We start from the raw sequence: 72,089 nt of genomic DNA on the forward strand, positions 1-72,089 counted from the left end.
TCTTCAAACTGTCAAATATAAAACAGGGGCGGATCAAGGACGGACTTCTGGGGGTCGGTGGGTTATAATACTGCTACTTAGAGCTACCTTCAAGAGCTCCAAACTCTGGGATGGGTTTTATTTATATATAAAATAAGAAATCTTCACATTCTGGGGGTTATCGCCCCTCTGGATCCGCCTCTTATATAAAATCACAGTAAATCGTGTAATCTGCTGTTACAAATAAGTATATATATATATATATATATATATATATATATATATATATATATATATATATATATATATTCGAAGTCCATTTGTTTGTTATGAGTTTATATTGACAGAAATCTAAAGAAAAATTACACAAAAGTAGATAGATAATGGGGATTCTGCAGACAAATTCATTATTAGCCCATTTTAACTATATGTCACCCTATCATCTCTAATAACTTCTAATCTACTCCCTAATAATTTGCAGCGCACTCCCTATCCCAAATAACTTCTATCACATCTCAAATAACTTCTATCTTACTCATAATAACTTCTAATGCATTCTATCACTAAATCTAGTTACAAAAAATCACTAAATCTGGTTATAAAAAATCACTAAACCTAGCTACAAAAGCAAAAAAATCACTAAATCTAGTTATAAAAATCACTAAATTTAGTAAAATAAAGATACAAAACACTTTTATGATTTTACCATAAAAGTTAACTAAATTCTACATAATTACATAATACTTACAAATTAGTATATTAATAGTTACAAGTTCGGATACTGATAATGGAATCTTCTGCTAACCTCGTTCTCTATAGGAAACAATGACTTCTTAAATTCTGTCCACTGATCATAATTCAAGCTGAATAGACAGCCGTTAATATCAAAAACTACTTGAACTTCGGTCTGCACATTTTTCACAATTACATTGAAGTTATTAGTAAGTATAAATTTCTTTTGAGGATCCATTCTATTCACTCCATTTTTTACTTCTAACAACATATTTTTGATCATTTTTTGGATTCACAAAACCGATCATCATTTGAAATTACATACAGAACTCAACAGTTGGATAATTATCTTTTAAACCAGTGTATTTGATTTTTATTCCATCTTTAACGATCTCATCAATCATTTTATCTGTTAAGTGTTTTGTAAATCTAGGTGGAAGAAATACCTTAAACTCTTCACATTCAACTAAAATGCTCTTTCCAAACTTAGTTTTAATCTTTTCCATTTTCACAATCTTATATTCTGTATTTAATTCTAATTCTCTTAATCCAATAACCTGTTTTTGTTCAAGACTTCCAAGTTTATTTAAAAGTTCAATATGACTCGCCATCGTATTTATTATATTAAAACTTTTTAAAAACCAGTTTCTAATAGCCTCGAATTTCGTTAAGTATGTCATTGATTCTGTTAACAATATCTCTTACATTTTCATCTGTTAATTCACCATTCATGAGCTTAATTACATTAAGCTCATCTTTAAACAACCGAATTCGATTTACCATATTTTTATAATATTCTTTCTTTGAAGCTATATTAAACCGTGTTGATAGACCAGTGATAACAGCAGAAGCCGAAGCAAATGCAGTTGTAATAATTGAATATACTGTAACAGGAATAAATACATTGATGAACCCTGTAGAAGCTGATAATAGAATTGATAACGTAATAAGAGTAATATAAACACATTTTATTCTCTTAAACTTCCTTTTGTTTTTCATTAATAACTTCTCAAGATTTAATATAGTATCTTCAATTAACACAATTAAATTCTCACGTGGAATGTTATCTGGAATAGTCATTTTATTAAATAAGTTTTTATGATATTATCATAAAAACACTTACAAACTAAACAAATCTAATAAACATATTATATAATTGATTTATATCTTCTCAATTATTTCTTCTTTCTCAACATCATACTCTAAATTTTTCTTACCAATCATAACAACATAGCAAATTGTTTTATCTGATACATCGCTTTCAAAATTAACAGTCAGTTTCAAATTAGTTCTATCACTTACAGTTACTGATTTATGCTTGCTTGTGTTAATTACGAACATCGGCCTATTTTCTAAAAATTCCTTAGGATAATAAAACATCTCAGTATTTCCAATTGTAGCTCGCTTATATACCGTATACACTTCATAAACTTTCAAATACTTATGTTTAGCAAAATCTAAGTTTAAAGATTCTAATGGGAAAGATTCATTTCTAGAATTACGAAAATGGATATTCTGAACTTTACAATGATCAAAATAGCTTGAATTTCTTTCTTGATTATCATTTCTATCAGTTTGGAAAAAGGCAATCACAAAATTAGGCATATCAAATTCACTTGAGTTAAATTGTGTGGTTAAATCGAATTCTAAATATTTACCACTAACTGATTTCTGTAAACATTGATACTTGTTAAATGAAATAGGAATCTTACTTTCTTTTAACATATTAGATCTTAACAAGGTGGCATAGTTAGGTTCATAATTAACAATAGGCATTCTTAACTCCATATTTGTAATCTTAATTTTACCTGGATGCGGTTGATCATTCTCATATGTTCCATCCTGCTTTTTTGTTTTCCAAATAGCAAATGCATTATCATCAGAACCACTTCTTTTAAATGTATATTTCAATCCTCCTTTCCACATAATATCTTTAAAATCTGAACAAAATCCTGGCAAAAGTCTGAGCAAAAACACTATTTCTTCATCTGTTCTTGCCCACGTAATTCCTTCCCATCCACATTCATCATAGTGATTTGCCTCTGGTTTTGAAATCGTACATGTGTTTACAGCTGTTGAAGTTAAACCAGGATAATCTATAATATCTAATATCTGACCATGCTTACTAACTTGAATTTGAGAAAACAAATGTGGGAAGAAATTATTAATAAGTCTAATATTTTGACCAGTAGTATATTCTCCATCAGCATTTCTACCTCTAATTTCAAAAGTTACATAAATATCAGCATAATAAGGATGTATGAAGCCATCACCCACGTCAATATCAAATTCAATAGACCTGTTTGGCTTATTTAAATTCTCGATTGTTTTTTGATTAGGTTTAAAGGATTGTAATTCATATGATTCTATCTTATCCATATTTATTATAAAAAATATTTATAATCGTTTTATGAATTAAGCCCATAAATTAAACCCATAAAACTTAAATATAACTTCTCCAAATATCCTTATTCCTATTCACCTGGCTAATAATTTCTGAAAAACTATACCCATCTGTAAACATTTTTAACACTGTAATGCATAAATGTCCACAAATTACCTCGTTAAAATGTTGTATACGGCTGCTATTGTACTTTATATTATGACCAAGATATTTTACGAGTGTTTTTGGTGGATTACCTCCAAATGAATCAAACACATACTTTCTATTTCCTTTTTTCCAATAACAAATCCAATGCGTTCCTATATTTTTAGACGTATCAAAATTAACAATACCACACTCATTCTTCCTTGGTTGTTTAGGCAATTCATCACTCATACATACACCTCTAAAGTTTCTTATCTTAAGTTTTTTAACAAGTTGTATTAGGTCTAAATTACTTAAAGGTTTAATTTCTTGTTTTTCTTCACTGTTTTGGAGTTTACGTTTTTTGAAAGCTTACCACCTTGTTTTTCTTCCATTGCTAAGTTATGTCGCTTTTGTTCCTCTAATTCCATTTTATTCTTTTTTGCATCATCTACAGTCTTAGCAATAGCAGCCGCACCTCCAGCAACAGAACCTAGAGCACCTATTAAAGCTAAAATCGTTGGAATAGTAAATATAAAACCACCATAATGAACTTTATTATCATTTGCCTTCATTTCTTTGTTTATTTTCTTAAGTTGTGGTATAGAAAGAGATAGAGACATACATTGTCCTTTATTTAGTTTTGCTTCCTTTTGTTTGAATTGTTTGTTAGTTAAAATGTGATCTATATTTAATTGTTTAAGTTCCTGATTAGGAATCGTAAATGTAAAACTTTTTAACTGCATATTTATTATATAATTAAAAGCTTTTTATGAAAAATTTCCATAAAAAGTACATATAAACCTAAATCTAAAAAATACTTATAAACCTAAATCTAAAAAATACTTATAAACCTAATCTTACTTTTGTTACTTATAAACCTAAACCAAATCTTACTTTTGTATTCATCACTAAAGCAGTTCCAAGAGCAGGTAGTATTTCAGTTATTAAATTAGCATCTTTAGCAAAAACTCTTTCCCAAGCTTTATTTTCTAATTCCTTATCTGCAATATGTCTTGATTCTGTATCTTTATTATCCCTATAGTATATATCATGTTCTTTACAAGCCTCATCTAATTTGTTAATACCTTCATCACCTCTTTCTAACCTTTCTTGAAGTTTTGTACCCGGACCGCAAAATTCATAACCTGGTATATGTAACTCAAATGGAAGTTTATTAATCAAATCATTTACTAATCCTTTTCCATACTTTTCACTATTCCAAAATTTTGGTGGCAGCGTATTCAATATCTTAATCAAATAACCTATACCTTTTGGATCATTAGGTATAAATTGTACAAGTTTAGAATTAATCATATCCATAATACCTACTTTCTCATTATAAAAGTTATCATTTCCAGATTTTTCTTCCCCATCAATAACAATCAAGCGATCAATCAGTTTTCTCACATCATCCATCCATATGTATTCTTTTGATAATTCGTTATATACCTTTATTCCTTCTCCAGATTTTGGTGTCTTTTTTGAAGGTGTTGTTGGTTTTATATATTCATCCCAAATAGGTTTGATAATTTCTTTATATTTTTTACCTTTACTAGATTTTTGTTTTCTTGTACTTGGATCATTATTATGAAATGCAACACTAGAATCAATTACTATTTGTTTATATTTTTCTAGATCATCATCATTATAATTTGTTGGATTATGTTTTGTCAATAATTCCCATAAACCTTCTGTTCCTGTATAATGTCGATTATTAATAACTAAATCATCACCATGAATTTTAACTTCCGCATTTCCTATCATATGTATAATTTTCCCATCTTCATCATATGGTTGTATTCCAAAACTTTTATCATCTCTAGTTGCATAATATCTTGAGGCAATATTACCAAAATGAGTTGCTGCTAAAGATTCTATTCCTTCTACTTTATATTTAATTTGTTTTTTCATGTGTTTTATTTCTTCTGTTATAGGCGTATCACTTTCATTTATAGAACTATCATACATAGGCGGTGTTTCTAATAAGCTTGAATCCACTCTAGCACTTTTATACACAACTGGAACTAACTCTTGAATTAGATTTTTATTTTCTTCTGCTACTTTTGATATATCTTGCCCTAAATCTTTAATTGCATCAATAACAGGCTGATCTTGTTCTTTAAATTTTTCATACTTACTTCGATTACTTTGTTTAATTTCCTTAAATCTTTTAATAAGTTCTTCTTTTAACTTAATATACTTCTTAGCTTTATTAACATCCATGTATTATATAAAGAAAAAAAATAAAAACATAACATAACATAACATAACATAACATAATATATACGTTTACCTGCATTCATATACGTTTAGTTTACACTTTTAGAAATTCTTTAATTTTATTTCTATATTTACCATTATTCACCTTCCTAGTCATATCTATTGTTAAGAAACCATGTTCTTCACTCCAACACTTGCTACATAATAATTGTAATTTTTCAAACGACATATCACATGCAACAAATTCATCATATATATGTTTTAAATTTACATTGTCCTGTCTAAATATACAAAGACAGTTTAAGTTGTCCCTAATTAATTGTTTTGGCACTTTAGAATATGTTTGTCCAAGATAGAAACAGTTCAAACCCTTATGACGCCCTCGAGTAAAATATTCTCTAACTTGATTTTGTTCTTCTAATATGAAATCATCAAATACTACCACAGAATAGTACTCACATTCATCTAATGGAATAATCTCTTCATTGTTTCCTTTTATTATTGCTATTGTGTCTTTAATATTACGTTCAATATCTCGAAAAAGTTGTATTAAGTGTTGGTATTTAGGTTGATTTAAACTTTTAGAATATATATAAACATTTGCATATTTTAACCATTTAGGTGCTAACAAAAAATTATCAATCATCAACGTCGTTTTACCACAACCACTAGGCCCAACTATTAAACATCTTATATCATCAGGTAACAACTCTCCATTCCTCTTACTCTTCGCCGTTTCTTCTGTTAACCTTACTTTAATATCCCAATTATCCATATTAGTTATTTATTATATAATAAATGAAGGTATTTAATTTAAATGGTTATTCATCTGTATTAAACATGTCATTGCATTACCCATTTGAAAACGATTTAGAAGTAGCTGTTGCAGGATTTTACACAACATACTTAACACCAAACATTACAGAAAAGAACAACAAATTAACATTTTGTAATAGTAACTCAAAATTTACAAAACAACTCATAATTCAGCCTGGTCAATATAGTTTACAAGAATTAGAAGAATATATTAAATCAAACCTTCCATATACCAACGATCCTTTTAAAAATATTCAATTTACTGAGGATAGAAGGAAAAATAGAGTAAAAAGATTTAGCCAGCAATGTAATATAACCTTAGATACCATTAATACTGTATTAGGTTTTAGTGAAAAGAACTTGGCTGAAAATACAGAACATGTTGGAGATAAGGTGCCAATGTTTCATCCGTTTGATACTATAAATATTCACTGTGATTTAGCAGAAGGTATGATTTTAAAACACAATGATACAACACACAACGAAACAGACTTAATTGCAACATTTAGAACAAATGCAGAGTTTAGAGAAACAATTATATATGAACCTAATGAAAAGATATTTTTCCAAATACATCACAATAAATTTAATAATTTCAAAGTTTCAATTAAAGATGAGAATGGTGATTTGATTGATTTTGGTGGAGCTCGTATAACTGTTTTACTTGCTGTTAAATAACTCAAATTATTATATAATAAATATGGATATTTTTGGTAATATTAAAAGTAAGGTAAGTGATATTAGTGAAGAGTAGTTAAGGAATTTAGATAATGTTGTTAAGAATGAAGAATTTGAAAAATATAAAAGAGAGACACATCAAAATTTAATGAGTCGTACAAATTTTAAATCTGAACTAAATAAAATTTTTACAACAAATTATAGATCGTGGATTGATTTTACACAAAAAAGATTAGTTAATATAATTAATGGTATTGATCAACAAGATGCTATTACGTTAAACCAGCTCGAGTCAGTGAAAAGCAATATTAACAACCAATTAGAAAGTGATAGAAACAAATTTGAAGATGTATTAAAATCATTACAAGACACACATATAAAGAAAGATGATATTGAGGTTTTAAAAGGTGAATATATGGAAGAATTTAAAAGGACCAATAATAATGTTACTATTCTATTTAAAGCAAAAGTTCCTGTTTCAGAATTTAATCAATATAAGTCAGAAATATCATCCCAATTAAATACACTTACAACAAAACAAGATTTCCAAATGATGAGGAAGGAAACTTTTAATCTAATTATGCAAAAAGAAACTATAAATTTATTATGTCGATTGAGAACTAGAAATGTTCCAAATCCAATCTTCAGAATATTTAATTTATCTAATGATTATGAGTTTCTCTACAATGGAAAAATAATGCATATGGAATTAAGTTTGGATAGATACTTTTTAGATATATTTTTGAACAATACTTTAGTGGTAAATTTGCCATTAAACATTAAAAAGGGTGATAAAATTATGTTTCAAGCACAAAAAAAAATCAGCTATGGAAGAAGGAAAATTATTGGAAGTTATTATGTATATAGAAAGAGAACCTTAATTATTTTCTTTTAATAAATAATGATGTATTGTGTTAAGTGTAAGAAATCAACAGATACAAAAATAGATAACATTAGAATAGAACAGACACAGAATGGAAGATATGTTAAGAAAGGTATATGTGTTGTATGTGGTACTAATAAGTCTCAATTCATTAAAAAGCGCGATTGACTATATGAAGGTGAAGGTATTAGAGAAGATATTATAGAAGAAATTCATAAACCATCTAGAAAAAATTATCCTAGGTTAAGTGTTATTGTTAAAGGTATAGATGATTTATGGCAAGCAGATCTTGTGGAAATGGATAGTGGTGTGTTAAAAGGTGTTTCAAAATTAAATAAAGGGTATAAGTATTTGCTAACGATTATAGATGTGTTTTCAAAATATGCATTTGCTGTTCCTGTTAAAGATAAGAGTGGGAAAAATGTTACAGAAGCATTTGAATCAGTGTTAAAAGTAAGAAAACCTAGTAACTTACAAACTGATCAAGGTAAAGAGTTTTATAATAAAGAATTTGAAGATTTGATGGGGAAAAACAATATCAATCATTACTCAACATATAGTGGTAAAAAAGCTTCTGTTGTTGAAAGATTTAACAAAACACTTAAACAAAATGTGGAAAAAATTTACTGTTCAAGGTAATTATAAATGGTTAAAAATATTGCAAGGTTTGGTTGATGAATATAATAACAAAGTACATAGAACAATTGGCATGAAACCTGTAGAAGTGAAGAAGAAAAATGAGCATGTGATATTGAAAAAAGTATATAAGAGAGAATATAAGTCTGTTAAGTTAAAGTATAAGATTGGTGATTATGTTCGTATAAGTAAAATTAAAAGTTTGTTTGAGAAAGGTTATACACCAAATTGGTCAACAGAAGTGTTTGTTAATAATGAGGTTATACCATCTAATCCACCAACATATAAAATTAAAGATTTAAACAATGAAGAAGTTAGAGGAAGATTTTATGAACCAGAATTATTGAAAACTAAATATAAGGATGAGTATTTGGTTGAAAAAATATTGAGAAAGAAAGGTAATAAAGTGTTTGTTAATTGGTTAGGGTTTGATGATTCACATAATAGTTGGATAGATAAAAGTAATGTAAGATTATAAATGTTATATTTTATGATTATTTCATAAAAGGTATAAATAATTTATTAAATGGTTAGGGTTTAATAATTGCATAATAATTAAATAAATAAAAGTAATATAATATTATAAATGTTATATTTTATGATTATTTCATAAAAGGTATAAATAGTTTATTAAATGGTTAGGGTTTAATAATTGCATAATAATTAAATAAATAAAAGTAATATAATATTATAAATGTTATCTTTTATGATTATTTCATAAAAGGTATAAATTGTTTATTAAATGGTTAGGGTTTAATAATTTGCATAATAATTAAATAAATAAAAGTAATATAATATTATAAATGTTATCTTTTATGATTATTTCATTAAAGGTATAAATTGTTTATTAAATGGTTAGGGTTTAATAATTTGCATAATAATTAAATAAATAAAAGTAATATAATATTATAAATGTTATCTTTTATGATTATTTCATTAAAGGTATAAATTGTTTATTAAATGGTTAGGGTTTGTTAAATGGTTAGGATTTAATAATTTGTATAATAATTAAATAAATAAAAGTAATATAATATTATAAATATTATTTCATAAAAGGTATGAATTGTTTATTAAATGGTTAGTGTATATTAAATGGTTATGGTTTAATAATTTGCATAATAAGTAATATAATATAAATAAATTTTATCTTTTATGGTTATTTCATAAAAGGTAATAAAGTGTTTATTAAATGGTTAGGATTTAATAAATTGTATAATAATTAAATAAATAAAAGTAATATAATATTATAAATGTTATTTCATAAAAGGTAATAAAGTGTTTATTAAATAATTAGGGTTTATTAAATGGTTAGGATTTAATAATTTGTATAATAATTAAATAAATAAAAGTAATATAATATTATAAATGTTATCTTTTATAGTTATTTAATTAAAGGTAAATAGGATAAGAAGGTAAATGATAATTATGATGATGAGTGAGTTTATGAAAATGATTCAGTTTTTATCATATTAATAATGACTTTGATGAGGTAATCCCATAAAAGCCCTATACTAACACAACACGCTAATATATGTAGACAATTGCAGGAGTGTACAAGTATTAGCAGTTGTGTTAGGAAAAATAAGTATGCTAATGTTGGTATATATAACATGAGAAAAATATTATGAAAATGAACTTAAAAAATTGGTAAATATATAAATAAACGATACAGTATTTTTTCATATAAGATGAGTATAAATAATGTTAATTTTACTGGTGAGGAGATGAAGGAGATGTCGATTACAAAACTAAAACTAATATGTAAAGTCAAGAAAATCCGTAACTATAGATCTTTAAATAAGAGTGAATTAATCAAAAAAATCGAACAATATCAAAATGAACCAGATGAATTGAAAGTTATATACACAATGAAAATTGATGAACTAAAAAAACATTGTAAAAGGAAAGGAATAAAAGGTTATTCTAAATTAAGAAAGGCTGGACTTATTGACCGTATTAAAAAATATGAAGATGAACAAAACAGATCACAAATTAGAAACATTTCCATTTAAACAAGATGTTTTTGAAGAATCGAAACCACAACGAATACCAATTAAAGTAGAAACAAAGGAAACAGCAATACAGAAACGATTACGAACTATCACAATTGAAAACATAGGAGGATATAAAGATCCAGTGAAGTTTTTAAATATAAGTGGGAAAGTAGTTATTAACAAAATCAAGGAAGAATTAAAGCACCATCCATTAAAAGTCAACCTTGTATTCATTTGTGATTATATTAAAGATAAAGAAGTACAAGAACGCAATTTTAAAACTATGAATGAAAGAATATTACAATCAACTGACTTAGATGAATATATAACCTATGCTAAACAAAAACTATGTAGAGAGATGGAGGAATTTCAAGGTAGAGGATCAGGATGGACATTACATCAAATTAAACATTTAGAAATCAGACTAAATAAATATGTACCATTACGAGCTTCTTCATATATTGACCTTCCTAAATCAATTAAAGATAAGAAAGCAGTAATCAATATTAAAAATCAAGATAATAAATGTTTCTTATATTCAATTGGAAGTTATTTAAAACCTATTGATAGATGTTCTCAATATCAACGACCTTCACACTATACAGAAATTGTGAATGAGTTACAAGATAAATATTGTAATGGTATTGAATTTCCTGTACAATTAAAAGATATAGTAAAGTTTGAAAAGAGAAGTAACATATCCATTAACGTGTATAGTTATGATGATGAACATAATATATACCCACTTCAAATCACAAAAAATAAGCAGGACAAGCACGTTAATTTATTATATGTAAAAGATGAAAATAATAGTCATTTTGTTGGATAAAGGATTTATCGAGATTAATAAGAAGTCAAGTAACAAAACATAAGGAAAAATTGTACTTTTGTGATAGATGCTTGGTAAGACATTTTAGAAATGAGGAGCAATTACAACAACATGAACTATATTGTAAGGAGCATGAATCTGTTAGAATAGAACTTCCAAAACCATATGATAATCAAATACAGTTCCAAAATTATAATAGATCATTTAGAGTACCATTTACGATATATGCCGATTTTGAATGTTTGTTATGTAAAGTGGAAATAGACCATAATTGTTCTAAAACTGTGAAGTATCAAAAGCATTTACCAATGAGTTTCTGTTATTATATTAAATACTCAAATGGTGTGTATAAAAGTCCTGTTAGTTATATTGGTTTAGATGCTGCAAAGGTGTTTGTGGAGAAGTTAAAACAAGAAGCAATAGAAATAAAGAAAATATATAACAAAAGAGTTGAAATGAATGGTCTAACTAAAGATGAGAACGAGATATATAATAATTCCAATAGTTGTCATATATGTGAGAGAAACTTGAATGATTTACCTCCAGCAATTGAAAAACAAATAAATATGTTAAATAAGAAAATACAATTCGCTAAAGATAATGATAGCATGGTTGAAAAGTTAGAAGAATGGAAACATGAATTAGGAAAATGTTTAAAGGATATAAATAAAAATAAAGCAAAAGTAAGAGATCATGATCATTTAACTGGGAAGTTTAGAGGTGCAGCTCACAGTTATTGTAACTTAAGCTATCGAAATCCTAATTTTATTCCAGTATTTATTCACAACTTAAGTGGTTATGATACTCACCTGTTTGTTAAAGAACTTGCTTATGATAAGAATGAAATAAAACTAATTGCAAATAATGAGGAAAAATATATAACATACTCAAAATATGTGAAGGTTGATAAAAAGAATGGAATTAATTTACGATTTCTAGATTCATTTAGGTTTATGCCAAGGAGTTTAGCAGAACTAGCAAATAACCTTACAAAAGAACAATATAGAGAAACGTCAAAGTACTTCCCTAATGATTTGTTAGATTTAGTAATTAAAAAAGGTGTGTACCCATATGATTATATTGACTCAATTGAAAGATTAGAAGAAACAAAACTACCTTCAAAAGAAATGTTCTTTAATAAACTTACTAACACCCACATCAGTGATGAAGATTATGAGCATGCGAAAAATGTTTGGAAGTTATTCAATATTAAAAATCTAGGTGAATATACAGAACTTTATAACAAAACAGATGTATTAATATTAGCTGATGTATTTGAAAGTTTTAGAGATGTGTGTTTAAAAGCATATGGTTTAGATCCTGCTTGGTATTTCACTGCTCCTGGTTTATCGTGGGATTCAATGTTAAAGATGACTAAGATCAAACTAGAAATGTTAACTGACTATGACAAAATATTAATGATAGGAAAAGGTATAAGAGGTGGAATTTCACAATGTAGTAAGAGATATGTAAAAGCAAATAATAAGTATATGAAAAATTATAACAAAGACGAACCTTTAAAGTATTTAGCTTATCTAGATGCAAATAATTTATATGGATGGGCTATGAGTCAGTACATGCCTTACAAAGACTTTAAATGGGTTCAACCTTACATAAACATAATGAATATTCCAGATGATTCAGAAACTGGCTACATATTAGAAGTTGATTTAGAATATCCAGAATACTTACATGATAAACATACAGATCTACCATTAGCTCCAGAAAATATTTGTCCACCAGGATCGAAATATTCAAAATTATTAACAACGCTTTACAATAAAGAAAGATATGTTATTCACTACAGAAACTTAAAATTGTATATGTCACTTGGGATGATATTAAAGAAAATTCATAGAGTATTAGAGTTCAAGCAATCAAATTGGTTAAAGGAATATATTGATCTAAATACAAATATGAGAACAAAAGCTAAGAATGATTTCGAGAAAGATTTTTACAAGTTAATGAACAATAGCGTATTTGGTAAAACAATGGAAAACATTAGAAAGAGACCATCTATTACCTTAGAATGTGATCCAATGAGGGTGGAAAAGTTAATAGCGAAACCGAACTTTGATTACAGAACAATATTTACTGAAGATTTGTGTGCGATACATATGAAAAAAGAAAAATTGACCTTCAACAAACCTATATATGTTGGTATGAGTGTGCTAGATTTGTCAAAACTATTAATGTATGACTTCCATTACAATATTATGAAACCTAAATATGATATTGATATAGGCTTATGTTATATGGATACTGATAGTTTTATATATGAAATTAATACAGATGATTTCTACAAAGACTTAAAAGAAATGGTTGATTTATTTGATACAAGTGAATATGGAAAGGATAATCAATATGGAATACCATTAGTAAACAAAAAAGTATTAGGAAAGATGAAGGATGAAAACAATGGTAAAATAATGACAGAATTTATTGGGTTAAGATCAAAGATGTATGCCTTTAAAGTTGAAAATAAAGAGAAGAAAAAAGCAAAAGGAATAGCAAAATGTGTAGTATCAAAAGAGTTACAATTTGATGATTATAAGCAAACCCTATTCAATGATGTGAAAACATACAAAAATATAAATCTAATTTGAAGTTGTAAGCATGATGTATATACCATAGCTGTAAATAAGTTAGCATTAGATTCAAATGATGATAAAAGATATATACTAGAGGGTGGTATAAGTACATTAGCTTGGGGGCATTATAAGATATAGTTAAAATGTATTTATGTGTAGTTTAGTTTTAGGTCATATTTAATTAACTTTTATGTATAGTTTAGTTTTAGGTCATATTTAATTAACTTTTATGTATAGTTTAGTTTTAGGTCATATTTAATTAACTTTTATGTATAGTTTAGTTTTAGGTCATATTTAATTAACTTTTGTGTATAGTTTATTTTTAGGTCATATTTAATTAACTTTTATGTATAGTTTAGTTTATTTTTAGGTCATATTTAATTAACTTTTATGTATAGTTTAGTTTATTTTTAGGTCATATTTAATTAACTGTTATGTATAGTTTAGTTTTAGGTCATATTTAATTAACTTTTATGTATAGTTTATTTTTAGGTAAAATTTATATTTTTAAGTCATAAAAGTTGTTTTCGTAATTTTATCCTTAGACATATTCAACCAGTAATGCATGAAAATAATTGTTTTGTAGTCTAGTATTTATGTCCTGTTTACATTTCCTTAATACATTCTTACATAGTGAAGATTTTTGATTTTTTTAAATTTTATCCTTAGACATAGACAACCAGTAACGCGTTAGAAAAAAATATAAGAAAATAGAAACCATTTACCGTTTGAATTTTGAAAATCGGTTAATATTTGACGATTTTATAGCAAGTTCAAAATTTCGGGAATTTTTTACGGGTTTATTTTTGAGTTTTCGGGAAAATGTTATTCTTTAAAAAAGTCATAAAATTTTATTTGACTTATGGTAGTATTTTTGTTTTTTCGATTTGTTGAAATTTTGTGGAGATATTGAAAAAGGGAAAATTATCCTTTGGGTTATGCAACCATTTATGCATTTTAAAAAATTCGTTATGTTATTAGTATTCATTTGTCGTTTGAATTTTTGAAATCGGTTAATTAGGAACGAAGGTATTAAATAATAACGTTATTTGGGGGTGGGACTCCCCAGTGTTGCCAACTCATTTTTAACAATTATCATATTTATAAGTAATGGGGTGATTTCATCCCGATATGTTTTAAAGCGATATCTTGAAAAATTAAAATCTTGGAAGTTCCGAAAAAATATATGGAGTTGGAAACACTGCATGGTAAAACATTAGTTTCGTTGGCGGGTTTATTTAAACAGTTTCTCGTTCATGGAAACAGGGAAAGTTGTTCATGGAAACAGGGCTAAGTAACAGGGAAAGTTTTTTAATTTACATAGTTGAAGTTGTCCGTTCAAAAATTTTCATGAGCGACGATTGTGAATCAAGAAATCGAAGACAGACACTCCGGCAAAGGTTTCATCTGGGTTAATGCTGGCGGAGTTAATGCTGGCGGAGTTGCTTCTAAAAAGAAAGAAAATATGTTGCTGGTGCTCCGGTTGACTGAAGAGAATGTGAGTGTGGATGAGTGTATGATGATGTAAGCAAGTGTGTGTGTGTGTGTGTGTGTGCACAAACCTTCTGTGCTGTGTTGGGTTGTATAAATACAGGCGGCAAAATGCTAAATTCGTTATTTTTTATTCGATTTTGATAATTCAAACGGCATTTAAAAGAGTATGTATCAGAGTTTAAAATGCAATTGTTCGTTATTGTTAAATGTTGTCAGATTTAATATTTTTTTGTTTTGTAATTAGATTTAGTGATTTTTTGTAACCAGATTTAATTATTTTTGAAGTCAAAACCGGTTATAACCAGATTTTTGTAACCAGATTTAGTGATTTTTGAAGTCAAAACCGGTTATAACCAGATTTTTGTAACTAGATTTAGTGATTTTTTGTTTTTGTAACTAGATTTAATGATTTTTTGTAACCAGATTTAGTGATTTTTTGTAACTAGATTTAGTGATAGAATGCATTAGAAGTTATTATGAGTAAGATAGAAGTTATTTGAGATGTGATAGAAGTTATTTGGGATAGGGAGTGCGCTGCAAATTATTAGGGGGTAGATTAGAAGTTATTAGAGATGATAGGGTGACATATAGTTAAAATGGGCTAATAATGAATTTGTCTGCAGAATCCCCATTATCTATCTACTCACAAAATATTATAATTTGTGTGGAATAATTTAGTTCCATTATCTAAACCATTTCCATCCAATTTGGACATGTTGGCGTGGGAGACCCGGGTTCGATTCCCAGCGGGAACTAATGTGGTTCGGATTCCACGTTAATCAGTAGGTCCACGTCTTATATAGCCTCGCTGCTGAACGGGACGTTAAACTCAAAATCAACTCAACCAATTTGGAAATGATCCGCACAGGAGCACTAGAGCAATCGATTGTAGTAGATGTGGTAGCAACCTGTGCATTTGGTCATTCCTTACACAGAAGATACACCATATTATTTTTCAATCGGTAAATAATTTAACGTAAATTATTAATTATATGTAAACTTTGTTATATTTAAATGACTGGAGCGATATAATTTTACGATGATGTTTTAGAAACTGGTCGTTTAGGGGGTCCAGGAAATCATTTGGGGGGACTGGCCCCGACGCCCTCCTCCCCATGGCTACACCCCTGTGGTATTACGATTAACTTTAATTTTTAACGGATTAGGAAGAAACACGTGTAAGCAAAAGCAACCTAGATGAATACAGCAGTGATGAAGAGCCTGATGAGTCATCTCCACAGGTAATTAAAATAAAATATTATTGCAACTAGTTTTATTTTCACACTTATTCCTGTGTAGTGACATGTAGAATTAAGAGACCTCGATGGTCACTACTAGTTGGTAGCAATCATATTGTCTTACCATTCGACTCTTCACGGTCTCCGTCCTCCACATTTCTCAAACAACTTCTAGTAAGTTGAACAGCATGTTGGTTCGTGTGTGGGCAAAAAATTCTTCCAACATACATGATGAGACAAATCTTTCATACATGTTGGTCATGCAAGTGTGTACATGTATGGGCCGCTTATTGCTGAATAAATAAATGCCGCTGTTATTCCCTTTCTATATGTGAAATTTGTATATTTTAAAGTTTCATATTAGTAGCAAACTTGACTTCATTCAATCTCCCATTGTTAAAAGGGACATAATGTTTGGAAAGTAAAAATAATTTAAATATTAAAATGTCACACACCTCGCTTTGCATAATACACAATATTTTGAAGTTAGAAAGGTTAGGCATCGTCCTTGAATACAGAATAGCAAAAGAGTCACTGAATCGATGACAAAGCCGATCATCAATATATCACAACATTATCAGAAGATCCATTATGGGCTGATTTATTTTGTTTTAATGGCTCTCGCGATCATTCGTGGTACTCAGGAGAGAGTAGAGACCTGCACGGGCCGAATGTTTCGGTCCGAGCCCAATCCAGCCCGAATGTACGTAGGCCCGGCTCGACCCAGCCCGGGCCCGAAACGTTTTGGAGATTTTCGGCCCAAGCCCGGCCCGGCCCGATAAGTTTTTTTTTCAAATTCTTGGCCCAAGCCCGGCCCGGGCCCGATAAATTTTAAAGGTTTCATTTTGTAACATTTTTCACGGGCACACTTCTTCAACGTTTGCCTTTATTCTAATTATCGTTTAACGAATGTCAATAATTATTAAAGAATTGCAATTAATCGGCCCCAGCCCGGCCCGACCTGAAAAGAAATCAGTGTCCCAGCCCGGCCCAAAGAAATAATAGAGTCGGCCCGTCCAAGCCCGGCCCGCGGACCGGGCCGGGCCTCGCGCCATTCCAGGCCCGTGCAGGTCTCTAGGAGAGAGAGAGGTAGCCATTACTGCAGCATAGCGTCCCGCAGAACTAACCTGTTTACAGCATGTATAAATTTGGAGTCCTTTGTTATGGCCTCTGATTGGGGTTTAACCATCCTTCACTGTGGCCAACTTGCTGATTGGGAAGCCCCAGAAATATCCTCTTGCGGGGCACTGAAGAGACTTGTTACGGCGCTGAGTATGTTATATATAATGTTCCAAATGGGTCGCATTCCGGTATTATATACGTCGACACTTCTTTTCATTGATGCTCATATCGGCACCATCCTTACTGAGATTGTGCATGTAAAATTTTTAATTGGATGGCACACTTGAAAATTCATATACAAAATCTAAAGGCTATCGGCGCTGGCGTTTGGGATTTCTCGTTTCGAGCACTGTTTATATAGGGAACTGTTTCGAAAACTAAGATTTTGGTAATCTTAAAGAATTTAAAAGAAATGAAATACGGTACCTCCAAATTTGACCATCCTTATAGGTATTTTTGTGACGCAGACACGACCATAATCGCTAATAGTTGTTACGTTTTGAAACCATTTTATTATTTCAAAACCGAAATTCAATTTCGAGTTTGATAACATATTTGATTTCAGAAACCTAAAATCGGTTTCGGATTTTGACACCGAAAAGTTGAATTCAGTTTTAGGAGCCGAAAAACTGCTTTCATTTTTCAAAATCGAAGTTGAAAATCGATTTTAGATATTGGATTTAAAAAACAAAGGTGTCATGAAATGTGAACAGTACTAATCGAGATAGTGTTGAACAACGTTCTTGAAACAGGAATTTTCATTGAACATGGCTATGAACCTTGTTCAACGGTTGAACTTCATTGGTCCACATGGCGGAATCGAGATGGAAGATTATAGTCATATTGGGTGAGGTCTAAATTAACCGCATGTGTAGTAATAATTCAGTCAATTATATGACTCCACGGACAAGGGATTTACCAAATTTCACCGCCAAAGTCAAGCAATTTTCCCGATGGAAATTACTATATCGTTACGAGGGGGTATTTGAAGTAAATAAGGTAGAGTGGGTGAAGGTTACATCTGTATTTTCCCAGGAAAACATCATGACTCCGATCTGTTCCTTGTTTGTGCGTAGCCAACAAGAACTAGATGTGCATTCATCTAGAAAAAGCCCCCACCCATCATGCTAGATATATCATGGCATGCAGAAGGTAAAGAAAATCTGTTCTTCTCTTTCATAACACTCACGTAAAGTACCCTAATGTCACCCTCGTAGATTTCTATATATTTGGACTATTGGGTTATTCAACAACATGCCATATCTTGCCCATGGAAAATATGCAGGAAGAATTGGATAGAGATTCTTATGCCTGTGCTTCAAAGTAGACGCAGTAAAAATTATGATATACTATAATGCTGGTGGTCTAACAAAACCCAACTGGCGGTGATGACATTGGTTCTCGTAGGGTAAATACACTGAAATCGGTCGGATTTAATCTGATCAACCGTCGGTAGCGTAAATTGCGTTAAAAGCCTTCCTTTTTTAAAACAAAATGCTCCCACTCGACTAGAAATGCAGGGTCGCATTTTGATTCGATATTCAGGGGCAGCTGCATAAAAGGCTAGCCTATAAATTTAAATCAAACGAACATACATTAGTTATAACATACAGATATACATCTATGGTGATCAATGTTAAAAAAAGAAGTGGTTCATTTCTGCCAGTTCCAGTTTCAGTAGAGGGGTAAGAGTAAAGGTAAAATGTGTCTTGAAAACGCTTAATCGATTCCAGAAAATAGCTTCTTACTATCTATTGCCGTTTTTAATCTATAGCAATCAACATTAAAACTGGAGGTAGTTGAATTCTGCCGCTTCCAGTTCTAGAAGAAAGATAAACGTTCACGTGGAATATATCCATTGGGCGCTGTAACGTGCGTATTTAAATAAAATATAGAAAAATATTAATGCATCGTCACTAGTCAAGGTCACAAATCGCCACCCTCAATATTATATAGCAAGAGCTTAATCAGCATATAGAGAAAATGAGTATTTAAGCAGGTATAAGCAACCAGTTTTTAATGAATGCTTTTAATTTGCATAGGCGAATTAAATAATTTGCTTCCAGCCTCTCAATTCCACACACACACACACAAAAGTGTAATATTCACAAGTATCTAAAATTCTAATTTCGTAAGGTTGAATAACAAGTTGCGTGAATATAAATTTAGGTAATTATTATTTTCGAATATGTATAGATCACTACAACAAAATACAAGAAAAAATAACAATCAAAATAACGGTCTCAGTAATCAACTACCATATGAGCTTTAAAGCTATAATCCTTATATCTTCAGGAATTAATTATGTTACTACAAAACTACTATTATAATTACTATTATAACAAATTATATTACTAATTTATATCTTTGGAATCTTCTTAATATCAGAATATCTAAATTTTAGACAAAAGATTTGAATAATGAATGGACCCTGATAACATTTAAACCTTCAGCATACACTTGTCCATTTAAATTGAATGGCGGCCTTTTTAACAGAATCTAAAGATTTAGTTACAGTTAAATAATCGAAATCGGAACAGACTCACAAAATTTAGATGCTTTAACACTGCGTACATTCTCTAAATCACAAATAATAGTTGTTTTCAACTGATGATCATTAATATACATTACTACGTTATTATAACATTTACAACACTTGGTCAAGAAGGGTCCGACTAGTTTTAATTTTCCCTGAATTCTGACGCAATTCGTACCAACTGAATTTCACGCAGAAAATTTTGACTTCAGTCGCAAAATGGCGCTGTTACAAATTATCAAGGTTATCAAATCTTGTTCCATTCAAACATTTGTCTGACTTTTTTTTATTATTAGCATACAACAATGCTTAATTGATTGCACGAAACGGTCTTGGCTATCTGTTAAAGTTTTACTCTATTGCGATCTCCGTTAAAAGCGAAAGTGGTGTCTTTCTGCCAGTTCCGGTTTAAAGAGATCTTTAAAAATAATATAGAACCTATCTTTTGAGTACTAAATCTACTCAGAAAACGTGCTTCTTGTTTTTTCTTATAATTTTTGCTATATAAATCAATATTGAGACCGGACATGGTAGTGAATTTCTATCACTTCCGAATTTAGTAGAAAGTTAAGAATACAGATTTAAAAAAAGTTTTCGTTGGATGATTAATTAATTTGCAAGAAACTGTTTCCGCCTGCTACTACATTTTCTGCTCTATACTGATTAACACTAAAAACATGAAACGATTGATTTCTGCCACTTCCAGATTGAATATCACCTCCATCAACGAAACCGGAAGTGGTTGATTTCTATCACTTTCAGTTTGAATATTACCTCCATCAACGAAACCGGGGATTCTTATTTCTGTCACTTTTGGTTTGAGTTGAGCTGAGTTGATTTTGAGTTTAACGTCTCGTTCAGCAGCGAGGCTATATGAGACGTGGACCTACTGATTAACGTGGAATCCGAACCACATGAGCTCCCGCCGGGAATCGAACCCGGATCTCCCAAGCCAAAGGCATGTACACTAACCGCTTAACCACGAATGAGCTCCACTTTCGGTTTGAATATCACCCTGTGTCAATGAAAACGTTAATGTTTGTTTCTATCAATTTCGGTTAAAACATCATCTCCATAAACGAAACCGGGAATGTTTGATTTCTATCATTTTCGGTTTAAATATCATCTCCAACGAAATCGGGAAGGTTGATTTCCACCACTTTCGGTTTGAATTTCACTTCCATCAACCCTTACTTATTGATATGTTTTTCCCAAGACATATGGAAGCACACACACACACACGGAGAAGTAGTATAAATCTCAGGTTGCTTACATATATTGGGACTTTGTAGTTCAAAATTCAGAATACATTTATTGTGATTTTAGAATAGTATTATGAAACGACAGACGCACTATTTTCATCAACGACCTTATGTCACTTATACTGCAACACAATAATACCATCGCTGTAAAATCTTCAGGACCAAAACATATAAAAGGCGTAGTGTTCACAGGACTCTTCTGAAATTCATTTGATACCATTCAGTGAGGTGTGTAGACATCGGAAAAAGTCATACTCTGACGTTATAAGGTCTGTGTTATACGGGGATGTCTTAAAACTTCGCAGGCAAGTTCTGACAGGCGGTAAAGTGTACGCGGTCTGACTTCGTGTGTGCCAGTGTCAGCATATACGACACTCTTTCTGTTAAAGTCTATCCTTCTGTCTGGAATCAGCAGCTCGTTATCCGTTCCACTCCCATCAAGCGCACAGTATAACCTTCTTGGGCGTTAGTGTAGCTTTTGCCATAAATTGTGCAGTTCAGCTATAATAATTTTTGCATATTTTTGTCGTACATTATCCACTTTTCGTCACTCATGATCGACCGTTTCAGAAATGGTGTGAGTTCTTTACGTTTTAGTACCAAATTTCACAAAATTAAATCCCCACGTTAAGGGGGTTTGCATATCCAGGCTCCTAACTATGAAAACATTTACGCTCAGTCCAACCTCAATCATTTCACGAATTCAACCTGTTTTACGTATGTTATTAGGACATAATATCGATTGTGATTTATTCTAAAAACACTTTTATACAATGCAAGAGCTGTAACGTCCAAATATTTACTAAGAACTCATAGTCGTATCGGAATAAACAAAAGCGAGTATGGAACAGTAAACTGCTTTCACAAAAGGCAAAAGAAGATGTGCAAAGGCATGCAAAACGGTCAAGTGGTTTGGGTCGATACACTACCAATCACATGTTTGTGTGTTCAAACCCGGTAGCAAGTTGTTTATTTTTTTAAGTGTCTTCCTATTTTCATCCGGAGGCTGAAAATATTTCTTTGAGTAACTCATTGAAAACTTCTTTTCTTCAAATTCGATTAGAACGGAACATTATATGAATTGCGAATCTTAAATCCATACCTAAAAAAAAAAAAAAAAATGAAGTATACTCACTACTCCATTATCCTCTGATTTGTAACGAAAAACTAATTATAAACAGTGGTGACTTCAGAAAATTATCCTCGGGGGGAATTTCAATATGCGGGTGGAGGGTAAACATTGGTAGTCCACATTGAGCACGATCGAATATATGGTCCTGAAGGCGGAAATTTCTTAGCTCGAGAGGGGTCTCAAATTCTCCCTCAGATCACGTCCTGAAAGCATCATTGCTTAAAAGCTTTTCTTAACAAATATAATATTACACTTGTTTCTCGTTCTACATTTTGAATTGGTAAAATCATAACTTATAGAGGATTATAATAAAAGCATAATAATTACAATACCAATTATGTATAAATTATCCTGTAAGTTACCAACTTTGGGTCAGATTAAATCTCAAATATCTGATTTCCCAGTAGATACATAATAAATACAGGTTAGCTATTGTGTTGTCTTAAAAGAAATACTATGTCGGATATTTTTCTGTATGTAGTAATTTCTAGGAATAATAGAGGTTATATAATTATTGTAATTATTCATTTCTTAATTCCTTTATTGCTTTCAGTTTAATTTTACTTATTAAATAGTAGCTGAGTTCTCCAATCCTCTTTCTTCAAACTATTATTGAGATGCATTCGTTACTTACTTAGGCTCAACGAAACACGTCTCAGTTACCCCATTTTGATCAATTTGATACATCAATAGGGAAGTTCAAATATATTTTGACTGTTCTGGCGACTAACATTGATACTGACAAAGAATCAATGATTGATGAATTTCTTTTAGTTTAGCTTCCCTTTCAGCAGCGAGGCTATACGAAACGTAGACCTACTGATTTAACGAGGAATACGAACCCAGGTCTCCCACGCCAAAGGCTACTGCCAAACAAGCTTCGAAATATTTATCTGTTATAGGTTCCAAGTCATATTAAGAGCATGCAGATAATTTAATTCTCCAATGATTTTTTTCAACTGCATTGCCTGATAAGAAATTTTCCTATCAGGCAATGCAGCTGAAAACTCTTTGGATGAACTAAAACGCTTACTGTTTGCTCATTATGGTAAAAATTATCGTATGCCCATATTTTGTTCACAGATTTACACTTTAATAAATTTAAAAGTAGATAATAACAAACGGTTTCCTATATGTGACAAAATAACTCATTAAGTCTCATTACCTCATACACCTCATACACCTCATACACGTAAAAACGTGCACCCCTAGTGGTACAGATTATGTCTAGTCGGTATTTAATTTCTCTTCATGGTGATATGTTCAAATGCATTGCGAGTGGGTGTCTTCAACTCCTATAGGTCTCTAACCATGGTTTGATACAAATGATCATTTACAAAACCCAATAAGTGGAAGTCTAATTGTGTGACGTCAGGTGATCATGGCAGCTGCCTTATCTGACCATCTCGTTGAATCAATCTAACCTGAAATTTTTAATCCAAAAATTGACAGGCATTTAGGAACCACTGATGTAGTGCCCCATCCGGCTGGAATATAATGTCAGGTTGCAGATGTTCCAATTGTGACAAATCAGACGCCACTGTTGACGGGAGATTTGTTGAAAAGTGGACGAGGAAAGTGTGAATGCTGTGACGTGAAAATAATCCCAAACAAACGACATTAGTGTTGAATCCATAATTTTCTGGCTCACTGAGGTGTATAGTGACACTACCGATACTGTTTTTAAACCTAATTTAGCCTTATTTTCATGTAGAACAAGAAGGGGGTAAATAAACTGACAAAAATGAGCGTGATTAAAGTCAAATCCATAGTTTTTGAGGTCACTAAGCTACCGACAACACTTAAACCCAAGTTTTGCAAAGTAAAAGTATATCAGCTTGCTTATTATTGCTACTCAGTTCTTTATGTTTTGAGAAGGTTTTTTTGTTTTCAAATTTTGCTCTTTTTTTCTAATTCTCTTGGTCTAGGAGTCTGTCAATTGCAGAAATCTTACGAAATTTGTTTTAAGTTATTACAGTGTCATCTATCATCACTCGAGAACAATGCTTTTAACAAATATTACTTATTGTTCCTCGTAGAACTCGAATCTGCAATAAAAAATTAGGGTATCTTAATTTGAGGTTTCGAAGTTATTCCCCAATCCCATTCCCGTGGGGCTAGAATGTGTTAATTTTATCACAGGTGAATTTTTCCCTTCAAAATATTATTTTTTTTATTTCCTGCATGTTTTCCGTCGATGCTCATTTGCCCAGATATTCTACAGTTCCACGTTAATAACTTAATCCTATTTCTGTTCAAACATAATTCAGTCTGGACCTATTAAACGATTGATTCTTCGAGAAAAGTGTAAGGACATTTTTATAAGCTGCAATTTTCATCATAACCAGGGCCGGATTCCCCAATAGGCCCGGGCCTATGGGCGCAAGCTCCCAGGGGGCGCACGGCCGAGAGAAAAATTTTGAAAAATATATAGAAATAAAAATAAATACCCATAACTTAACATATTTTTTGAATTGATTTTAAAAAATCAGGCTAATAAAGCATTCTGATTTTGAAGTTCATAGGAACAAATAATGCCTAATTGTTGGAAAGAAACTATTTTTCAACATTATGCATCAACTTCGTCGCAACATTGATCTCAAACACGGGAGAACTGGCTGAAGGAATGTCGTTTCTACGCATCGTATTGCCACTGTCACTAGGCTGGCTCGGCGCTACTGCTCGTAGTGATTAGGGGCGCATGTGCCGTGTGCGTGCCAATGTTCAAATCACTGCTCCACGAGTACCGCTACGAGATTAAAACTATTTTATAATGTATTACAGAGTTTTTTTTATATTTATTTGCCCAAATGGTTAAATTGAACAAAACCAAAGTTATTTACCAATCTTTTGTTAATACATTAACGGTATTTTGTTAAGCCCAGAACCAAGAAAATTCCTCAAAAAACTTGCAATGATAAAATTGCTGGTGTTTAAGCAATTAACATATTGGCCTGATATATTTTTTTAATAAAGGTTTTTAGGAAAGTAACTTTAACCAGACTAGGGGGCGGAAAACATTATTGGGCCTAGGGGCGCTAAAATGCTAAATCCGGCCCTGATTATAACTATTTTCTACGAAAAATTGATAATTTTCAAGATAATTTTTAAAAAAAACTAAAATTCTCCCTTCTCCTCCAAAAAAAATATGCCCGCGGCCAAATCAAGATGACATTTCAAGATATGTTGAGGATATCAATATAAAGATTTTGTACACTGTTAAAAATATTTTCTTAAATTTGAGAAACCTTTTCTTATCTGTGCACCGAGACAATATTTTCTTAGAAATGAGATTTGTTTATTTTCATTCATGAGGAAATAACAGTAGATTTTTTCCTTCCGCTTTGTACAACCTCACCTTCTTTTCTCTAATTCTCATTAATAAGAGTTTCAAACTTGCTTCTAAGAAAAGATATTTTAGGTGCACAAATAAGAAACGATTTCTAAGATTTAAGAAAGTATATTTTAACAGTGTATTATTCAAAGTATTGCTTTTTTTTTTTTTTGTCTAATATTTCTGGATTAATTCAAGTTCGTGATGGGTAAGGTGATGAAAGATCTTAACTGAAAACGAAGCCTTCATTCACTTTTACAATGTTTATCATTATTAGTGTAATTAATTTCTAATTATTCTAATTCTAATAAATGCCATTACATGATAAAAAGAGAAAATAATTAAACATAATTCCTTGTTAATGCATCAACAATCAACCACAATTCGTATTTGCTCGAATGTAACTAATAAGTGCTTATTCTTCAAAGTTAACAGGTAAATTAATATATGAATCATTAGCAGTATATGAAGTATTAACTTTTCAAGGATAAATCATTGTATAAATATGGTTAATTTTGAAATTGAATCATAAGTAGTATCTTCTCCAAGAAGAAAACAATTCTGGAAACAACCATGTTCGCAAAGGTAAGTTATTTTTTTAAATTCCTATTTGTAATATCCTGAAATCAGATTTATTCGAATGCATGCATTGTAGATGTGTTAATAGTTTTTCTTTTAAAAAGAAAAAAAACACAATCTCAAAACGCTTCTTGTTCACTTTACAAAATCTTAGGAAAAACAACTTTTTCCTTTACCAACATAATTTCTACATCTGATGGTAAGCAAAATAAGTTTTGTGAAATACAAACTATAAAATACTTGAACATATTAAAGAGGATAAATTACCTTAAATGTGGCAGTAACAAACAAATCGTAAAAAGTAAAAAAAAAAAAATCTATAAGTAGAAGAGAGACGTTTTGGAGTTGGGCGACCAAGTACAGTACTTCTTATGTTTAAACACCATATTTAACAAAGAAGCCACGTCATAGAATTAAGTGCTAAGTAATCAATTCAACTGGTTTATTTGTGACCAACAAAAGTTAATCTAATATAACTGGCTTTTAGTCAGAGATAAATCTTAACTTTCGTGAAAATCAAAAATTAAAGAGTAATACTTATTCAGAATTGGAGAACACATTGTGTATGAAAATTTTGTAATTAAAATTACAGCTAAAATAACTTTGGCTATGGAGAAGAATGTAAAAATTGACTAAGTCTAAAGAGTAAATTAGCTAAGAAACCAAAGTACTTTCAACAGTAATTAAGAAGATAATTGTATAGAAGGTAACGAGAGAAAGGAAAGTTTACATTTAAGTATATCATGTAAAGAGGACCTTTATTATGGAAAAAAAAAGCATGAAAACCAAGGGGAATCACAGTGCAACACAAGCAAATAATGAAATATGGTATACTTTTAGCTGAGGAACATAGTGCATGGAAAGCACTCAATTAGCTACAAGATGTCGTTCTACAGGGTGGAAATATACTTATTTTATTGCTAACGATGTAAATCCGCCACTAAATCTGTTTTTTTTAAAAATAAAGTGAGGCATTACAGTGCACAGAATCAAGAAATTATCGTTTTCATTTCAATCATGCGTCGTCAAGATCACATCGTATCAATTCTACAAACTGATTAACATTTCTGCAATTTACTAGAAACATTCAACACATACAGTAATTTCACGGAATCAAATTTAATTCACATGTGTTACAGATAGGAACTTAAGTTTCCTTTTCTAACATAACAATTTAATTGATTGAGCAATATTTCCCAACACAGAGTAATATTGTGTGCTGAGAAAGTAAATTAAAAATTCAGAAACTGATGACTTCATGAAACTGAAAAAAAAACAGGTTAAATTACACACAAAATATTTTAATTAAAATGTACGAAGTAAGTTCTAGATTAAGAATGATTAATGTGGACGCAATAAGTAATTACAATATAAATACGCTTATAATTACTAACATATTAATAACTAGTTAATGATAAATTATCTGCCATACCTGTAGATATATTTATGAGTTATTCAACGTTACGTTTTCTGGATATTTTTCAAGATAATTTGTCAAGTCTTACAAGTTAGAATGAGAATATCAAATAATAATAATAATAATAATAATAATAATAATAATAATAATAATAGTAATAATAGTAATAATTCTTGTTATTTTCAGGTCTTCGTTTTCCTTGCCCTTGTCGTTTGTATTGCTTTGGCTATTCCTAGGCCCATACCTATACCATATCCTCAGAGAATTCCTTTGCAACAACAGAGAGGAGAAAACATGCAGACAGCTAACATGATGTGGGGTGAGTACTTACTTTAGTTATACAGCCGTATTTGCTTATAATTCTCTTGATTTGAAGAGTACTGTATGAAGTTAATAATAGACCCACAGATAGGTTTATTTATATTAAATGTTTGCTGTGTAAAATCATATGTGAGAAATGACATTCACTATTACTTTGATCTTAATAGACAGACACAAAATTATTACTAGATAGAAATTAATAATCATATAGGGTGTTCCGGATAGTATTAGTGATCACAACAAAAATTAAGAGCAATCTCAACGCCCGAAAATTACATTTGAGGCACTCAGGAAGTAGTACCAAAGTGTGCTGTGGCAACCAGTCCTTGTAAATATATGTATAGATTGTAAATGTCGTTCCTCTTTCCACAGTTTCTTTAAAATAACTTCACAATTATTTGATCGTGTGAAGTCCATTTTTTGGAAAGAAGCCTATGTTGCATTTGCTCTCAGTATCAGGAATACCTCATGTCAACATAAAAATCAATTAATATTTAGCTACTTGGATTAAAAACATATTTATTTTTATATTATTAATTTATTATCATAGATGCATTCATTACTAATTGTATCTATTTTCTTGTAGGATTTCCATGGTTCTGGGGTTAACTGACTATATTTTAAGTTAAATGGCTTTTGAACATCGGATTATGATCGGAGAAAACATGGGATCTACAATCTACATATTACAATTCTAATATTGTATTTGATACTTTTCTAATACACATAGTTTAACAATGTGTTATACAGTAGGTAAAATAATAAAGAATCTGCAAGAAGTTTGTTTCTATTTTGAATACCCTGAACATTAAATATCTTTTTTTTTTTTTACCTATGCTTTTATCTGTGATTGTCAGTGATTAAATACATTTTGCTTTACTTTTTTCATATTGAGTACATACTAGGGATGGCCAGAACCAGTTTCTGGTGGAACCGGTTTGCGGCTCTGACCGGATCCGGTTATAGAAGATCCGGTTCCAGAAACGGTTTTTTGCATCCAGGTCTGGAACCGTTTTTGGATCCAGATCTGGGACCGGTTCCCAATATCCGGTTCCGGTACCTGGGATTCGGATCCAGGTCTGGATCCGTTTCCGGAACCGAGTCTGGAAACCGGATCTCCACAAACCGATTACTCGCGGAACCAGTTCCGTAGGAACAGGAACTTTGTGGCCATCTCTACGCTAAACCCGAGCTGCTGGCAGGCTGTGAACAGTGTGCTAGATTAAATGGTTGAAGCGACAGGCAGGCGCCCATGCGGAGGCCGCTTGTCTCATTTGGCTAAACAAACTAGGTAACTGGCCAACTCATTGGCTAAACAGGAAAACTGGTAAACTCATTTGATTAAACACCCACTGGTGGACAAAAAAAATTTCTGGTCGGCACAAGCGGGTCTGCCCGGGGAGGGCACAAGCGCGTAGTCCTCTTTGCAGTGTTTTGAATGTTAATGTTATTATTCAGTTCAAAATGTCCTGTCTTGCAGAATTCTGTCGATGAATTTGAAGATTAAAATGTATAAAACAATAATCATGCCTTTTGTGTTGTATGGTTGCGAAACATGGTCGGTTACTCTGAGGGAAAAAAGTAGACTGAAGGTATTTGAGAACAAGATCCTAAGGCGAATACTCGGACCCAAGAGAAACGAAAATGAGAAATTTTGGAAACTTCATGACGAGGAATTCCATAATTTATGCCGTTTACCAAACATTGTTGGATCATCAAGTGTAGGAGGCTCAGTTGGACAGATTATGTAGTCAGAATGAAAGAAACTGGAAACACTTTCAAAATTTTTTAACTGGAAGTCCAATCGGAAAATTACCATTAGAAGACCTAGGCGCAGATAGGAGGACATTAGAATTGATCTCGCAGGAATGGGAATAAAAAGTAGAACTGGATCCAGTTGGCTAAGAATAGAAGTCAGTGAAGAGCTTTTGTGAACGCTGCATCGAACATCCGGATTCCACAAGCCATAGAGTCAGTCAGTCAGTTTGTTAGTTTTTGATAAATACCACACTTCGAACTGAACGAATTCAAAAAGGAATTAATTTTACTCTGAAACTCATAATTAACTCTTGAGCTCCAAAACTATTTTAGAAACTGGAATACTTTTTTAAAAAAAAATCTAGAATAGTCGGTTGATTTTAGCACATTTTTGTTATTCAGTTTCATTTTTTTAATTCTTTAAGTATGCCATTATGAGCACTAACACAAAAACAACTAAAACGTATTAATAGAATATTTGAAGCATAAATATGCATCAATCGACACCCTGAAACCAAGTGAAACCCTTTATCAGAACCAAAAGGAAAAGAAATAACGTAACTTCCCTAATAAATCATATTGTAGATCCCTAAAATAGGGAGGCCGGACTCAGGTATAGTAATTGAAATCAATATCAAGTGAAAGAAAGCCTCATTGCAGTTATTAAGTAGGAGAAGTCTGCATGAATGCAAGGCTTTACCCAGGTTGGTAACCACGAGCTCTATTATCGATTCTACCTTTCCTCTAAACAGAGAAAAACAATATTTGTATCCTTCCGCTGTTCAATAATGTAATTGGCTAGTGATATACCATTTCCACTCTCGCACAGTGGAAGCAAATGTTACATGCGAAAATTTGACAATCCTGTTTCGTACGGAGTACTCGCATAAGAAAGAGGGGAACGCAGCTATATAGTTGAAATGGCGTCATTGTCGCAGCTCATGCTTCAATGTAATATTTCTATTACTTCATTAGGCATATTGGATTGCAATATTATTCAATAATCTATATTATCTTTTATTCATTTATAATGATCTGATAGTTCTGTTTGGTTGTTTCATAGTACAAGTAATAATTAAGAGCAGAGAACTATTTTGCGGAGGAGTACAAGCGTTGGTAGACCTACAGTAAATCAGAATGCTTCAGTTACACATGACTTTGTTTAGAATTAAGGCGGGACGGGAAATTGTCTTATTGAATTTAGTGATTGCCAACCATACTGACAGTCGCAAACCCGATGCAAAATGAACATCTCGTCATTTAACCTCATCCAAACCATTATTAACCCTCTCATTGGTTTAGTGGCTAGTCTGTGTGTTTTTGATGTAGTTGGTCCCGAGTTCGATTTCCGGTGGAAGAGCACAAAAAAAAATATTTCACAATCATTCACTTTCATTTCTCATCTGTCTTCTTTAACTTAAAAGAGATATTCGTGTGATGTTAAATTTTTTAAAAAATAATTTTACAAACATTGTTTTTCTATTAAATTTTCATTTATTTCCAAGTATTTTTCAAAAAACATTTGCGTGTTGTTGAAGAACTGATTTTTAAGACTTAACAAACGGTATACTACCGCTACATTATATTAAACATTACAATTACTAGAAAATATTTAAGGCGCCTTTCACATAGATAATATTTAATGAAATAGTCGCTTCAACACCTGATTTTTTTGTACTAACAAGGATCTCACAAAACGATCCAATAAGCCCAGCAGATATTCAGAAACCACTATAAAGAAAACGTCTTAGCCATTTGAGAAAATGATGTCCTCACTATAGTCCCAAGTGTCAAAATACTTGATAGGACCACTAGATAGGTTAGTGATAAAAACCACAATAAATAGCCATTTCTTTAACATTTTATAAATTAAGAGATAATAAACCAGTGTTGAAAAAGTTATGTATCCTTGTAAGAATCTTATGAATTGTTTTTGTTTTGTTAGGTGAAGAATAAATGAGCAGCAGTCTATATGTTGCAACAGTGTATAATCATTCTGTGACAAGTACATCTGCACTAGTACTTGTGTACTAGTACTGATTATGCTTTGATGTAAAAGATCTACAGAAGAACACAGAAAAACACACATGTACTGAACAAGCTGCACCTGTATTCTCATAAATTTAGCATTTGCTATCCCGTATTACTTATTCGTGTGTGTTTAAAGAGGCAGAGACCTTTGAACGGTATGTGACAATGGTTAGAGAATTTGTTACAAGTGGTTGTCAACTGAGACTGTTGGAACGCACATGGTCTCAACAAATCAATGCCGCAACCCCCACAGCTGAGAACACTTACTTGGAAGTGTTTTCCAAGAAGACTGATCTCAAACTGGTAATGGCCACTACAATCTACAGTTCATGTCCACCTGCATCACTTGTCCACATGGTATTTCGGAATAGAAAGACAATAGTCATTGCTGTGTTAGTAATATTTCACAGATAACATTGAAAAGGATTCCAAACAACATGGTTAGTGATGTCCACTTGTGTCAAAAGCAAAAACAGATTTCACTTATTGAAAGAAAATGTAAAAAATAAGACTTGTTTTTTTTTTCTAAAAGGTGCATAACCATTTCATCATCATGTACATCATATTAAAACAATGAACGGAACACTTACAAGGGAAGAGAGGGAGATTATATATCGAAGTGGAAGATGGCTTATACACCAATCGAAAGAACTAATGACACCTAACACAAAACTGTAAAAAAATTTTCCGAATGCATATACTGTGCGAGTTATAAGAATATACAGGGTATCCAGAAAATCCGTTTCCACCCCTAGAATCGTGAAACAGATGCCAAAACAGGAAAACACGTATTTGATCATTTTAAAAGTAGAACGTATTAAAGTAAAAAGCGTTGTCCCAGGGCCATCCACAGGGTCCCAGGCGGTGTTCAACTCAAAAATTACAAATGGTAAGGGGGGTTAAAGTAACACGTCGTTGGAAACGAGTTGGAAAATGAAAGAAGACGGAACATGTCTGGACTCTAAAATTACGCTGTGCAAAATGGCGGAGGGTCAAAATGTCAGCAAAACGTCATTGTAAAGTTTATGGTCACCCCCCAAACATTCTGAAACAGTGAGACAGATGTCAAAACAGAAAAACACGTGTGTCATCATTTCAAAAGTACAGTGATTGAAAGTAAAAATATTTGTCCCAGGGTCCTCCACAGGGTCCCAGACGGGGTCGTACTCAAAATTTTCAAATGACAAAAGGGCATCAAGTAGCATATCGTTGGAAAGCTGTTGTTAAATGCAAGTAAATGAAATAAGTCTTCACGCTCTACGATAACACTGTGCAAACTTTCTTTTTAGTTCTTCTTTCTGTAGTCGGGTTTTATTTTGTTTTCACTTTAATTCTTGTACTCAACGGAAAGAAAGAAATGCCCCTTTTGTGAAATTCTGCTCTTTCGGACCTGTAATGTCTAAATAAATAAATATAATAAAAGAAAAGAAAATTAAGAAATAAAGAAAAGAAAAGACATAAATTTGACATCTTTGAGCATAGAACTGACTAGGTAACACAGCGTTTCCCAACCGGTGTGCCGCGGCACACTGGTGTGCCGCGAATGGGCCGCTGGTGTGCCACGAGGAAATGAAAACAAAATTATTAATTATATAGGAACCTAATTGCAAGACAGGAAATATGTGTATTTAAATTTCACATTACTGTGAACCTCTACAATGAAAAAATACTGTAATTGTAATATATTATTGTACATACATTACCACTACATAGATTGTATTTCGAAAACAGAATTTTATTAATATTTAAAATTGTGACTTATATTAATCATGTTAATAAATTATAAGTTTCACACTGTGTTACTTATCTGTTCATTTTTAATGTTGAAAAAAAGTATTAATTATCATTGTTATGACCATTATTGTTTCTTTATTGTTACAGATTATTTCGTAATTTAAAATTTTAAAATCTCATTCTATCCTTTCGACAAAGCAAACACTCATACAAATTACCGCAATTATGTTTTAAAAGTACAAGAGATTTGTTTGTTCGTTCGTAATTTAGTTATCTTCCTTGTGAAAGGTTGGATACATTCTTCGAAAAAGAAAGTGTATTTTTTAAAAGACTGAGTTCTATATTTCATTGGAATTGTTTTCTATTTTTTTAATTTGAATGAAAAGTTAGTATAATGAATTACGATGGAGGAAAATCAGTGATCGAGCTTTCTTCTTTGTGAGAAGGAGGTCAGTAATGAAAGAAAACAAATACGACGCTATTTTCTATTTACAAATAATAATAATAATAATAATAATAATAATAATAATAATAATAATAATAATAATAATAATAATAATAATAATAATAATACCCATGAGTGTGCCGCGAGAATTCAAGTTAGACCCGTAGTGTGCCGCAAGTTGAAAAAGGTTGGGAAACGCTGAGGTAACATATAGTGTACAATAGCAGTACTTATGTTCTTTATCTCGAATATCAAGTATAAAATGCTTCAAACAAAGAAAATCTTTCTTGCACCTGAAACGGCGAATACGTGCAAATATCTCACAATGGAACGTGCCAATTTTATTTATTTTATTTAACGATTACCAGATACAGCTCAGAGGCCATTTTATACTGGATATCTAACAATAACAACAACAACAACAATGGAAAGGATTTGGGAAGGTATCGGCCACGGCGTTTTAGTAGGTACCATCCCGGCATTTGCCTGGTAGGATTGAGGGAAACCCTGGAAAACCCCAATCAGGATGGTCGACAACGGGAATCGAACCCGCGACCTCCCGAATGCGAAGCCAACGCTCTACCACTTGAGCTACTTCGCTCGGTAAAATGCAAAATGGAAAGCGAATGCGCTCGGAGAATCGAAATGATGATGTACATTTTAACCGACTGCCAGTTTGCACAGTTTAATTTTAGAGAGTAGAGACTTGTTCCATCTTCTTTCATATCGCAACAGTTTTCAGCGATCTACTACTTGACCTCTCTTGCCATTTGAAAATTTTGAGTATGACCCCGTCAGGGACTCTGTGGAGGATCATGGGACAAATAGTTTTACTTTCAATCATTGTACTTTTGAAATGATGACGCACGTATTTTCCTGTCTTGACATCTGTCTCACCGTTTCAGATTTATAAAGGTAGTCAGAGACAGTACAATGACGTTTTTGCTGATATTTTGACCGGTCGCAATTTTGCACAGGGTAATTTTAGAGAGTCGAGAGTTGCTCCGTCTTCTTTCATTTCCCAACCCGTTTCCAGCGATATGCTACTTGACTCCCTTATCATTTGCAATTTTTGAGTTGGACCCCGCCTGGGACCCTGCGGGTGGCCCTGATACAACACTTTTTGCCTTTGATACGTTGTACTTTTAAAATGATCTAATACGTGTTTTCCTGTTTTGGCATCTGTTTCACGATTCTAGAGGTGGGAACGGATTTTCTGGACACCTTGTATATTCATATACCTCGTACAGTATATGCATTCGGAAAATTTTTATTACAGTTCTGTGATAGGTGTCATTAGTTCTTTAAGCCATCTTCCTCTCTTCCCTTGTTAGTTGCCAGCGAATCAGTATCATTACTCTGTAATTAATACAAGTACTCTATAAGGATTATCTAAAATATTATACTTATTACAGCAAGAATAATGACCAATTTAAATGAATGACTCGTTACTAATTAGGAATCAACCTTACGATCTTCATTTTAAAATTAAACGTAACTGGGTATAAATAAATGTAGATATACAAAAACAACAAGGGATTAATGCATGCAATTAATTTTATCAACTTCATTTGAGACCATCATCTAGTGACTGGCAGAAAATGAATTCCGTTTATAAATTTTGCTAATGTATTCATATTAATGCTTAATTGAAACTGAAGTTAGCGCGCACGTGTAAGTCTTTACGTATGTCTATACATAATACTGAATAACTTTTTGTATAATTTATCCCATTTGAATGAAATGGTTTGCAACACCCTGCCACCTTTGGATATACCTCTGTTTAGTTTTGAAGTCAATCAACAATATGGAAGTAAAAGCTGACAACGTTGATCCCATGTTGCATGTCTACATATTTAAATAGTCTGATAAAAATATATTTTTCAGTATTAAATTTGTAAATAATTCTTGCTTTAGATATAATGGAGTGTGTACATTCTTTAGCTTCACGATTGTCTTTATTTTCTACTTTCGAATGATGAAAGGAAAGAAAAAAAGGATGATTGTGAAAAACTTCTATTTCGATGTATGTACACACGAATGGGAGCCACACCTTTCAACATATCTACACTGAGAAAAATCCGTTTTCGGGATAGCGGTATATTGTACAAATATACGGAATCCTTTTCCTTACTACATAAATCAGTACGGAACATGCGTTATCCGTATGCTGCATAGGCACTGCCCTTACATCATGTCGTTGCAGGATGCCTGATATCTAACAGTCTTCCTTATATTACATACATATTTGTATGTCACCTTCGTCAGCTATATGTCATATACGTCCATTTGTATGTGAGGTCCTGACCGCCTATATTGTTTCATACGGAAATAGTATACAGAAGGAACACTTATACAAAAAGTATTATAAAACATGCATTTTAGGTATACGTTTGCTGTACTTTAAGTCCAAAAACTACAGGATTTACAAATGTAACATACGATTTTACGTCCGCCACTACCTTATTCTTTCTCTGTGTACACTAAATTTTAACCCCTTTATTGGTCAAGCATTGATAGCATTACTATTAAAACATTTAGTTTGCTTTTATGGTTGAACCATGTCTTCTTGATCATAATTTCGTATTTTTTAAAAGTATTGTTGTATTTTTGTTACAAAATACAGGATGTTTACTTCAAAGCAACATTGCCATAAAATAGGTCTTATGTGTAGCTACTGAGCAGCATTGCCCTACTATGGTAAAATATCAAGAATACTCACAGTAATTACCAACAGTTTCATTGAAATATTTCCCTACAGAGCAAGAAAAAACAAATAAAAAAAAATTAAAAAATGAACTTTAGCGGAAGGTAGGAAATAAAGCTTCTACAATTCAAACTTTGACTATTGTAACAAAAGCCGCCACTGAATCTGAGTTGGAGGAAAATCGTCAGGACGACTTTTATTACAAAATCAGAAGAATTAAAAATAATATAACTTATATTGTAAAACATCGAAGGAAAGAGAGAAAAATTGTTGTAACATATTTTTAAAATTTTTGAAAAAGTAAAGATCCTGGCGATTAAAAAGAAGAGAAAAATAAAAGGTGATATATTGTTATAGTATTTCCAGACGGCAACACTGATTTCTTCTTTCCTCCGGGCGTAGCGGACTCCCGGACGGTGAGTTGCGCTCGGAATTGAAAGGTGTGAAGATGTCTAATGGAGGCTAGTGTGAACAAGAGGAAACGTGAAATCGTAATACGAACACGAGTTTGTGCAATCGGTATTAGTAACTTCGTGAGAATTTTGCATGTTTGGTTCAAAGGAGACAAAGTTTAATAATTATTAATAACGGTTATATCTGGGAGTAAAAAAAAAGAGTGAACCGAAACACTCTCGTAAAAAAAAAAAAAATAAGTGGAGCAAGAAAGTGGGGTCGTGAAAATCAAGGGATTGTTTTAATTCCTAGTGCAATTCAATTCTGGTATTGAAAAGAAAGAATTGAAAGTGAATGATTTTTGGATAACTACTTATATTACCAGATCGTTGATTGCAGCAGGATTCGATATAAATTCGAATACTCCACTTTATTCCGTTTACTTGAATACGTTATTTGATTCCTTTTGAGAGGATAGTATCTTACGTCTTTTCTTACTTATTTGTGGTATTTGGAGTTGGTTTAGTAAGCCAGAACGAAGGTCGATTTCCATTCAGAGGAGGACAGCGAGACAGAGTTGGTAACGAAAGGTATAAGACCATTATTGAGAAGGTAAGAACTATTTCAATTTTACTTCCTTGTGACCCTCGTTAACTGTTAGGGATATGTTTTCATTAGTTCTTGTTGGTTGTCTAGTAGTATTCGTTCTTTAAGCAGGATTCTTCCGTTGTTCGATAAATGCGAAGTTGTCTGATCCGTTATCGTATTCAATTACCATTTTTTTACTATAAATCTCAGCTCGATCCTTGGTAATGACATTTTCAGCATTGGAAGAAGGAGAAACATTACATTGTTGTCTGGAAATACTACGTTTTGTATTAGAAAGAGAATAATTGAAAAATTTAATATTAATAAATTGACTGGATCAATCCCAGTACCATTTGATATTAGTGTGTGGCGTGACCGCTCATATATATTGTCTCTTGTCTATACAGTCTTGATTTGCTTTTCAAATTTTTCAATAAAAGAAAGAAATTAAAGTACAATTATATAATACATAAGGTTAGGTGGAGGTTTCCCCCCCCCCTTAATTTGTGAATCAGTATCGATTGACATTTGCTTGTTTCAGATTGTCACTAGATAGCTTTAAGAACTGTTAAGAATTCGTATATATACAAAGAATTAAATAAAAGATTTAAATTTCTCCTTGGAATTGCTGTTGATTAACGTAACGTTCAAATACGTCATATTATATATATATATTTATTAATCGTTGGAATTTTTGTTGATTCACATCGCATTCAAATACGCATTTTGCTTATTTGTTTTTTATTCTAATAATATATTTGTTATCTACTTTTGGAATATAATCTTTTCCTACTATTTTTGGAACTACTATTTGGGTCTACTTTTGGAACAATAAAATCAAGGATTTGGTGTGATTATTTCCAGAATTTGTGTGTATGTATGTTTGTGTTATATTTTTGCAGCCGAATTTTTGTACGCTATTTTCTACTGAAAGTTGAAGGAGAAAGAAACACTGATTGAACCAATAAAAGGTAAGGGTTGTTGGGGAGGATTGAGCTGAGATCTTGTATAAAAGAAGATTTAGATGTCCCGCACCCAAAGCGCCCGATTGATGAAGGTTTTTTTTTCCTGCTGACCGGATTCTTTACGGGCGCGTTATACTATACTCTGTTGACGAAGATTACAAGTATGTAAAAAAGCGATCCGCAATTCCTGTATATGAATATTGTATGAAATCAATAATGCCAATTAAATGATCACTGAAGTTATAATTCGTGTGGACAACGCAATAGAATGCGGTGTTGCTTGAGAGCAACACTGCCCACTAAAGGGTTAAACATACGTTTTTTTTTTAAGATGCTCTCAGGAGATTTCAAATTTTCTAGTTGTCTTCAAAAACAAAGTTGGTTTAAGCACTGAAGGGTTGAAAAAAAAAAAGTTCCGATTATCCTGAAAACAGATCCAACGAGTTCATTTATATATCACATAATGATTCGTTAAGAATTTTTTAACCCTCCAATACGCGCGCAGGCTACTATTGTAGCCCAGAGTTTTTGTTTTCCTTGCTAATAAAGTAATTCGAGATGCTAACTCAAAGGGTGCCTGTGTACTTTTCTATCAACTATCATTCTGCGTGTTTAGTCTGTGGTCAAACGTAAAATCGAAAGGAGTTCATTGTTATTCTCTTGAAAGTTTCATGGGTTACATCTGTAGCCCGCGCCACTATTGCTATCACGAGTGTTCCAAAACGTCAAAGTGTTTTTATTATAGTTTGAGTGTTGATCAGATGGTCAATGAGTTTGCCAAATCCCAATTCTGATGAGGAATGTTTTCTAGATGGCGATAGTGAACATTTTGAGACCACAGAAATACATTTTTCGGACAAGAAATAGTGAAAATTCAGGAGATGTGACTGAGAATTCCGGGCGGCAGGGATCACTGATGCCTGTTGATGATAATTGTGGTCAGTGTGGCCCCCGTCATGTCCATGACGCACCCCCCTCAACTGTCTATCCGTAGGTGTTCTTCCATGAAAAAAAATCTTTTCGATTAATTTTTACAATCCCTCAAACATATTTATATAGATTTTTAACCCTCCCCCAAATATTTCAATGACGCAGTTTGCGTCATAGCCCTCCTTTGTGTGCACCCCTGGTTGTAGTAAAGACAGTTGTGAAGTAAATTATTATCTAGGAAATGAGAATCTTGAATGGAAAAAAAAACACTTCTCGTAATATCGGTACTCATGCTCATAATATTGTGCTTCGTTTTCCAGAACCTAAAGGTGATTCTAGGCCTGTGTTGTCGTAACTTGAATGTATAGAACTACTTTTAGATGCAAACATTTTGAGACTTATAGTTGATTATACCAATATTTACATTGACAGTGTTAGATTGAGATTTGTTCATAACCGTGATGCAAAAGTTACAGACGAGACTGTACGTGCCCTTATTTGGTATTTTGATGCTTTTGATGAGTGGTCAATGTTTGAAGTAAAGTGTGCACTGACCACTCATGACCATTCATCACTTGTGTGCAGAACATGCTTAGAAGGACATGAATAGGGAAACATAAAAAGAAAAATATATGAGTGTAAATACCATATGTATAATTATGCAAAATCGTAATCAAACTTTGATACCAGAAAATGATTATGCTGAAAAGGTATATGTTTTATGAATAATACGTTTATTTGTAAGCTTTGTAAAATTTTTTGAAAAGTTATATTTAATTTTTAAAGAATTCTAACATATATGTTTACGATGAAGGAAAGTTTAAAATGCGCCAGATTCGTCCATTTATTGCTAAATACAATTAATTTTTACAGTCTTATTCGTGTATCACTTTTGAAAAAATGAGTGGTGTTGGTCTTATTTGTATATACATAGCTTTCAAAATAAACATATTTCTCAAATTGTGTATAAAATCCTTAAAACAGTTTATAAATACAATTCTCTACAAGAAAGATAGAAATATTAAGAAAGTTATGCAACATAATAAAATTAAAAAATGGACTACTGTGGTAGCCCGCGCGACTATCCACGTCACAAAAATCCGCGCGCGTATTGCAGGGTGCTGTAATAAGTATTTTTTTTCTGGAAAAATCCAGTAAGTATTAGAGATGAGTTCTTTCTGCACAGATCTTGTGCGGAAATTAATGAGACTGGCCATGACACGGCATCCCAGACGTCAACATTTCGTCCACTAGATACGTTGAGTTCAGTTGATTTTGAGTTTAACGTCCCTTTTCAGCAGCGAGGCTATATGAGACGTGGACCTACTGATTAACGTGGAATCCGAACCCCATGAGCTCCCGCCGGGAATCGAACCCGGGTCTCCCGCGCCACAGGCGCATACGCTAACCGCTTAGCCAAGGAGGAGCTCTCGTCCACTACGAGACGGATGGGTGGGGGTGGGGACTTAGCTAACCAACACTACCCGGATACGTTACTTCCGAGCTCTGAAAGGGTAAGGATCACTCATCGTGTCTGATATAGAGATCGGAAGCGTTAGTAAATTTCTAACACTTCTGGTATTAGTAGAGAGATTAGCACTGTAAAATTTTAATGGACGCTTAATTGATTACAGAAAATCGCTTCTCGCTATCTATTACAGTTTTTACTATATTACAGTCTACATTAAAGCCAAACGTGGCTGATTTCTGCAATGGTCATTTGATTAGAGACTTAAGAGAGAAGGTAGCGCCTATCTAAACCCTGGCCAAAATTGGTGGTGATCCATCACGGAGTTCTTGATATTTTGTATCTTCCGAACGGACAGAGAGCAAATAAGGAAGCTTTTGGTATATCAAATTTACTAAAAGCAAAGAAAGCAGGTTTTCCCTAATATGTTTGCTCTGATGCATGTCGACAAACGGGGAAGTTCTATAAGATTTCACACACTCGTAGAAGTGTCTGAAAATTTACATTGTAATTGAAGTTAATCGAGTGTGTTTCATGCTATGTTTATTCTTAAACATTCGTATAAACAGTACATTATTTAAATTCATTACGCATCACGTAATTTGGAAGGACAATTTCCGTATGTTAAAAGCGTGAAGGATTTCAATTGTATCTATTAATATATCTTAATCAGAAACAAACCATAATAATTACTTAGATGAAAAACTGCAATGAGTATGCTTGAAGTATTATTTCCTTTGGAAACTTATGCATCACTGCCCATGCTCACATCAATTATCGCTTTAATAAAACATAAAGTTATATTAAATTTCTTTGTTAATATAGATAGCAAGGACAGTTTGAACCATATATAAATAAAAGAAAGATGAGTTCGATGACAGTTAGCATTTGTACTTGGTGAAAATACCTGGAAAACTTTCCCTTAAAATGATCGACAGGGTGAGTAGGAAATCTATCTATCTATCTATCCATATCCACCTGTCTATCTGTCAAATCTATCTACCATATTATCTATTTAAAAATAATACTAATTTTTCGATGTAATTTCATCAAGAAATATTTGCACCTAGAATCTCAATTAAAATAAAAGTGTTTTCAAGTCTTACTTGTGTGAAACCATCTCAAAACGGAAACTACTGATATGCTTCCACAAATCTTTGGTTTACCACTAATATGAAGCAAGAAAACTTCACTTCACATACTGTTAGAAAATAGCACTAGCATCTATTAGATCGTCCACACACACTGACCAGAGGGCAAAACAGTTCAGCCAGGGTACAGTACAGTGATCACTGTAATAGACCCTCGTACCGTATATGTACAGAGTGTTAATGAACTATACCGATAAACTGTAAGAGCTGATCCCTCACATCAAAATAAGACAAAAGGTTCATATGGATCTATGGTGAAAAGTGCATAGTTTCAGAGCTGGGGCTGTCCAAAATCACGAAAAAGCCAAATTTCAAGATACCATATTTCGAATTCCAGGTACTGTGGAGGGTTGTCATCAGCATAAAGGGAGCCACGCATACACAATTCAAAAGTGAATATTTCGTCAATTTTCAATAGGTGTAGACGTATTCCTTACAGGGTGTAACTCTCAGATATGCTGTCAATAGAATTTTCAGATATACCATGATTTCAAGGAGGGTCCAAAGTAGGCAGGAGGTAAGCCTTAACAACAGCGGACATCCAGTGATTCGGAGGAGAGTCGGAAGTCTTAGGAACTGGCAGCTCCATGTTTCTTTGTGTTCGGAATAACGTGTGATGAGATGTATTTCTTCAGGCTATATTTCACGTTTTCTTCGTTTATAAGAGTGAAAGAAAACATTGCAGCATGCTTTTTCCTGAGTACGCGAGACCACGCTGCTGTCGATCCTTAACACTTTCGATTTCGAGTCAAAGAATTCCGTGTTCGCTGCTATCAAGGCTTGTCGTTTCCCTACTTTAGACCTATCACAAGTTCAGAGCATATCTCAAAATTCGGTTGATGGCTTGTCTGGAAATTTCGCCATGCATGTAAAACTCTGTACACTCATTGAACATTACTGAAATATGCACTTTTGGATTACGTATGCGCGACTTTATTTACGTTGATAAAGACGACCATCCATAGTTTCTCGAATTCGAAACAGGACTACTTGAAATTTGACTTTTTGGCGATTTTGGACAGCCCTAGCTCTCAAACTATGCACTTTTGCCCATAGGTCCATATGAACGTTTTCTCTTATTCTGATGTAAGGAATCACCTGTTACAGTTTGTGTGTATAGTTCATTAACACCCTATAACACCCTATATATATATTGGAGCAGGTGCTAGATCCTGGAATAAGATCTCTCCAAAGTTATGACTCAAACACATGGTCAATGCACTTAGGCCTCTCTCTCCGCAGGCCCACGCAATATCTCGGCTTGGCTATCGTGCATCCGGTAAATGTGTGACCGGCCTTAGGATATCCCTTATATTTTCTTATATTTCCTATAAGGGACACGTGTCAGAACTTATATTTTCCATAAATGAGCAAAGATATATCTATAAACAGTGGTGTAGGAAACAGAAGGATTGGGGGAGCTAAGGACATAAAGATAACGACATAATCCCGAGGTTTAAATTAAATAATGTTAGATGTGAAAGAAAGTAACTTGCGAGTAGAGCCCAGCTATAATTTCTTGGGGAGAAGTGGAGGGGCAGAGAAATTTGTGAGCACCTATTTTCCGATACCGAATACGATACGTTTTAAATTATTTGAACTAGATTACAAAATGCCTGCTGAAGGGAGACGTATTCCTCTAGCGTCGTCACTATTTGCGTGAGCCAAAAATATTTTCCAGTAATGAAAACCAATATTACGAAACGTTGCTTCAAATTTGTGAATAATGGTGGAATCTACCAAAAATTTACGAAAAAAATAATATTTAAGTGGAATTTTACAACTGTTGAGGCTAACAATAATTGTAGAATCTAACAGATGGGAATTAAACATTCTAAATGCATAAATATCACAATCGCTGATAGATTTAAACAGAAGAATGAAAAAAAAGTAACTAGTGAAAACAGGTGTTGCAGAGGAGACATCTTTACTTCTCTTGGTTCAACAAAGCTGACGAGTTGGTTTGCAGAAACCGAAGAATTCTTGTCAATCATTAGTAGAATTTAAAGTGGTACAAAATGACGAAATCTGTAGTTTTATATTCCATTATAACAGCCCCGTAGGCGATAGGAGACGGGTGAAAATGGAAAGATCTCGAGGAACCTAGGAATTCCGGAGGCTGTCTCGTCTCAAAAAAAGATATCGTAAAAGTGATGCCTCGTCTCGGAAAGTTTGTCTACGTTTAATTTTAAGAGTTCTGTCCAATGGCCTGGAATAGAACTAGATATAATTCGCATAAGGATTCCAGACTTCCCGGTTTATCCGGAACAGTTCCAGGGTAACACCTCAAATAATACTGTACTTCAAAACTTGAAATGTCCCGTTTTTTCATAAAACTTCAATTAATTTCTAGGATATTTTAAGAAGTATATTGCTTTTATGTATTATTCATCGACAGTGTTTTATGTATTATATATTAATCAACTAATGGAAAAAACGTACTCTCTATCACTCACTTTGGGTGAGTAGTGACCTATCATTTAGTTCTTTCTGCTACTTCAGCATAAAGCAAGTGCATATGTATTGTCAATTTTCATAGAATGTTCCGGTTTAATGAAAATATTGGTATATTATACGGGCTTAGCGTAAAATTTAGAATATAGTCCCTGTTTAGTGAAAAGTTTGGTATATTGCACCGCTTTAGTGAAAATATTGTATATTGTCCTTGTTTAGTGAAAATATTGGTACATTGTCCAGATTTATTGGAAATGTTAATATATTGTCCTGACTTAGTGAAAAGTTTGGTATATTGTCCTGGATTAGTGGAAAATTTGGTATGTTGTTCCGGTTTAGTGAAAATTTTGGTATACTGTCAGGGTTTAGTGGAAATTTTGGTATGTTGTCCCGGTTTACTGAAAATTTTGTAATATTGTCCCGGTTTAGTGGAAATTTTGATATATTGTCCCGGTTTAATGACAATTTTGGTACATTGTCCCGGTTTAGTGGAAATTTTGGTATATTGTCCCGGCTTAGTGGAAATTTTGGTATGTTGTCCCGGTTTAGTGAAAATTTTGGTTTATTGTCCCGGTAAACAAAATTTACGAATAGTAATCACTGTTAGAACACATCAAATAACAATAGGAAATGAAATGAAATAAAATCTTTTAGGTTAACGTCAAACGATTGTGCCCTATAGGCCCTATAGACATATAATTAAGGCAAGTGAATAATGACTGAAATATTTATTGTAACGAGATTGTGACGGAAACGAGAGTAACCGAGAAAATCCACTAACGTGATATTGTCCATCACAAACTTACTTGACGGGAATTGAACCAAAGACTCCACGCATCAGAAGTAAATGCTCCAACATTGACCACAGTGCACCCCGCCACACCCGCAAAAATAGATACAATTGTACTGTACTGTTAATACTGTATACCTTTCGTACATAGTACAGGAAAGCACGATGGCTTCCCTGTGTATGTTGTAAAGTGTCTTTACATTTTGTTTCACATTGAGTGTTGAAAAGAAATCAGAAAGTTTCATTTGACACACCCTGTATAAACTTATTGCAATACTAATTTAAGAAATCTTAAAGGTTAGGAATATTGTACACAAAAATATGCAATGGAACTTTGTACAAAGTATAGTACAAGTAACACAGTCCCTAACGTAAGAAAAACAATTTTTAGGTCAAAAGACTATTGAATTGTACTCTTATACGTATATGATAACTTGCATCAAGTACAGGATATATTTTACCTAAAAATACACTTCTAAATTGCACAAACTTTTCTTTAATATTCCTGCAGTATTAACCAATATTCTTGATCGTATATCAATAGGAACACTTCTAGAATATAAAACACTTATAGAATTTTATTATTTAATTATTTATTTATTCTTTTCAGTCCCTTCTTGTGTTTGTGGCAGTGTTTGTTTGCATTGCCGTGGCTTTTCCTGCACCGCCACAAGAAGTAGCTAACCCACAAGGAAACCCTCAGCTGTCAAAGAATGGAGATGATCTCAAAGGAGATAACACTTTCGGATTTGGATATTCCTATTGGGGTATGTTAGATTGAATAAAATAAAATTCGTTAACACTTAATTGATATAATTGAACATTCAATTTGATCGTACTGTGAGTGAGTAAGATGAATAAAACATATCTTTGCTGACCCAACCTACAGGTTAAAGGATAATTTGAACCATTATTAGGACTAGTACTCAAGACAATCTAACTCAATGGAAATGAACCGGGACCATTCTTATACAAAGTTTGAACGTAAACCACTTGACTTCAAAGGGGGACGACAGAACATAAGAATTTCTAATCAAACACTAAAAGGCATTTCCTTTGAGCTGGCATATTATGATTTACTATTAGTTTCTTTGTTGAAGTATAGTGTTTGTTTCTTAGCGCTAGTGAACCTACAGTCAAATCAGAACTACCATATCGCATTCAATTATTTTCGACTGGCAACTGAACTGAAGTCGCGCGCGGGGCTAACCATTAGATTGGCGGAGAAAGTTGTACATTTTTAAAACTAACTTCAAAATACAGGAAAATCCAATTTGAAGGATTAAGGAATTCTGGACTTAATCCTGATAATTCTGGAAGTTTTCAGAAAACATCATATTGCGAGATTTAAAGAAATTTCTAAATATTACTTTCGTTTAATTCTCCTAGTATATGTTCGAAATAAAGTCACTTTTACCACAAACAATTAAGCATATACTATAAATTTCATTTAAATACATTGTGTTTTAAGGTCCCTTGGCATAGAGTAACTTTGTTATTATCATAGTTACAACAACATGAAAGAGACGAAACCGTCTTCAAGTATGATGTTTTCAATCTAGAGTGAAAGAATTTTTAAATCGGACGACCTGTTTGGACTGTAAACTCTTTATCGCCCAAATGTTAAATGAAAATGCAACGTGTGGCTTTACCTGAGCCACAAGGAAAATCAATGAAATTACTGCCCTTTACGCTAACGTGTCGATGGCCAGAAGCCATTTGAAACATGTCCCCATTCACTGTATATTGTGAGTCCAGGTAAATGGCAAGGTTGCATTTTAATTTAACATTGGGGGCATAAAGAGTTTACAGTCTAAACGGCTCGTCGGATTAAAAAAAAAAAATCCTTCACCTTAGATTTAAAATATCATATTTGGAGACGGTTTTCCCCCTTACATTTTGTTATAACTCTCATAATAAGAGTTACCGTATGTCAGGAGACTTTTGAGGCACTCTATATATACTGAATTAAATATGAATTTCAAGGGAATCATATTTTTAGAAACAAATACACAGAGTTCTCATGTCAAGAAAGTTTTTAAAATGTGTGCTTTTTAGTTCTTTTTTTTTAAATATTTTCTTGTATCGATCTGGATAAATGGAATTCGAATAATTACTGAAGCTTCGAAAGTTTTACTTTTTAGAAGGCCAAAAACATGAACTATGCAAATATCCTTATTAAACATCATACTTCTGTAATACGAATCATTAAGTCGTTTAAAAATGTTATTAGACCTGTATTAAAATTTAGGTTCGGAATTAAAAATTTCATTTTTTCTTTTTCCAGGGTTCCCTTGGTTCTGGGGCTAAGTACCAAGAAGTAGCACCCGAGAAGGACAATATGAATAGACCAGTTCTTCCGTAGGAGAGACCACACTAAATATTTTTATTTAAATACAATAGCTAGTAGCATTTTTACAGCTTAATAGCCTGTTAATATATCAATGTATATATCTCCCTTATGCAACTAAAATAAATGCATTTAATAAATGCTGTTTTGTTTCTATTTAAATATTAATAATTTGACATCAATATATTATTATTTAAGCAGTCAAATTTCAAACAAAATCACAATAATTTATATCTTTGTTTAAGGAGTATAAGGGGTCAATTCCGTTTCAAGATTTCACATTGCCGATCGCCATTGCCATCAACAATTTACTTTCTCATTGGAAATATTTTACTGGCGAGTGGCCACAACAATCCGGCATAAGTTAAGCCTTGTTTAATGTGACGCTTTAGGAATGAATGGAAGGCGTACGAAAATAAATTGCACGTCGCTCACTGAATACATCAACATATGTGAAGAAAGTTTCTTCTTTTTGCTGAAATATATTACAAAATATTGCCGCCGGTAAAACTTTTGCAAACAGTAGTGGATTAAACTCGTTTTTCGGCTTCGACCAGAAAAGAGTGTTGAGAAATCTCTTAACGGAAAAGTTGATTATGGAATAATGGAAAGATGACCCAAATAACCTATTCAACTATTGCGACAGATTTGACTTGTGACAAATTTGACAAATTACTGTCCCTTTAGGTTCCTTTATTGAAAAAATACATATAAGAAGTAAAATCAACCAGGCAAACGGTTAATATTTATGTTAAGATTTATGAATGAAGTTCGCAACAGGCAGATCTGCATGGTATATCTTGAAGTGATTACTTTTACAGAGATGTGGATGAACATTCCATGTTAATAAGCCAGGTAGAATATAAAGATTTCGAACTAGGTTCCTAAGAGAAGTAAATAAGACTGATGTTTAGAACTAGTCCCACTCCTTTGAAGGAAGCCGGTCATCCGAACGGTCGTGGTCTTACGGAATAGAGACTCATAGTCGGTGATAGACATCCTTGTCTCCAACAATCAACACTCACGCACAAGAAAATGATAGAGCGGGAACTGTAAATTATGTAGGTCTAGCAGTGTATAAGAAATAAATCGCAATCAGACGAGGAACGAAATTTTGCAAGGCAACTGCTTCCAACCGATAAATCAAGTTGGTATTTCTACAATACAAAGGAAGCGTCTGATACGCTGATGGGCACATGTCATCACTAGCTCCACATTCAGTGTGCTTATGATTAGTGTACAGAGTGAAAGAATTAAGAGAAAAAGATCGAGAGTCGGTTGAAAATTAGTTTCCAGCAAACAGTATAATATAGAGATCAGAGACCTGTTGCTTCTATTCCCCAATATACGTGCTGAAGCTATAAATTCTCCATTGAAGAAAGTGATATTGGACAAATCAACGTTTAAGGCGAATCTTGTCTCATGAAAAAAATTACTGTCCACTCGATATCCATTAGTTCTTCCACTACTATATTGAAATTCAATGGAATCAAAGATGGTTTTAGAACTGATGGATATTTTGCTTTTCTCTGTCAGCTATGACACTTTTATTCATATGATTGCGTACATCTTGCCATAATTTTATGCCAGCAATATATGGTGAGTGGTGATCAGTTTTCGTTAGAGTAAGACTACCGCTACAAACAATACGTGGAGATTAATTAATGCTTTAAAACGGGAAAGCAATTGGAGATTTTAGTTCAATAGCTTATTAACTACTATATTGCTTCAAATGAAAAGTCATTTACCTGAGTTGAAAGAGACTTTCAGGAAATTATATGTACAGATTCGAAAATAATGTGAACCAGAATTGGAACGCTTTCCTTGATAAGAGGTATTGCATTAGTAGGAAAAAGCCAAGAGCTCTAGCATACGTTTCTCTTTCTGTAAGCTGGACAGTTCTTCAACCAAGCAGATTTATGACGGAGCTGATGTAATAGGTTTTGGTATACCTCAGAGGAAGTATCCAGACTTTTACCTTCTTTGACGTAGTTCACACAGTATTAGAAGGTTGACCGTTTATATCTAATCGATTGTACAACGTTGTCGTCACCTATCATTGAGTCAGAAGCATCAAACTCGCATGGTAATGAAACTAGGCCAATATTGGAAAAGGCGCATGTCATGGCTTGATTTTACGTACATTCCTCGTAAACTAATTATGAAACGGTGTCGGAAAATGCTTTAAAGATCAAAGGGACCATAAACAAATAAATTGAGGCCAGGCGAATATAAAAACGGGGCACTTTCTTGGTTATCAATAAAAGCAACCAGCTAAGGTGCTTACTCATCGACTAATAGCCCAGAAAAATGTATGACTCCAACGTGGCATGACATATAGATTAAATCTGTGCAGTCCACCATCAACCACCCTTTTGTCGTCGTCATAGTCTGCAGTGTGTACCTAACGATCGGTCTTAACAACTTGCACCCGAGTCACTTTGCTCAACATAAGACAAACTTTTCGAAATACATCCGTAGCCGTGTGCACCAATAAAGTTCAAATTAGCCATTCTTTAAAAAGAGTTCAAGGAGAACGATTAATAGATTTGCAGAAAATCGCTGCCGCTAGCAATTACGGTTTTTACTCTATAGTGATCGACGCTAAAAAGGAAATGGTTGATTTTGAACACCACTTTCATCAAAGAACTCGATTCCTTACATTTTGATTCTTTACATTCTAGTCAAAACACATGATGATCAATTCTTACTTCTTCAAGTTTCTCTCCTGAACGGAAGAACACATACGGACAGAGAGGGTGCGGATCAGGTTGCCTAAATGTATTGTGCCTTTGGAAGTCAAAAATGAGAATAAACTTATTATTACTTCAGAATAACATCATTAAAATACATATGCATCTTGTTCTTCGATGACATTCTGTCATTTTTTCTGCAACACCACAATACCGTTGCTGTAGAACTTTCGTGGTTTCTGTTAAAAAAAACATATGAAGCGTGATTTTCACAAGCCTCTCCTGAAACGAACGTAACACCATTCAGCGAGGTCTGCAAAGACGAAAACAACTGATAGTCTGACGGTATCAGTTCTGTGTGGATGCATTAAAAGATATCAGCCAAGTTTCCAAAATTTCTGACAGCTTTTAAAGTTTTATGCGGGCCTCTTTGTCAGCGTATACAACAGTGGACTAGTTCTGGCCGTTTCTTTTGAATTGCTAGGCGAACTTGCGCTAATTGTCGACAGTGTACGTATTACAAATCTATCCGGTAGCAACAGCTCGCTGTTACAGACTGCGAAGCTCAACCACGATCCTTTGCGCATATGGTGGTCGTTGGTTATCTACATTGCATAACTTATGATCAACAATTTCAGAAATAGCTCGAGTTTGTTACTTCCGTGTATACATTCGTTCTATTTAATAAATGTTTTGAGTCAGAAATGAAATCTTGAGGATGTCAGAATAGCCTACATGCAATCTTGTTCGACTTTAATCAGGACATTATCAACTTCCGATGTCATCATTCGTCCACTGTGAGGATCACCTTGGACATAGAAATTTCCCGAACAAAAGTGACTGAACCATCTGTGCCGAAGTGATCTTTACTTTTGCGTATTTATTGGTATTATACAGTAAAATGAATATAAAATGGATTTAATTTAAAATTAGAAACAAAGCTGTTTCCTTCTAGAGATTTTTTTGGTAACCTATTCACCTTCCTTTTTCCTCCTTGTATTTCACTACAGTATATTTTGCGATATAGAGTTGGTGTTTTCTTAATTTAAGTGATCTGGTATTATGGTTCTTAATTTAAGTGATTGGTTGTTTACCCTTCCGATGAAGGAGCTTTGAAAATAAGTGATTGGGCCCGTCACTTGTTCTCTTCGCGAGGTATGTGTTACACCATATTTAATATTGTGTGTAGTATATTTTATTTGTGAATTTAAATACGTGAGTATATAAAAAACGGGAAGATAGAAAATTGTTGAACATTCCAATTGAACCATCAGTTCAAATATTGGTATTGAATTTCTGTGATATAAATAATTATATTTCAAATATGGTTTACGCTGAAAATGACTTGTAGTAAGGCAGGAGCCATCTTGGAATTTCACTTCATACAACATGTGCCTAATGAATTTTTCAGTAATTATAAATTTCATATGGTTTCTCCATGAATCAAATTTATTTAAATCTATTAGTGGTTGAAAATATTTTTCAAGACCGAACAAAACTTTTTTGAACTTCACAAATTCGTTGTTCTGTCCAACATTACATATACCTTTTTTCTTTTATTAAAAATAAAATTTGTTAATGTTATCTGAATTCTTTTCTTTGTGTGTGTGTGTGTGTTTGTGTGTGTGTTGATCAAGTAGAGTTATGTCCCTGCAACCTTTGAAGACGTATTATTATTTGTTGAACTTTAACATACCATTCTTTTTCAGTGGCCTACATTTTTACGTGCGTTAAGCGACGTTGTAAACCACATACCTGGCCCGGGAAACTCTTCTCGGAGGGGCTACTTGTTTAAGTAGAGGGAAGGGAACGTAAAACTTTCTTTCCTGATTTTCATAGATTTAGTTTTTCTGGGAAGGGACGGTAATGGCAACATTACCCATCTTGGCCGTTACACATCGTTTAGCTATTTAATGTAAAAATTAAATCCATAATACCCATCATGAAAACATATTTGATTGGGTTACAATGTGCAAATATTTTTAAATCTTCCTAATCAGCTAAGAATTAGAGAATCACTTTCATTCCCACCCTTGGTTTATTATGAAAAAAGAATGGTTCCATTATAACCTATAAAGAATAGTATTTCTTTTTTAAAAGGAACGATGAATATCCTCTTTGAGGTCTTCACGTGATTCTCGCTGCTTGGGACTCACACCAGTCAAATGACTGGAAATGAATTTACCCACACCAAATCCGAATAGAATAATAATAATAATAATAATAATAATAATAATAATAGAAATAATAATAATAAGTCGTTCGGAGAATCAATCATTTCAAAAATATAGAGTGAATTATGTCTGAACAGATATAGCACATACCAATAATGTAATTAAAATTGAATGTTTCTTTGTTTCTTTGTCCGGTATGCAAATAGCAGGAGTTTGCTTGGTATAGTTCTAAGTAGCTGTATCGAAAATACCGGAGTTTGTGAAACAACGGAGACTATTTAGAATATTTTGATATGTTTCCTAAGGGTAGACGAGTGGGTTCAAAGGAGAAGGGGTGGTTTAACATTTATGCCAAAAGTAAAATATTTCACGAGTTTATCACCAGTTTTTCACGTGTTTTAAGCTAGTATTGGAACATGGAGTAGCTGACATTGCGATTATATGGTAGAATTTAATGGCCATATTGGAAACAAGAAAAAGGAATGAGAAAATTTCTGATTTTCCAGTAAAGGTTATTGTACGTAGTGATGTGAGGTGGAAAATTTTCTGCTATATATATATATTGTAACGAGATACTTTGTATCGGCTCATAATTACATATATCTCGGGCAGAAAGTGCTTTTACACAAGCACTATACCTGTTATAATGTTAATCAAAAATAATAAAAGAAGAATGTTTTAATATATAAGAAATATACATTATTGTCTTGTTGGTTGCTATGTCGTTGTTTATAGATACTCAGTTAACATGTTCGATTGCAAGTCGGTTTGTGTGAATATACATTAAAAAGTAGTCAAAGAATAAATTATTTAACACTCATCATGGACTTGTAATTTCAGTAGAAAAGGTGAGCATATTAGTGAATATAACTTCAGAAGATATTTTAAAGTGAAAACGATTATTGCCATTGAAGATATAACCGAACCAGGGTTAACGACTATCTTTGGTGAGTCGTTGTAATATATATATTTTTTTACGGAAAACTTTCCATTCTAAAAAAATATCAGTAATCAAGTAACAATTCCTCAGCAATCACAAAATTGATTGAATTCATGTATAGAAATGTTAAAAAGTGAAAGATCGTTTAAAGAATCTGAAAATTTTCATGGCTCAGACAATTTTCAGTACTATGTAGGAACAAGTCAAACAATTTTTCATGAATCGAAATATTTTCTGTCTTATATGGAAAAATTGAAGAAGTTTTTATGAGTCGGAAAATTTTCATCATTTTGAAGCAAAAAGTAAAACAACTTTTTGTGAATCGGAAAGTTTTATTGCTCTGTAGAAATAAGTGAAAGGAATTTTCATGAATCGGAAAATTTCATCACGATGTAGAAACAAGTGAAAAACCTTTTAATAATCCGGACAATTTTGAATATTATGTATAGTGATGTTTGGTCGAAAATGTTCCACTATATTTAACTTCACATAGAGCTAACTAACTAACTAACTAACTCTATGGCCTATGGAACCCGGAGGTTCAGTGCCGCGTTCACAAAAGCTCTCCACTGACTTCTATTCTTAGCTAATTGCATCCAGTTTCTACTTTGTATTCCAATCTCTGCCAGATCCATCTTAATATTGTCCTCCCATCTGCGACTAGGTCTTCTTAATGGTCGTATTCCTATGGGTCTACCAGTCAAGACTTTGAAAGCGTTTCTACTTTCTTCCATTCTAGCTACATGACCTGCCCACCTAAGCCTCCTAGACTTGACGATCCTAACAATGTTGGGTAAACCGTATAAACTATGTAGTTCCTCGTTATGAAGCTTCCGCCATTCCCCATTCTCGTTCCTCTTGGGTCCGAATATTCTTCTCAAGATCCTGTTCTCAATTACTTTCAGTCTATGTTCTTCGCTCAGAGTAAGCGACCATGTTTCACAACCATACAGAACAACAGGCAAGATTATCGTTTTATATATTTTAAGCTTCAAATTCCTCGACAGAATTCGCGACGACAAGAGATTTTGAACCGAATAGTAACACGAATTCCCTGCTTTTAGTCGACATTTAATTTCTTCGTGAATATGATTTTCGTCTGTTAATATTGATCCTAAATATTTGAAAGTATCCACTTTATCAAAAGTATTATTTAATATTTTAACGCCTCCACAACTTGCCGTATTACGGTCCCGACGCACTTCCATGTATTTAGTTTTCTCTGCATTTACTTCTAAACCCATGTCCCTGAAAGCGTTTAATAAGATCTCTGCATTTATTTCTACTGTTCTCCTATCATTCCCTATTAAATTTACATCATCAGCATATGCCATAACCTGGTGAATGCCGTTCAACTCTAGGCCCTGGTTGCTATCTTTGATTTTCCTTATGGCGTATTCCAGCACAAAGTTAAATAATAATGGCGACAATGCATCTCCTTGTTTCAGGCCATTTTCGACGTGGAAGCTCGTGGATAAAAATTTTCCTACCCGGACTTTATTTTGGGATTCACTTAAACATATCTTAATTAATTTAATTAGCTTTCTCGGTATTCCAAGTTCTGAAAGAACGTTGTATAATGTTTCTCTCCAAACCGAGTCGTAAGCCTTTCTAAAATCAATAAATAGTTGATGTACCGGGGTATTGTATTCCCACTTCTTTTCGAGTATTTGGCGAATGGTAAATATTTGGTCGATAGTTGATCGATTTCGTCTAAATCCGCACTGATAATCTCCAATAATTTCATCTGCGTATGGGGTCAATCTTGCTAACAGAATATTTGAAAGGATTTTATAGGATGTTGACAGAAGAAAAATGCCTCGATAATTATTACAGTCAGTTTTGTCGCCTTTCTTGTGAATTTGAACCATGATTGATTCTTTCCACTCTTGTGGCAATTCTTCCTTGTTCCAGATAAGGAGAATGAGTTTGTGTATCTTGTTCCACAATTTTTCGCCTCCAGCTAAAATTAATTCAGGCGGAATTTCATCTACACCCGGAGATTTGTGTTTCTTCAATTTCTTTATAGCGGCTTCCACTTCTATTCGATTGGGTTCTGGAATATACGGTTCTGCGGTGTGTATCTCCTTTTGTCCCCGCACATTAGTTTTTGGCTTCGTGTTCAGCAAATCGTCAAAGAAATCTTTCCATCTATTTGAGAGACTATCCGTATCGGTGAGTACTGTTCCGTCAGATTTCTTTAATATATAAGCACGAGGTTGATAGCCTTTCTTAAATTCGCTGATCCCCTTATACATGTCCCGAATATTTTTATTTTTACTATTATCTTCAAGTTCCTTAAATTTAGCTTTCAAAAAATCCAGTTTCTTTGGGAGTTTCCCGCCTGATATCTGCGAAATTTTGTGTAGTTGTTTCATTCGGATTTTGTAGCCACCGTAATTTTGCCTGTTTTCTCTTCTCTGCTAGTTTAATGCATTCTTGGTCGAACCATGGTTTGTTCCTACGTATTTCCGCGTGTCCCAATTTTTCTATTGCTGAACTTTTAATACTATCTCTAATTTCAATCCAAGTATCCTCAACACTAGTGCACTCCGAGTCTTCTAAAACCGCGAATCTATTCGAAACTTCAATCTGGTATTCCTCTCTTACCTGGCTCTCTTCTAATTTCTTTAAATTAAATCTCTCCGTTTTCGGACATTGAATATTACCTTTATTCAACGATAATCTCTCCCGTATTATCGCTACTACCAGGTAGTGATCAGTGTCACAATCAGTCCCTCTAAACGACCGGACGTCAATTATGCTAGATTGTCTTCTTCTATCTACTAAAACGTGATCAATTTGATTATGTGTTTTTCCGTCTGGTGATGTCCAAGTGTATTTATGAACGTCGCGATGTGGGAATTTTGTACTCTTCACGATTAGGTTTTTGGATGTTGCAAAATTCACGAGTCTAACACCGTTGTCATTACTTTCCTTATGCAAACTTTCGTTCCCTATAATCGGTTTGAAAATATCCTCTCGCCCTACCTTCGCATTGAAATCCCCTAATAGAATCTTCATATGGTATCGCGGGAGTTGGTCAAATATCCGTTCCACTTCTTCGTAAAAACTATCTTTTATATCGTCAGCCTTATCTTCAGTTGGAGCATGTACATTTAAAACAATAATATCACACCACCGTCTCTTAAGAGTAATAAAAGAAAGTATGTCAGTAATAAATTCAACCCGTTTAATTGCTGGTAATATTCATTTGTGAACGAAAAACCCTGTTCCTAACTTGTGATTTTTATTTCCTTCCCCGTAAAAGAACGTAAAATTTCCGGAATTCTCAGATCCATTTCCTTCCCACCTAACTTCCTGAACTCCTACTAAGTCCATCCTGTATTTCTCTAACTCACTCGTTACAGATTTTAACGCGCCTGCCCTATAAAGACTTCTAATATTCCATGTTCCAAATCTCATGTCCATTTTCTTTTGCTGATGTCGTGCCAAGTTATCAGTCCTTGTCCGAGGCTTTTGTGAATGTTTCTGAACAAGTACCTTTTTTTTACAGGATGAGGGTGTTAGCCTTACCCAAACCCCCAAGCTGGAGGACCACTCCTAGTCGTCTGTCCGCGACTGCTTATTCAGTATATTCGCAGCTAACCTCTATATCTAGAGGCCTTCTCCTCGATCCGCAACCTGAGGACGCGCCATGCCGTGGTGACAGGAACCTACGTTACACGGTCACATAAAGCTACAAAATTGAATTTCTGTAGAGCAAAGTTAGTCAGCTACAAATTATAATTTTCGAATTAGCTTTCGGGAACCGGAAAATTTTCTAATATTTCAAGTTGGGAAGTGAAATTTTACACAGTGTTTCTCTCTCTCTCTCTCTCTCTCTCTCTCTCTCTTTTCATCTGCGAGCTCCTTCGTTACTAAGCAGTTAACATACGCTCATTTGCCATGGAAAACCTGGCTTCGATTCCCAGCGGGAGCTCATGTAGTTCGGATTCCACGTTAATCAATTGGTTCCGTCTTATATAATCTCGCAGCCGAAAGGAACGTTAAACTCAAAATCTACTCAATTCAACTCCTCTCTCTCTATCTGTGTGTGTGTGTGTGTTCATATATGCAAAGTGCACAGATCATACATCGAGTTCGTAGAGTACAAATATGCCATTGCATTATTTAAAATTTCAATTTATTAAAAGTGACGAATATTTTCCGATCATAAAAATACACTCCACTTATTCCGACATCGTTGTTTAGCCGTACAATTTATTGGTAATAAATATTGTCCTAAAAAGTATCATCAAGTGAAAATCTAACGATTCTCCATTTCAAAAATGTTTCAAAAACTTCAATGCGTTCTTCCCTCCACCTTTGATCTTCTATTAACAAACTCAATTGGTAACTTTTCATTCTCTAAATCCTAGCCAAAACTGATAGAAATCTTTGGAGTAATTCTTGAGAATTTGTGTCTTCCAAGCGGACACACAATAAATAAAGGTTTTTGTTTGTTACATCTAATTTCTTAAAGGCAAAAAAGCCGCTTTTAATTAACCTTTTTGCTCTGATGCATTTCAACAGACGCAGAAGTTCTATCAGATGTCACTTAGGAGAAGGCGTTGTACCTTTGAAACAATGTACCTTTGAACACCTGTGCTTTTCTCGAATTCAGAACTATCTAGGTGCAGTGATTAAAATTCATTTGAAAGATTAAATGAAAAAAAGCACTACAAACGCGTTTGGCTGTTGTTTACTGAGTGTTGTGTCGAGTAATGTTCCTTTCAATTTTTTCACCCCCAAAACGAAGATTTTTTTGTATTTACCTTTTGACTTTTGTACTCTTCGGTTTCCGCAACTTGTGATATTTATTTGTTCAAACTTGAATCATTGGTGAATACAGTAAATTTTTAGTTTTAACTTCTGTTCAATGTTTAAGCTAGTGGTGAACTTTTTTTTCGTAATGGTGACCCTCTTGTACCTATGAACATATAATGCATCGTGTACCTTTGAACGATAAATAATACAGTTTAAAGATACACAATGTAAGTAGTTAAAACAATTGATATATTTTATATAGGTTAGGTTAGGATATAAAATTATTAATTATAATTTTAAGTAGTTTGTATATATTCGCTTATTGTATAACATAATGTTAAGAGTTGTATATGCTCAACTTTATTGTTCACAAGTTTTTGTTAGAACTTCTCTTTAATTTTTAATTTAATTAATACAATTTTAATTCTGGGGAGCTTTTTATAGCTAAACCTTTTATTGCAATTTATAACTTAATATTTCTGGTTTCTTTTTATATTATTGCCGCAGAAACATTGTAATTATCAACGATCAAAGGTACAAGAGGGTCTGTTCAAAGGTACACGACCTTAATGTATCAGTGAACAAAACGGATTTGTTCTTATTTTATCTTATAAAAGCTATTGTAATTATGTAACACGTTTAAAAATCATCCTATCTGATAGCAAAGAGATGACACTTCAAAATGTACGACAAAAATTGGGGGAAAGGTGCTGAATATTAGCACCAAAATTTCAAAGACTCTAAAAGTGGTCACAGGTACAATGCTTTCCCCTACTCGTAGAAACGTCTAGACATTTATATTATAATTCAATTTAATGGTATGTGTTTCACGGTATGTTTATTCCTAACCATTCGTATATAAAGAGTACATTATTTAATGCATTACCCATCACATAATTTACAAGGACGATTTCCGTACGTTAAGTGTGTGAAGGATTTCAGTTATTAGTATCCATATAGTTTAATCACAAAGAAACCATAATAATTACTTAGATGAAAAAACTGCAATGAGTATACTTGAAGTAGGTTACTTCCTTTGGAAAGTTACGCATCACTGCCCATACTCATATCAATTAACGCATTTATAAAACATAAATATCTTTTAAATTTCTTTGTTAATATACTGTAGATAGCAAGGACAGTTTGAACAATATATATAAATTGAAGATGAATTCGAAAACAATTAACATTTGTACCTGGAGAAAATAAGTATACAACTCTCCCTTAAAATGATCGCCAAAGTAAGTAGAAAATTTTTATAAGAACAATCTACCGTTTTATCTATGTAAAAGTAACACTTTTAATATTTCCATGTGATTTAAACAAGAAATATTTGCGCCAATAATATCAATTGAAATTAAAGTGTTTTTAAGTTTTAGTTGTATGAAACCATTTCGAAACGAAAACACTGCTTCTATGCTTTCACAAATCTTTGTCTTACACTAATATGAAGCAAGAAAGTTCACACACAGTCAGAAAATAGCAGTACCGTCTATTAGGTCATGTGAGCACTGCAACAAAGTCTCGTACCGCATAAGTACTGGAGCAAGTGATAGACACTGAAACAAGGCCTTCAAAAAAGTTAACTGAGAGACACGATCAATGCATTTAGGCCTTTCTCTCTCCCCGCAGCCCCTCCTGCTTCCTAATGCCTCGGTTTGGCTGCCCTACCTTTGGTAAATGTGCGGCCGACCTTAGGGAATCCCAGACATGTCGTCAGAACTTATATTTTCCAAAAGTGAGCACATATCTACAATCAGCAGCGTAACAACCAGAAGGATTCTTGGAGCTTAGGCAATAAAGATAATATGACTTAATCCTGAGTTTTAAATTAAGTAATGTTAGATGAAACTTACGAGTACAGTCACGATTCCAGCTATAATTTCTTGAGGAGGAGCAGGAGTAACGAAATTTGAAAGCATCAATGGCTTGTAATGGTTTGTATACCGAAAACGATACTTTTGGTTCTTTGATTTACATTACATGTCTTCAGGAAGCATGCGCACTACTCTCACGTCGTCACTGCTTGAGATATGAACATGTACAAGAATTGATGAAAATCTTTCTTGTGGAAACCTGTTTCGGATTGTTTATTAATGTTACAATCTCTTCAATGATTTACGAAAAACTAATATATAACTGAAATGTTAGAACTGTCAAGGCAAAATATTATTGTAAAATCTAACACATGGAAATGAAACTTTCTTAATGCATAAATGTTGCAATGGGAGAAAGCTTTTAACGAAACAATAGAACAAAATAACTATTTCAAGCTTGGATTGCACGGGTGACATCTTTACTCTCTCTGCCTCAACAAACTTTAGGAGTGCGATTGGAGAAACGGAAAAAAAATCTTATCAATCATTAGCAAAATTTAAAGCGGTTCAAAATGGCTTGTAATCTATAGTTTAACATTCCATTACTATAATCAAGTAGGATAAAAGACAAATGATTCATCACACTGTAAAAAATCGTTGTGTTATTTCAACGACATGCCTATGTGTTAAAACGATTTTTTTTAATATAACACAAACAAGTGGTTAGAACAATTCACTCTCCATTTGGAGTTGTGTGTCAAATGTCGGTACTTGAAATGTCACACAGCCTGTGTGTTCAATTATCACAAGCGTAGAATCTTCGGTGTTGATTTCTGCATGATTGCCAAAATTTGTTGGGCATCTAATTATAAAGGCTTATGAATTGAAGCTACAGACAAACACATTAGAAAGAAATACTTAAACAAATCCAGGTATACGCAAAATTTCAAAATGATAACCGCGCGATGTGTTTTCAATTGTTTTACATAATGTTTCTGTAGAAACCTTAACAGCACCACATGTGCTAGGCATGTGCCATTTAGGTGTTCTAAATTCATCTCCAACATTTGATGCATTTATTGCTTCTTTTTCTAAGCGATTGTGTACTAGAAGCAACAAACGCATCAACTTTATTAGATGGCAACTGGCGCCGATCATTTGAAAGTGTATATGGAAGAACTATAAAATAAAGTAAATAGACAGTCGTTATTTTGTTATAAAATTAGGTCTACATGGCGAGCAGATTTTATCTTATCCCGAACGGTTGTCGTCGAATATACGCGGCTTAAAGGAACATTCTGATTAGCAAAACTCAAAAGACTTCAACAATTTTTTCCTCTACAAGCGACGTTTTCTTCATCGCGTCCGTGGCGAAATCGGAAGAGCACGCGGCTAGTAATTGAAAGATTGGTGGTTCGTGCCCTCCCCCCGCGCCTCTGGAGTACACCTTTTTTTTACTTGTTTAAAGTGTTTTTTTTTTTAAGATTCACCATAATGTAAACACATTACACATATGGGCGATTTAACATATTTTGTGGTTCATTAACGCTTACGGCACGGCTCAATACCGGTTGTGTGTTAATGATGTAACACACCCTCTGTGTTAAACGCCAACACCGCGGGGCATGTGTTGAACTAACACCACATAGCGGTAGTCACGCTGGAAACACTGCCCTGTGTTAAAATTGAGTTGAAATGAAATTTGTGAGTTTTACGTCCCACGTTTATGCCGGTTAGGCTAAAGGAGACGGTGATAATGAGAGATAAATGAAATGGTGAATGAAGAAAGTGGGAGGAAACGGGAGAACCCTAGAAAACCTACGCACACGATGTTTGTCCACCACAAAGTTCACTTGGCGGGAGCAGCGTTTGAACCCGGGACCCCAAGCACCAGAGGTGAACGCTCTACCACTGAGCCACCGCGGCCCCGTCTAAAATTGAGTTGAGTTAACACAACCAACTTTTACTGTGTAGAGTGAATGGGTATGAAACAATTGGTGAAATGAGAATGAGGAAGAAAATGGGAAGATCTCGAGAAAACTAGGATTTCCTACGAAACAATGGTTGAGGCTTCTCGTCTCGAAAAGTGTCTCTATATTGAAAGAGTTCTGTTGCGTCTCTTAAACCGTCACTAAAATTATATCTCATTTCGTCTGCTTGGCAATCATTCTAGAAAACCCACGGTCACACGACTGTCCACCGCAAGCTTAAAAGATGTAAGTTATTCTATTTCACATTGAATATTGAAAAGAAATCAGAGAGTTTCTTTTGGCTCACCCAGCATAAACTTGCTGCAATACTAATTTATGAAATACCCAAGACTTCGAATATTGTACAAAGTGCAAAAAAGGTTAACACAATCCTAAACGTAAGCAAAACAATTTTTGGATTAAGAGATTATTGAATAACATTCTTATACATATATTTACTGATTTTTTTAAAAAAAAATAATATTCTTTCAGCATTTCCTGATATTAAGCACATTTCTAAAAACATATTTAGAATATAAAGCATTTATAGTATTTTACTATTTATTAATTTATTTGTTCTTTTTCAGTCTCTTTTAGTGTTTGTGGCAATGTTTGTTTGCATTGCCGTAGCTTTTCCTGCACCACCACAAGAAATAGCTGCCCCACAAGGAAACCCTCAGCTGTCAAAGAGTGGAGATGATCTCAAAGGAGATAACACGTTCGGATTTGGATATTCCTATTGGGGTATGTTAGATTCAATAAAATAGAATTCCTTATCAAAAAGAACACTTAAGTGATATAATTGGACATTCAATTTGATCGTAATGAGAAAGAGAAATAAAAATAAAATATATCTGCACACGTAACTTGCAGCTTAATGTGTGATTCGAGTGAATGTTATGGTTAGAATTGAACAAAGGAATTGAAACAGGACCACTCTAACGCACAGTATGGGAGTAAATTACTTGACTATGAATGAGCACAATCAAACATAAAACTTCCTACTCAAATAGTAAAAAACATTCCACTTAAGCTGTTGTCCCATGATGTGGTATTAGTTTCTTTGTTCAAGTATGGGAATTAATTTTTAGTGTATGTAAACCTACATTTTAAGATCAATTCAGAACCCACCATACTGCATTCAGTTCTTTCCTACTGGGAACCGAATCTAAGGCGCTCGCTGGTGCTAGCCGCTGGATTAGCGAAGAAAGTTGTACATTTGTAAAAGTAGCTTCAAAGTACATTAAAATCGAATTTCGAAGATTAATGAGTTCTGTACTTCTCGGAAACTTATCAGAAAAAGTTATGTTGTAAGATTTAAAGGAATCTCTAAATATTGCTTTTGTTTAATAGAAACATAGGCCTAATGTTGAATATAAAGTAACTTCTACCACAAACGAATATAGAAAATTTCAATTAAATATAGGTTGGTTTAAATTAGAATTAATGAAAACTATATCGTGCGAAGAATATTATTAGGTCTATATTAAAATTTAGATTCGGAATTAAAAGTCTAATTTATTCTTTTTCTAGGATTTCCTTGGTTCTGGGGCTAAATATCAGGAAGCAGCACCCGATAAGGATAACGTGATTAGAGCAGTTCTTCCGGAGGACAGAGAACACTAAATCTTTTCGTTTAAAATATATAGTAGCAGTTTTGTAGTTTCGTTTCCTGTAAATAGAACTAAGTATGTATTTGCTTTATTCAATAAAATAAATGCATTTTTAAAAAATACTGTTTTATTCCTATTCAAATATTGATAAATTGATATCAATATATTATTATGTAAGTAGTCAAATTTCAAACAAAATCACCATCATTTATATGTCTGTTTAAAGAGTGTAAAAGGTCAATCCTATTTCAAGAGTACACATTTGCAATCGTCATTGCTATCAACAGTTTGCTTCCTCACTAGAAATATTTTTTTTACACAAGTGTCTACATCCCTTTGCCACGAGTAAAGCCTCGTTCTCAAGGACGTCTTCTGGAACGAATGCAACGCACGTGTCGTCTTCAAAGTTTCTACTTTTTTATTTTCTCGCTTTCATTGCAAATTGGCTGATCCGAATGCATACGGAAATAACTTCCATGTCGCTCACTGAATACATGAATATTTTTGAAGGAAGTATATTCTTTTTTGCTGAAATATATTTCAAAACACCGTCGTCGGAAGAACTTTTGCAAACAGTGGGGAATTTAACTCATTTTTTTTTTCAGTTTCGACCAGAAAACTGTGATTGCAGAAATCTCTTAATGGAAAAATTGATTATGAAATAATGGAAAGATGACCCAAACAACCTTTTAAACTATTTCGTATATCTTCTAACAAATTCGACACGTTACTGTCCTTTGGGTCTCTTAATTGAGAAAAATAGACGTAAGAAATAATATCAATCGCTTCAACAGTTAATATTTACGTTAAGAGTTATGAATGAAATTCGCAACAGGCACATCTTCAATTTGTATCACGAAGTGAGATGTACATTCACAGAGATGTCTATGTACATTCTATAGAATATTAATAAGCCACCGAGAATAAAAAAAACATTTCGAACCAGGTTCCTAAGAGATGTAAATAATACTGACGTTTAGTACGAGCCCCATTCTCTTGAAGGAAGCCGGTCATCCAAACGGACATGCTCTTCTGGATAGTGACTCATAGTAGATGGTACACACTCTAATCTCCAATAACCAACGCTAGCGTATAGCGAGAACTATAAAGTCTTTAGATCGAGGAATATAAAAGAAATTAATTGCAATCGAGTGAGGGAGGAAATTTCGCAAGGCAACTCCATACAACCGAGAAATCAAGTTCATATTTATAGGATGGAAGCGTCTGATACACCGATGGACACTCGTCGGCACTAACTCCACCATCAGTGTACTTATCATTAGTGTACAGAGTGTAAGAACTAAGAGAAAACAATGGAGAGTCGGTTGAAAATTAGTTTTCTGCAAGCAGAATATGTGAGAGATCAGAGACCTGTTGCTTGTATTCCTGAAGATGCTGGTTAAGGTCTAAATACTCCATTGAAGTAGACCATCTTGGAAAGATCAACGTTTAAGGAGAATCTTGTCTCATGAAAACTATACTGTCCACTCCATATCCATTAGTTCTTCTCCCACTATATTGAATTTCAGTGAAATCGAAGACGGTTTTAGAACGGATGGGTAGTTTGCTATCCTCTGATTGTGAGCTATGACACTTTCATTCAGATTGTTGCGTATATGTTGAAAGAGAAGTGGTAAGGACAGTTCTGAATGGTACACTCAAATGGCGATTAACGGCAAATGTGCTTTACCAATCAATTCTGAAGCATATTCGGGAATGTATTGCAACCGAATTAGCTTTAGGAAGGTGGGTGCACCATCGCCAGGCACTGAAAATTCCCGTACACTTGGGCGAAATTTCCACTACCGTCTACAGTATCACTTCTCCAAAATGAGATCAACTCAGAAGTATAGGTCTTATGGCAACCATCTTACTATATATTGGTCCTATTCGTGAAGACAAAGTGCAACAAAAAAAGAAATTCCAATATTGTTGCTGTTGGAATGAACATTCTTTCATTCGTTTTTGATCTGAAATGACTTTGGAGAGATAAATAAATATTGTCACTTCAGGAGGGTAGTGAGAGCGAAACACACATTTAATCAAATACTTAGTGAGAGTGAACCCATTGTTATAGCGCTTTTATGATTTGAAGTTTTGCTCCCAAGCCATCTTATATCATAGCTGACGGTACTGGAGAACGAGAGATGCAAATATAATGAAGAAGAGATACAGTCACATGTGGACATTAAGAATTGGAGACAAAATGATTGGATAGCATCCATATTCTGTCGCAAATTTTAATTTTGTAAGTAGACATGTAAATCTCACCCGGACCCTAGAACATTTCACTACCAATTCTTGAGTTGAAGTCGAGAACTCAGTTGAGAGCATCAGATGATAACGATGGGAGAGAAAAATCTTAAGATATGGGAAACGAAGAATGAAAAGTTTTTAACAACCTGGACAAGATTCGATCCATGAACTTCACGATTACCAAGTAACGTCTTTACTCACTTTAGTATTTATTATACTGTCACTATTATTACATGGGAAAATTGCAAAGATACGAAATAGGAGTAATCTAGAAGCGACAACTGGTAAGAAATGTCTGGGTGTGGTTCTGAGTGAACCGACTCGTATGAACGATGATGATGGTAATGCATCACAAGGAAAAATTATCAATCACAACTCATTACCTCCTTGGCCTTCCCGACAGGTAGGACAGAGCTGCTTGCAAAAAGGAACTTAAAGATGTTCTTTCTAGCTCGGCTGGAAAATATGTGCGGCGTTCCCTTTCTAAAAAGTGAAAATATAAGCATTTATCATTTCACGGCATGAAACGATGAACATATAACAATGTGGTACCAACTAACCAAAGGACCGTATTGTATTTGGCTCTAGGGTAATACTGAAATGCAGGAAAGAATAGGAGATCTACGTAAAATAAAGGAACAGGAGTAGGACAGATCAAACTCAATATACGAAGGAGGAGATTCCAAATAATATCGGCATCAGAACATGACGTGTAGCGATGTTGTAGTGTGTCGGAGTGGCCACAATGCTGGTAGGTAAGGTGTGGCACGTCCAAAAAGACGACTGTTTTTTTGATAGATTGTTTCCGTCAGAAACTTGCGACTTTAAGGTCTACAATGTAGAGCTCTGCCAACGACAACACACTGGACATTGTTTTAAAAAAGACCAAAAAAGATTATTCACTAACTTATTGTCCATTGTTTGAACTCCAAGAAATAATAATATTTCTTGGCGATAATGTGAATACAAAAGTAAAGCTTTGTGATTCTACACAATTTCCTTTTCTCGGATGACGGGATAATTAAAATGAAACTTCTATTGTTGAAAAGAAAATAAAACGTATGTCTTTCGGATAGATCTGAGGATCCCAAGAACTTGAGCTCACGGTGTTATTGATTACACCATCAAGACCGGCTTGCAATGACAGCGACATTGAAATTAGACAAATAATTGAATGACAAACCTACATTCAATGATTTGTCTAAAGAGTCCAAGCACTTTACGTAGCATTGTATTTTTTTCCTTGTTTCGCTTTTATTGCATTCGCTGTTGTGTTTTTCGTACAATGCACGAAAAAGCAAATACATTTTTCGCTACGATGCCCAGAATACTGTTTTAACTGATCAGCAAATAGGAAGCTACTGGCGAAATGATATGGGGTAATGTGTAGTATTTTATTTGCAAAGCAGCAAGAGGCCAGATACCATCCCGTGGATTGTTTGACATATAGTACTGACCTACATGCATAATGCAACAATTGACGAATGTTTGAAACCAACTTGTTAATACAAAATGCACCCCAACCCTTATACGTTCGCAACTCAAATTTACTGCAATGGCGGACTGATCAAATTATTTCAAATTATGTTGGCAATTTTGTTTACAGCCAACCGTCCAATAACTTTTTTACAAAGAAAACGAACAAACAAATGACGTGAATGTACTGTTTGCCTGTGCTCATTTTATGTCATTTTTACTTTATTGGTGAGACCACTGGACGCGAGGCCAATTACATCTCAGTCAGGTATGTTGGTAAGATATCTAAAATGCGTGGTAATTGAACACGCTTGCATACTGTCGTTGTTGAATAGGACACTTCCGAATACTGCATTGTAATTTTTCTGCACTGAAATGACGGATTTCTGCATTACGTTGCAGCTCTGTTCAAGAATGATGTCTTTTTTGAGAAAAAAAAACAAGCGATACTACTCTGAGTTATAACCCAAGTACGCCGACCAGGATTCACGTGGTTTAACCACTACACTACACTCATGTTATGTTGAGTTGCGACAAGCTTCGTGCCATATTATGAACTTATGATCGTGATTTGTACATAGTGATTGATGATAATTCTGTTCCTTTACTACTGTTGCGGTTTCTTTTTCTCGCAGAATCATTCAGTGCTCTATCAGAACGTGTGTGTAGTATGATAAAATAGCTAACATAAAATTGCTAACAAGGTGATTGTATTACATGTTATGAATATAAGAGTCCAATAAACATAAAGTGATCCCTCGCTGTTTGTTATATGTAATATAATTTTGTGGGCATCTTCACACAAAACAAAGCAATAAATTTGCAAATAGTGAACACGGTTGTCTAACCAAATCTTGGAAATAATTGGTGGAAATAATTGAACAAGGACACTCTGAAGTAGTTATTTCATAGTCGTGTGGTTAGAGCGGCTGCCTCAAATTCTTAAGATACTTGGTTTGATTCAGGTCTTGGGTCAATCTGCTTTTTTTCTAATCGTCAGACGTTTCTGACATTGGTCATGTTCGTAAGCGAGGCAAATATTACACGTTTCCACGTGAATTGCAATTGTGAGGTAACAGGTCGTGTGATTATGTTTGTGGGAAAGTAGTACGCTATTTTTGACAATTTATAACCAATATTAAATGTGTAGCGAAGTGTGGTAATGGCGTTTTGGAAAACTTGATTCCCACGCAGCAGTCCTGCGTTCGCGTCCCGTCAAGAGCGAACTTCTTTTTATTCTTATACCCTTTCTGCAATTGGATGGTGAAATTCCATTTGTTTTTACTGTGATGCGCATTTCTGTCTCATGAAACTCAATGGAGACGGATTAGGAAGTATGTATCCAGAAGTGCTTTTTCAGAAACGTAACGTAAGCAAAATTGGGAATAAGCACACCTTGAATCACAGAATACTTAATGTAAAATGAAATCTTGCAGGTTTACGTCCAATGATTATGCCGAGTACGGTAAGGGAGACGGTGATGATGAAAATAATGATAACTTGGAATCAAACGGGTGGAGGGAAACGGGAGAACCCTAAGAAAACCCACACAATGGTGTTCGTCTACTACAAAGACCACTTGGCGAGAGATGGGATCCAACAAGGGAGCCCACTTACAAGAGGTGATCGCTCTATTATTGAGCCACAGCGGCCCCGCAATATTTAATGTAAAACAGCTATTATTTACGCACATTGTATAACTACAGTAAATACGTTAAATACTACAGTAAGTTATGTAAGTAAATCTAATGTGTTTTGACACGTATTTGGAAGACCGAAATTGTTTTGCAAATCCAGAGTGGGAGCCAACTTCAACCTCTTGCCCCCGCTGTGGTAAGCCATGGTCCAACTTTCTTTCCCTTTATTTATGCTAATTCCGTAGGCAGGCCCAAGCTCTTGAAGTGTTGTTGCTTCCCAGATTCTTGTTATTGATTATTATACTAATTCACTACAAATTTTGCACTTTGAGATATTTGTTATAAAAGTGCTCCTCGGAATTTGTGTATATTTAATCCATTAGACTCGAAACTACTCCCAGGATAGAAAGTCCAACAAAACCTTACCTCAATTCTTATAAACATTTTTACAAAGTTTGAGGACCACAAACCCCGAACCCTTCCCCTGGCTATCGTCTGCTCCCAGAGATGGTTTAGTGTCTTACCCTTACAGTAAATATCTCCATTGGTAATATATACGAATGCTAAATTTGTGCGAAATTCCTCCGGGGGTCAGTTATGAAACGTACGAGCGACCAGACATTTTTTTCTTAATTACCATTCCGCACTATATTTATACTACAGTAAGAATGGAATATTGTATTACCACCCAAATGTCGTATCTGAAAAATTTCATCATAATCGAATGTAGGATAATGAGTGGAATTAATGTTGTAAGACTTGATATCAAATTCGAAATATTGCAAGTAAAAGAAAACATGTAATAAGAAGTCTCATCTTAAAATAAATTCGGTTCAAACTGTTTGAGACCACACATAAGTCTCAACAGAACTTGTGAAATGCTCGAAATAATTGTAGCTAAAAAAAGAAAAATGTGCTTTGCGTGCACAAGTAGAAGTCCAGTATGCTAACCACTCATCCAAGGAAACTAACTGAAAGCATTCTTTGTTTAAATTTATGACCGAGGGACATTGTTATGTGCAGGTCTAATTCTCTCTCTCTCTCTCTCTCTCTCTCAATCTCTCTCTTTCTCTCTTATGTTTCACAAAAATCACATGTTTCGGACATTTTTGAATATTAGCTATGGTTTGTGTCTGATCATTTTGAAGCAGTTTTCCAATTAAAACTTAACTAACACAATAGTAACCAATGTTTTCTTTACATCTTAGCAAGTAGTGTTGCCACAATCCTCGCTCTGGAGTGGGCTGAAAAATAGGACCAAATTGAAACAAAAAGGGTTGAATTCATTATTTTATACCAGTGTAATACATGGCTCTATAGCACGAAACTAAAAGAGGTAAAGTTCTAGAACACTCCCCCCCTGGTTCCAAGAGTCCAATTCAAGAAAGGGCTCTTTTTAAAAAAATATTTTTAGAAACATCCCAATAGGACAACCCAGTGGGGTAACAATGGCCTTTGGTGCCCCTAAGCAAAATACCTAGTGGCGCCCCTCACCCATTTAATAGACCAATGTATGACCATCTGTAACTTACCCGTATGCGTCACATCCCACATTTGACTAGCTTTGGGCAGTGTTGCCAACATGAGATTTTTCTTTCCGCTAAAACAGGGCTAAAAATTCGCTAACTGACAAAAAAAAGTTATCACGTCTACAAAAGTACTGTAAGTAATATTGCAATCGGTATTTAAGAAGATCAGCTAATTATTATTCTTCAATAATGTTGGGATTAGAGCCTAAATAGGTCAGTATCGTCCTCATCCATTTAACACTACATCTCAGTCAACATCAGGAGCGGACGAGGGCAAAATTTTCACCCTGCCAATCAGTCTTTGCCCCCTCCCCCACCTAGTCCTAGCCTATATTTTAAATTTTATTACAGTGATGTTAGAAAATATGTTAGAAAAATTAATTTTGGGATGCTGGTTTGCACGCCCGTTACGTTAGCGTCCTGGACAGTTGCCCCGTTTACCCAACTTTTGGTGCTTGGAGAATTTGTCGTTATTGTTGAAAGTCTGTTGCGCAGGGGAATTTTATTTATAGTTAGTAAGCCCAGTACATGTAATATAGGACTGGTATCGTATTAATACCGTAATAATTAATTACCAGGAGGATTAATTTCTTGATCATACAGTACTGTAACCTCGACGAGTTTACAGTAATACCAATAATTTGATACGCAAATGTAATAAACTGTGAGAGAGGGAGGAAGGATTTTTTATTCTTGCCATGTTTGAAAATGAAGACAACGAAAACTTGGGCCTCAATTTATATCATTTTTTCTTTTTCATTAAAAACCTGGGGTTCCCCTTAATATACCGAAAAGTCCTGCGCCCGTTGGCAATGCCTACCCTGCCTACCCTATTGCTACGCCGCTGGGAGGATTCCAACAAAAGGGAAGTAGATGAAACTTTTCTCGAATGTAAGAAATATAACAAAGACCGCAAATTAAAAGAGAAATCAGTTATGTATTGCAAGGAAACCAAACGTGCCTCTATTTCAAAGTGACGATAAATCAAAATGGTATTATGGCCATATATGAAAAAATATATATAAAAAGCGAGAAACAAATCAATCATCTCCGATTTCGCTCCTCATGACATCACACAGTATGAGTAACGTGAGATGTAGGAAAAGTCTTACTGACACTTTTGAAAA

At 33.5% G+C, this 72,089-nt stretch overlaps 3 long non-coding RNA genes across 3 annotated transcripts; all 3 read left to right on the forward strand.

The window, feature by feature from the left end:
• Positions 1-26,551: 26,551 nt before the first annotated feature.
• LOC145691670 (uncharacterized) lies at positions 26,552-29,095 on the forward strand. The gene is made up of 3 exons (XR_014132483.1): positions 26,552-26,591; positions 28,189-28,321; positions 28,910-29,095. It is a non-coding gene; the product is annotated as an uncharacterized LOC145691670 (long non-coding RNA).
• Positions 29,096-42,169: 13,074 nt separating this feature from the next.
• Positions 42,170-48,209, forward strand: LOC145691671 (uncharacterized). The gene is made up of 3 exons (XR_014132484.1): positions 42,170-42,281; positions 46,348-46,504; positions 48,025-48,209. It is a non-coding gene; the product is annotated as an uncharacterized LOC145691671 (long non-coding RNA).
• Positions 48,210-59,873: 11,664 nt separating this feature from the next.
• On the forward strand, positions 59,874-64,105 carry LOC145691672 (uncharacterized). The gene is made up of 3 exons (XR_014132485.1): positions 59,874-59,905; positions 63,039-63,195; positions 63,985-64,105. It is a non-coding gene; the product is annotated as an uncharacterized LOC145691672 (long non-coding RNA).
• The last annotated feature ends 7,984 nt before the right edge of the window (positions 64,106-72,089 follow it).

This window comes from Thermobia domestica, chromosome 8 (assembly GCF_964235325.1).
Source record: "Thermobia domestica chromosome 8, izTheDome1.hap1.1, whole genome shotgun sequence".
Lineage (NCBI taxonomy): Eukaryota > Metazoa > Arthropoda > Insecta > Zygentoma > Lepismatidae > Thermobia > Thermobia domestica.